Raw genomic sequence first — 70,993 nt, 5'->3', positions numbered from 1 at the left:
CCATTGGTTATTATATTTTATCAGCGTTTTCTTGTTTACAGACCCCCCAGAAGACCCTCCCAGTTCTTTCCAATGTGCCAAAATGTAACTCAATGGGCTTCTCTTTCCCAGTGCTCTGCAAATGCACTTATAAAATATGAGAGCACCTACACACAAGTTTTATGATATTCTCAAGGGGGTCAGTAAAATAATATCTCTGGGTTCTGCAGATCAACTCCCCTGTTGTTAGATCATAGTTTCGGTTCCAGCAAAATTTACACTGTCCTAGTATCCACGGCAGGTTCCACTGTTCAGAAGTTATTATGTGCCCGTATGTGAGGCTACAAGCCTCTGGTACTGAGTGTAAAGTCCCGGTCTCAAGAGTAGGATTACAGATATTAGAGGTTATACTTCTCTTATACAGCCACTGGGGCGCAGAGAGGGAACTCTACTTAACCCCCCCCCACTAGCCACAGTTTACTTTTGTCTACTCCTCCCCCACCGCTTAAACACTAATCTTTAACACTAACGACAGGCATACACACACACAAAGCACTCAGGCACAACACAAAACAAAGACACTTCTGTCTTGCTTAGTTACTTGCTTAGAGTTACTTGCTTGCTTAATAGTTACTGGAAAATTACGGTGCTTTTGACATGTTACTTATAGACCGCGGGTATCCGTTAAAGTAAACGATGTATGGGGAAGGCGATCAGGAGCCTTCCTCCCCACACCCAGCGGGAGACAGAATGAGACCCCTTATCTACAGGTCACACAGAGGCAGAGGACTCCAGGAGGTGACACGTATACCGGATGAAGAAGAGTATAAAACCAGTGGCTTTGGGGAAGTGGGGTGCGTGCCGTTGGCGGAGAGGAGACTCCCCGGCCGCCCAGCGCTGTTTTGCTTGCTTTGCTTGCTCAATAAACCGATTTGATTCATTGGTCTGGCTCTCGTCAATTTATTTGAGCCACATTTATAACAATGTGTTCATATTCCTGAATGATCTATGCAGCCTCACGTCTTTTCAAAATCAAAGATTCAGGGATAGACACCGCACACTGCAGAAAGCAAAACTCACCTCTTCTGCAAACTGAGGATTTGGATCTCATACAGAGACGAGGCTCCATCAGCAGGAAAAGCCTTTCCTGAGGGATGTCTTTAACTCCCCCTGCTTCAAATGGCTCATCAGCAAGCTGCTCACTTCAGCCGGAAAACTGAGCACCAAAAAAGGGCCTGCTAGCTGGAGAAAGAATTGTCAGCATGTCTCTATAAGCACCACACCCCCACAGCAGGGAGCTGAAGGACAATGAGATACACCTCCAACCTCAGCTCTTGATGGGGGCAGGTGATTTTAAGAGGTTGTTGACCATCTTCCAGCTCAAGTTTACCACCTTCCACCTGTGCCTAGGCACCTTGTTATGGAGAAGTAAACCAGTTTCAGGAATGACAGTAAGTCCTAGGGCTTCACTTCCATACCTCATCAAAAGTTTATGGTTTAACAACCCATTTTTCATGCTGATCCATTTCAGAGCATAGCTCAACCACAGATGCATCAGCAACACAAAAGATGTTACTATGGTATAAGAGAATGAGCTGAAACCTACCCAAATTGCTTTGTTATGTAAAATTACACAGCTGCTACCTACCGTCTGTAACACCCGAACTTTCCCATCTTTGCCTTTGGGAGCTTGTTGCCTCTTTTTCCTCATTCTGGGGAGAAAGCCAGATGGGTTGCATTAGCAGTTAGCTCAGAAAAACAGAGAGTTAGGAAACCCTAAAATGCATTTACTTGGTTTGGCTCTCAGTAGTGTCACAGAATGCTTGTTCAGAGCAGCTCTCCCTGGGGGTTAGAGTAGAGAGGAGGTTATTTCTCATGTGTCCTGGGGGATGGGAACTAGCAGCCCTCTACCACCTTCACTCGCAGCATTGGGCTTATCTCACACCTCCCACCCTGACCCATGTGGGCTTCCCTGAGCTGCATAGCAAAGCGCAGGTGGCAGCAAGCATTCGTGTTAGGGGGCTCTGTGTGAAACATGGATTTGAAAGGAAACGGGTGAAAAAAAAGGAGAGTGTCCAGGAAAAGATCATAGAATGGTTTGTTTTGGAAGCGACCTTCATCCATTTCCAAACCCCCTGCCATGAGCAGGGACACCTTCCACCGGACCATGTTGCTCAAAGCCTTGTCCAGCCTGACCAGTGTCCAGCGATGGGGCGTCTGCAGCACCTCTGAGCAATGTGTGCCAGTGTTTCACCACCCTCACTGTAAAAAACCCCAAACGTTTCGTCCTAGTCTAGTCTAAATCTACCCTCTTTTAGCGTAAAACCATCAGCCCTTGTCCTATTGCAACAGGCCCTGCTAAAATGTTTGTCCCCATCTTTCTTATAATCTCTCTGTAGGCATTGAAAGCTGCTCTAAGGTCTCCCTGTATCCTCTTCTTCTCCAGGCTGAACAAGCCCAGTTCTCTCAGCCTGTCTCCATTAGAGAGAGGTGCCCCAGCCCTTGGAACACCTTCATGGTTTCCTTGCTAACATCCACCCTATTTTCAAAGTACCACCAGTAATTTGCTGTGGTGACTCAGTGCAAGCATGATTAGAAGGTGAAGAAAAGGAGTGTTTATAAAAATTACTGCACAAAAGTATTTTCAGGAGAAGAGTGTGAGCATCCAGGCCTGATGTGGCTCTTTCTTGCTCTGGTTCCACATTTCACCTTGTAGCCACATTTTTTAATTCCAAGTAACTTCATTTTAAAGTTTTTGGCAAACTGTAAATTACTAATGACCAGCAGGATAGAAATCCAGTCTTGTTTTAATCCCAGCACACCGCTATTTAAGAAGGGCTACTTGGAAGTGAGTGAAAGAATAATAGGTAAGGCTCAGTGTCTATCTATGTCTCTGCAACGTGATCTACAACAGTAAGTGCAAAAGAAAAAATATTAAAAAAAATATATCAAAGAGGTTCTCTCGCACTTCATCCAGCTAAAGTAAGTAAGAGAAAAACATTTTCTTGTCGTGTTCCTTTGAACGAAAAGGAACACAGCTCAGCAAGACCTATTAGCAAGCTCTGAACTCCTCCCTGTCCTGGAAGTAACTAATGTAACAGTAAAGCCAAAAATGTTCTGAAAGACAGAAAAAGGCATTCATTTTCTTTTAAAAGGCTATTTTAAAAGACTAAGGACTGAGTCACCAAAAAAGGAGTCCATTGGTGCAGGGACACACATGTTAGGGAAAGAAAAAAGTGACTGAGTCAAACTGTCCTAAAGGCTCAGCTTTATGATGCAGACTGACAACAGCTTGTATGCCTCCAGAAAGCATTTTTTTTAAGACAGTATCATTCATTTCTTTAATACTGGTGAACTTCAAACAGGTCTGATGCCACTGGGGCTGCAGTCAGCATCATAGCTAATTTCCTACAAAGACGATAATTGCATCTAGGTATTTATAAGGCTCTCAGCTTGGAAGAAATGTTTGAAAGGAGAGAACTGCGGAAGAGAAAGAAATAAAGTTTGAGACTGTATGACCTCTTCCTTACATTCAGGAATTGAGAAGAAATACAAAAATCTTTGGGTGAGTTCCTGTGTAGGAAAAGCTTCCAACACAGACAACAACTTCCTATATTTTTTCTTTTCTGCTGCTGGTTATTTAAAATTAAGGAACTTCTCCTTATGTCAGGCAGACTCGGGCATTAAACAAATGCCCTCTTTGAGGGTTTATATTTCTGTTGTTCATCAGTAGATCACACAGCCATTACAGCTATCCTGAAATCAGCTGTGGGGGAATGATTAGGGACAGTCAGAAAATCCAAGTTAGAAATGGTTCCTCTCATTCACTTTTTAGCTATTTGGTTTGAGGCAAGTCTGTGGTGGCTTGGGAGTCAGTACATGAGGGGAATAAGGGAGCAACTTTCCATTCAAGCTCTCAGGCTCCAGGTCTCTTCAAGCTCACGGAAGAGAGAAGAATTTGCTTTCAAACAAACAGGAACCATGTGATTTTATTCTGAAAGAGCTCTCCTGCAGCCTGGGCACTTGAGAAACTGCTTGCTAGCAAGCAAAGCTCCTTTTATATAATTGCCAATTAATTATTCATCTCCACAGAATGAGCACCTGGGACTCCTTTTCATGTCTTAGACCACGAGCAGCTGGGACTATATAGATGATTGCCTAAGTTGCAATCCTAGCAATGAAAAGGGGTTTTGAAAAGCACATGTTTTGCCCTCGGCCTTGGAGCTGCTTATCTGCCTGGCTGTGGATCTGCCTCACCAGGCACAGTCAGGATACTGCTGCAGAGTTGAGCATCTGGGCTGTGAGGGTATGTGGCTTCAGTGCTCTGCTGCTCTGGCACCAAGGTGGTGGTGACAGGGAGCAGAAGGAAGGTGATTTGTGTACTTGCTGTCTTCTGTTTCTTTCCTTTAGCTCAGTGGAGTTGAAAATGGTTTTGGAAACACAAGCCTAGTTTAAATGATATCCCAGCAGCTCAAAAGATGCTGACCAATGACTAAGCCAAAATACAGAGAAATGCACCTAATTTCACAAGAGTAGCCAAGAGGTGAAATCCATTATTCCTGTTTTTAGCTCTAATCCCAATCCCTTTGAAATGAATAGCATTCTTATTGCCTGTGTTTTCCTAAAATTTCCCAGAATTTAGCCACATGAACAACTAAAAAATAATCTGTTTGGGAACAGGATGTCTTGTTTTGTATGCTCAAGAAACCAGCATCTCTAACGCTGGCCAAAAAAGGTTTTATGTGGCTCATCACCAGGGTGTTTCTGATTTGCACATAAATCTTACTTCCAGAAAGTGTTATAAATTTTTAATTATAGATAATCTAAAGCAAAGTAGCCCTGGGTTACATCCAAACTTCTCCCCAGCTGGGCAAAGGGTTCTTTGCCTGGCAGATTTTTAAACCCCTTCAGCCAATTTAACAGGATAACTCTCAAACAACCTTGACACTCTTGAGCAGAAGTAGCTATTAGTGCGAGGTTATTAATATCAGCAACAGCACCTTAAGTTGCTGAACCTCAGATGCTAGTACAGAATGTCTCCATGATTAAATACTGCCTCTTTCTGAGTCATATTGGAACATTTGCTGTGAGTCAACCTGAAGAAAAACAACAACCCCTGCAAACAAAGGATGCCTTTATATGCTGTGATCCATGGCTGTGCCTTGATATGTGTTGGTCAGTACACTTCTGGAGCAAACGCTGAGCAGCTAGAGTTGCTGGAAGGTGAAGCGGCAATCATCATAAACAGCTGGCCATATTTTCAATAGTATTGAAAAGATCCCTGTGTGTGTGAAACAGGAATCAAAGTACCTCTGGATAAGCATCTGGTTTAGGATTTGTATTTGGTTTAGTGCCTTTTTATTAGAGAAAAAGGAGGCCAAGTGAACACAAAGCCAGCCCAGAATTTCTAGTTTCCATCTCCATCGGTCTGTTGCTAATTAGCATCTCAGACAATAATGGTTTTTTCCCTCTGTTTTTTTTATGCAGCCAACTTCTCAGAGCTGGAACACAGGGTTCGGAAAGTCTCTTGATGCCTCTGATACTACTTTGACAGCAATGAAAAACACGGCTAGGACCCTTAGTGAGGAGTATCAGCCCAAACCAAGATGTTCTGATTGCAGACTGGAAAAGGTCTGGGCAGGGGTGACCCAGGACTGGAACCATAGCGCCAGGCTGAGGTGATCTGCCATGCTTCCAGGCCAGCAGGTCTTGACTCAGTGTGCAGACGGTCAGCAGTAAGGAGCCTCAAAGAGCTTTTGTGGCTGATGGTGTGCCAGAGAGCAGTGGTTCCTCCTGGTCAGGGTAGGCTCTGCCTGGCAGAGTGGTGGCATGGACCAGTCAGCTATTTCAGATGCCTTTGGATAACTTTCCCTCAGTGTTATTTGGAGGGTTAGTAATGACTTTAAACATTCTGCTATCAAGCTGAACATCTGGGGTGAACTGCAATCTGCTGTTCCCTTTTGGCTGTTTGAGTAATGGATGATGTTTATATGCTTATGGAACACAACCTGCATTAAAAGAAAACTCTCAGCCTAGAAAGTCAGGGCTTGTATTTGACCCTGCTCAGAGAATGATGCTTGTGCTCTGAAGTTATCAGCCTTGTGGGCTTTTCCAGGACATTTGTCACGAAGCACAGAACTCATCACTTGGGGCTGCAGCTGTAAGCACTGAGCATGCCTGGAGAATAGGACCAGACACTTGCGGAGAAGACAGGGCTGATGCCAACCCGTGGGGATACAGACAGACTTGGCAGGAGCGGGGCTGAGTCCAGCTTGCAGGGGAGCTGCTCCATCATGAAGCTCCATCATGGGGCTGCAGCTTCAGCCAAGACCTCAGCCCTGTCCCTGTTACTCCAGTGCCAGCCCAGCCCCAGCCCCAGCCCCAGTACCCAGAACAGAGCTGCCACTGCCAGCACTGGCCAGGGATCAGTGGGGGCCCACATCTGTGCTGGCAACATGAGTGGAAGTAATGCCACAGAAACGAAACGCTGACATGGACATTGCCAGTTCTTCTGTTTTTTGAAGCATGAAATGACAAACACTTCATTGTATGCAACAAATTAATACTATCCAGGTTTATCTGGCATGGGCCAGATAAATACTATCCAGGTTTATCTGGCATGGGTCCCTTTCTACACCTGCTTTCCTGCAGCTGAACTACATGCTCACCAACACAACTGTGCCTGGTGATACACACTTGCCAGCAAATATCTTACACTTGTCTGTATGAGATGTCTTATCTCTGCCTGCCTTGGTTTTTATTTAAAGATTGTAGAAGATGCACAACATATGTAGGAAGGAGATAAAGCAGGAGCTTGTCAGACTGTGGCGTATATCGTAAGGTTTACACTTTACCTAAGCAATGGATTTGCTTCTCAATTGATCTTTGTCAAGATACTGTCACTCATCATGACATGGGGAATCAGTGCTTCAGTTTCACACAGTGCAGCAACAAATGCATGTCAGGAAGTTCAGCAATCTTCCTTATCTCTACTCTGACATGGCTACCTGGAGCAAGGAATAAGGGATAAAATAGTTTTTCTAGAGCACATTCTTCAATGTTTTAGTTAATACAATGTTAAATTTTATTCTGTTTCTTGACAACTAGAAACAAAACATATGTTTGTAAACTGATGGAGTGTTTTGACTAGCTGAAAAACTCTGTTAAGTTCTTCTCTCTTAAAATGTGATCTTCCTTAAGTAGCATCAATCTACTACTCTTAATAAGTGTTAAGGACTCAGTTGGTCGTGTCGTCCCATCTGTCCGCCCCGCCAGACCTAGAAGACTCCACAGGAGCAGGTCAAACACCAAGCTATGATGGTATGTGAGGAATCTGTCTTTCCCAAGCCATTCACTGGTGTCTTATCACTTTGGAGGAATTTCTACTTCATATTTTTAAGAAGAATCTTTGGCTTTCTCCACACATGGCTTTTTAGCTGCCACAGCCAACTGACTCTTGCTGTAATACACAAGGGCATGCTAGCGAGGAGCTTACTCAGCAGTAATGAAACAAATTATTTCTGTGTCTTCATAGTGTTTTAGTGTCAAAACACCAAATGCAACAGTAGATGACCTACTGAAAATAATCTTTTTTCTCACAAAGCAAACAGGAATCTCCCAGAAGCCCAGCTGAGCTCCATCACTCATGGGATTGTGCCTTGTGGTAGGGAGTTTGTCATGCTGGGCAGCCCAGTGCAATGAACCCAGATAACATTTGTTGCCTTTCCATTCCACAGGGTGAACTTTACTTTTCATTACCTTAAGACAAAGCACACAGGAATCCTCTGACTCTTCTCTACTCAGGTTAGTAACCTATGTATCATCTTTAGCCTACAGAGAGCTAGGCTTGCAGTCTAAGGGCAGACCCCAGAAAGGTGCAGATGAACACAGGCAAACCCTCAGGTGGGGCTCATCAGACTTTAAAATTACTTATTTCCACCTCTGCTGAACTGTTCATCCAGCTGTATATCAAAGCACAACCTCCTGAGTGAGTTTTCAATCATTATTTTGGGTAGAACATTCAGGTCCATCACCAGTTTCATAGGAAGTGGATTTGTACTGGCTTGAGTAAGTAAAATGTGTCCAGGCAGGCTTTAGCCTTAGCGTTGTTTTTCTGTAAGGAACAGAAAAATCCAACTCCATGGTTACCTCGTCGGTAGCAAGTATTCTGTACACTTACAGTCTTACCATTAAGCAGCATGAGCTCTGAGCCGCTGCCAGACCCTGAAAACTGTGTAGTGCTTGCTAGAACATGTGCTCTGCAATCACAGCACACCTGGAAACAGCATGGGCTGAGCAGGCAGGAGAGACCCTCAGAAGCAATTGCTTTTTGAACTTTTAAAAGACTTCCTAACAGCAAAGATAGCTCATAGCTTGTTGCACAGCTCTGAGCAAAAGGAATTATTTTTGATGTGCTTATTTGCAGAGTCACCCGTGGGCTGAAATTGCTGAGAACAAGCTGCAGGTTTCCAGATTTCTCTGAAGTTTATAAATGACACTAGTTTCTACATGAGGTGAAAGTAATCTAAAAGCAACTGCTGGAATAAATACATATGGCTTCCAGGTGAGCCGATGAACTCTCCCTATGTTTGCAAAGCCATGCGGAACATGTGAGAAAAATGCCCCATTATCCACATTACACGGAGATAAAAAAACGTGTGAGAGAATGAACCTGGGTCTTCATAAATCCGATCTACATTTAAAACTTTCAATTTAAGTGACACCTATATAAGGTCTGAGAGCTTAGCTATCAAAAGGCAACAAATTATCTCCTTTTCAGACACAAGGGAGAGAATCCATATCAGCAACTGCTTCAGAACTATTAGAGGAGTTAGTCCTGTAGGCAGAAAGTAGTTCTTTTTTACAGAACTCACTTGATCCCTCAAGAGCTGGGAGATATTCATGGCATAAGCTACCAACCCTGGTTTTTCTGAACATGTGCTTTGATAATTTACTGGACACCATGAGAGCACACATGCATGCCCCATTCCATCAAAATCATCATCTGCTTGGCTGAGTCCCAACTCTCTCAATTATATGAAGATGGCCAGTTACAAAGAGACACCTAATGCACAATTGAGACGAGTCTCATTTTCCCCCAATGAACAACATACACTTCCCAAGCATTTACGGGATCCAGATGTGGCATTGTTATGGCACACACTTTTAAAACAAATATGCTATTTTTCTAAGATTCGCAATTTAGAGAGAAGAGGCAATAAAGCTTGACATTAGAAATAACTCAAAGAACCGGTTCAACAGGAGGGTGTAGAGCATCAAGAGACCCTGAGAGAGGTAGTCAGCAAGACAGATCCTGGTACATATATGTAGGGAAGGAACCCATAAAGCAGCCACTGTTATGAAGCCCTACTGAGGCAGTGAGGTTATAGAGAATCAGTTAAAGCAGCAGAAAGCAGCCTAAAACAAAAGGATTAATAGGAAAGATATAATGGACCATGCCTGTGTAACTGGCTGACAGAGACCCCCAACCAACTGAAGTGGTTGTATGGCTCAACACACAGGTATTTGATGGCTACTGAATTATTGTTTGCAAGACTGATTGAATATAGGCAAAATCTGAGGTGTTAGGTTTTTATCTGTGCAAATTAGAATAAGAAAAATTGTAAATCTTGGTTCCATTTCACCTATTAAAAATCCACAAATTCTGTCAGCAATGCTGCTGTTCCCCTGGGTAAGAATGGAATTGCTGAGTGTAACACAGTTTGAAATGCCACCACCACCTATTTCTATTTAAATTATTAGAAAATAAAGCTAGCAGCAATTTATTCCTGAAGCCTTGTGCAAGCACTTAAGACACCAGCTGCTTCTGTATAGCCCCTCAGGTTATAGCATGTAGGCATTAACCACCATTTTAACTAAACTTTTGCATTACTGTGGCTGAGCCACAACACCTCCGCTCCTGTTGTGAGCCTTGTAACCAGTCTTGAGGCTTTTAATAGGATTGAACACAATGACTTCCCTTGACAGTGATTTATCCGAGCTTCTCAAAGAGGTAAAAGATGTGCCCTCGTCTCATATCCTGCATCACCACTGACAGTGATTGGGTGCCATGATGGATGGTCAGCCTTTTGGGAATCTGCTGGCTGGTGAAACACTATAAATCAGTTTTATCAAACTTTTATACATCTTCACCCAAGGGAAATCACAGAACTCAGCCATGACACCAGCAGATTTCCCAGAAGGTTCCTTATAAAGCAACAGTAAAATGTAATATTTATTACATCTGCAATTTGCAGTTTCACAGTGAGTCCTCCAGCCTGCAGATCCCATCCATTCTAGGAAGAGAACAGCACCCATGAGGAAGTCACTTCTGAGTTATGCATTTGAATATTAAGAGAGGCATGAAAGTCATGACTACAATACCCAGAGGTGGTTCATCACACACTGGGCTTCTCAGGCTGGCAATTAGCAATGCTAAGGGATCCTGGTTCATTCTTACAGCCTAATTCACAAAATGCCTCCAAACTGAGGACTTCTAATGGCTGCAGAGAGAAAACAGAGAGCCACGATCCGTTCTGACACAAGACTTGCAGCCAAATCTTCAGAGTGTGGTTGGGCAGCGAGGCAGTGGAAGGAGCAGGGTCTTATGAGGAAAGGGTAGCTACTGTGCTCCGGATGAGCTTTGCTTCAAGATGGTTTTTGGCACTTTCCAGGAGGCTTCCTTGGGGTTGTGCCACTAGCTGCAGAGCAGCACAAAGCCAAGTGGCTGTAGGCTCTAGTCCTAGCCTAACCAGCTTTGACCACTGACTTACTAACTACCTCTTTGACCTTGAGCAAGTCAGACATTGTTCCTTAAGTAATTTTCAGGTATGAAGAGAGACAACTGTGCTTCTCCTGCCTTACAGTTTATTTAGATAGGTAATATTTTTAATAATAGATATACTTACTTTCCAAGTTTCAGATGACAGGAAGGATTGCATAAAGCTTCTGAAATGTAAAAAGGTAAGAGGCAGGGGAAAGAATTTGTGTCAAGACTTTATTAATATCTTTTTTAATAGTTTCAGTTGTACCTTGTAAAATCAAATGAAACATTCCAGTAGCATCAAAACATCTTTGTAAACCAAAAGGATAATTTCCATTTTCCATTGTGAACACTCTTAAAGAGAATTCATAGTTTTGATATAAAGCTTCTTTGGGTTTTTAGAAATCAGAGCTGGAATGCCTGTTTCAGTTCCGCTGAAGAAAAACCCCTCAGTCAGGAAATGTGCGTTGGTTTTGGTTTTTTCTTTTTTTTTGTGAAACAAAAAAGATTACAGCTTAAAAGCATGACATGCCTTGAGAAATGGAAAAAGGTCCCACCTGCTTAGCATTACACAGAGTTGCATGTGAAAGAGCATGGCAAGACCTCTGTGCAGGACAGGAGATTTGCCACAAAGCTGGCAAAGGACGACAAGGACCCTCCTGCATCCTCTGTAATTGTTTTACAAGATGTTGGGCCAGTGCAAAACCATGCATGCGTCCATAAGCATTTGTATGCACGTTTATAGGCCTGATGTTGAACATGTAGACCAAAGTGCAGGTTAAATAATAGCACTTTCCCCAAGAAGAATTTCTTTTGCATGGAAAAAACAAAGCAGAAAGGAAGCTTTCTAGGGTCATGTTCCAGTTGTAACCTACTGAATTGTATACTTACAAAGTATTGATGAAAGAAGGTTGAAGAATATTTCAGCTCAATGCACTACTAATGAGCTCACCTGGATAAGCTGGAACACTGCAGTGCTTTCCATTAAATGCAACCCAGCTAACAATCCACCTGTTTTAAACCCACATTGCTGATACAGTTTGAGGGGGTTTTGGATGTTTAACAAATTGAGAGTCTGTAAATTGGACTAAGCACAATCCCTCATACTGCCTTGTTCAAAGATTAGGTTTTGAAAAGCCTGCCCAAATCTAACTGTAAATCACTCAGCCCATTCCCTCCATCTCTGGTGATAGCCAAGACCTGAAAAATTACTAGTAAACACCAAACCTGGAGAGATTGAAGCTATAGGTGGGTGCTCACACCAGTGGTGTCTGCTGCAGGTTATGTTTGGCTTAGGAACTTGCACTGACAAGTGGAGAAGGAACCTCCCTCCTGCAGCATAACCAATGTGCTTTTGGACAGGGCCTCCTACAACAGGAGCCCACGGGCAGCAGGAATGGACCATGCTCTCTTGGCATCCAAGCTTTTTCTGCCTGTTTGTTTCTCACACAGCAAATCAGCCTGACTGAAAGCAGATGGCTGTTCTTTGCTTATTTCTACAGTGAAAGCTTTCATCTGAAGAAAGTAACCCCTAAATATGAAAAATAGAATCTTATTAGTAGGAAGGTCTTACAGGCAGGGTTTTTTGTAAGCTCCTTACAGTGAGAGATTCAAAACCGCACACTCCATCAACATCCTCTGTACACAAAGATATGATGTAATTTCTTTGTTCTTCTTGATGACAGAGTAAGAGAGCTTTTCTCTCCTGCACCCATCAAACACACTGCCAGCAACAGCAGCATTTTTGCCTGTACTTTCTCCCAATAGAGTGAGTTACTCCCTTACTCTTCCTCTGGTGCTCACTGGGAGTAGGTACCTGTTTTGTCTCTCCCATCCTTCCTGTGGTTTGAGAAACCTGTCTCGGGAACACCAAAGGATAAGATTTTAAAGAACACCTCCTGAGTAATACATTTACTTTCCCCAAAATAGGAGCAAATTAACAAACAAACTGATTTCCAAGGCAGGCTGTCTTTGAATTCGAACACCACAAATGCTAATTCCCTGTAATAGCTGTTTCATCAATCACATGCCCAGTCCTGCTGTTCTCACATCACCAGAATAGTCTGTGACTAAATTAATCAATTCTTTGAGGCTAATGATTTGGCAAATCTGGTACCTTGTGTATGCACATTGCCTCATTCTTGTGTTTCATACAGGACTCAGTTGGAGGCCAGCTTTTACTTCTCCTCAGATCCATCCTTCAGTTGTGATCTTGCAGATCACCCTGTTCTGGCAGCCACTGTGCTTGAATTCCTTTCTCCAGGCAGCACATAGCTCCAGACTTAATCACTCCTATAATCTGCTGTGCCAACAAAATTATAAGCATTGTAAACAGTCCACATAGCAATTACATATTACAAAACAAGCTGCATATTAAGCCTCATATTTGATTCAGAACCAAAGACTACATTACACCTGAAAGAAAAGACATTCAAATCCTTTCACTGATTACCAGTGTTAGTCTTTATAGTGTGCTTCATGTTAATTTGACATTAACTTTTGTGTTTAGAGGAAAAAAAAACCAAACAGCTAAAGGCAGCATTTTATACTTCCATGTGCACGTTCAAAAGGCAGCCTGCTTTTAACTGGCACCTCTCTCACATCCATAGTATGAGACTGTAAAGGACTGGCAGCTGAACATTGGCCTGGCACTGACATGGAGTAAGGACACAATTGTCTGCCTGCTAGAGTAACGTAGTGGTAATTGTGCCCATCACTGAGCAAGATGACAGCACTAATAAAGGGATTTTCAACTCAAACAGCCAGCTGCTGCCATGCTAATAAGTAATACAGCTTTGCAGTCATCTGGACAGCCTGGAAGAGTGCGGGTAACCTTAAAGAGGTGAGTGACCATCTAAGAAAACTTCTGAAAAGTTTATCACATCTAATTGGGGCTTACGAAGGGCAATATTAAAACTGCAGACAAAAAGCACTACTTAAAGCGAGTACAATAGGAAGAACTAGCTGCTTCATATGTTTGTCCCATACAAAACCTGAGATACCAGCTCTTCCATGAAGATAAACCTGTTCTGGACTAATAGTGGCAGTGTGTATTGAAGTGAGGTGGGGTTTTCGCGGAAGGTTTTATTTAGGTTGCCTACAGCAAGCTATCTAAGAGCATCACAGTATGCTAGAGATTGGAAGGGACCTCAAAAGATCATCTAGTCCTATCCCCCTGACGGAGCAGGAACACCTAGATAATGTTACACAGGAATGTGTCCAGGCGGGTTTTGAATGTCTCCAGAGAAGGAGACTCCACAACCTCCCTGGGCAGCCTGTTCCAGTGTTCCTTCACCCTCACTGAGAAGAAGTTTCTTCTCAAGTTTAAGTGGAACCTCTTGTGTTCCAGTTTGTACCCATCACAGTATGCTAGGAAGGGACCTCGAAAGATCATCTAGTCCAACCCCCCTGCCGGAGCAGGAACACCTAGATTGTCCTATCATTGTTTGCCACTGAGTAGAGCCTGGCTCCATCCTCGTGACATTCCCCCTTTATATATTTATATACACCAATAAGGTCACCCCTCAGTCTCCTCTTCTCCAAACTATACAGACCCAGCTCCCTCAGTCTTTCCTCATAAGGGAGATGCTCCACTCCCCTAATCATCTTTGTTGCCCTGCGCTGGACTCTCTCCAGCAGCTCCCTGTCCTTCTTGAACTGAGGGGCCCAGAACTGGACACAATATTCCAGATGCGGTCTCACCAGGGCAGAGTGGAGGGGAAGGAGGACCTCTCTTGATCTATTAACCACCCCCCTTCTAATACACCCCAGGATGCCATTGGCCTTCTTAGCCACAAGGGCACAGTGTTGGCTCATGGTCATCCTGTCGTCCACTAGGACCCCCAGGTCCCTCTCCCCTACACTGCTCTCTAGCAGGTCGTTCCCCAACCTATACTGGAACCCGGGGTTGTTCCTGCCCAGATGCAGGACTCTACACTTTCCCTTGTTATATTTCATCAAGTTATTCCCTGCCCAACTCTCCAGCCTGTCCAGGTCTCGCTGGATGGCAGCACAGCCTTCTGGCGTGTCAGCCACTCCTCCCAGCTTAGTGTCATCACCAAACTTGCTGATAGTACACTCAATTCCCTCGTCTAAATCGTTGATGAATATATTAAATAATACCGGTCCCAGTACTGACCCTTGAGGCACTCCACTAGATACAGGCCTCCAACTAGACTCCGCCCCATAGACTACAACTCTCTGGCTTCTCTCCTTCAGCCAGTTCGCAGTCCACCTCACTACCTGATCATCCAGTCCACACTTCCTCAATTTAGCTGTGAGGATGCTGTGGGAGACTGTGTCAAATGCTTTGCTGAAGTCAAGGTAGACTACATCCACCACTCTGCCATCATCCATCCACCGTGTTATTTCCTCATAAAAGGCTAAGAGATTGGTCAAGCATGATTTCCCCTTGGTGAAGCCATGTTGACTGCCCCTCATAACCCTCTTATCCTTGATATGCCTTAAGATGGCACCAAGGACAAGGTGTTCCATCACTTTCCCAGGGATGGAGGTGAGGCTGACCGGTCTATAGTTACCCGGGTCCTCCTTCTTGCCCTTTTTGAAGACTGCAGTGACATTTGCTTTCCTCCAGTCCTCGGGCACCTCTCCCGTTTCCCAAGACTCGGTAAAGATGATGGAGAGTGGTCTAGCAATGACTTCCGCCAGTTCCCTCAGCATCCGTGGGTGCATCCCATCTGGAGCCATGGATTTATGGATGTCCAGATTGCTCAACTGATCTCTAACCCATTCCTCATCGACTAAGGCAAAACGCTCCATTGACCTGACTTCATCTGAGGTCTCAGGGGTACAGGGCTCTTCAGGACTGCCTCCGGCAGAGTAGACAGAGACAAAGAAGGCATTCAGTAACTCTGCCATCTCTGTATCTTCTGTCACCAGGGCACCCATCCCGTTCATCAGTGGGCCTACATTGCCTCTGGTGTTAGTTTTATCTGCCATGTATTTGAAAAAGCTCTTTTTGCTGCCCTTGACCCCTCTTGCCAGATTTAATTCTAAGGAGGCCTTAGTCATCCTAGCTGCCTTCCTACATCCTCTAGCAGCAGCCTTATATTCCTCCCAAGTGGCCAGCCCCTCCTTCCATGACCTGTAAACTCTCCTCTTCCACTTGAGCATACTCAGCAATTCCCTATTTAGCCACGCCGGTCTCCTGGCCCTCTTCCTTGACCTCCTACGTGTGGGGATGCTCTGATCTTGAGCTCGGAGAAAGCAATCCTTGAATGCCAACCAACTGTCTTGGGCCCCTTTACCTTCAAACAGCCTTGCCCATGGGATTTCCCCTAGCAATTGCTTGAAAAGGCCAAAGTTTGCCCTGCTAAAGTCCAGGGCTGCAATTCTACTTGCTATTCTACTGGTCCTACCACACAAGATCCTGAACTCCACCATCTCGTGGTCACTGCAACAAAGGCAGCCCTCAACCCTTACTGCTTCGACCAGATCCTCCTTGTTAGTGAGGATGAGATCCAGCAGCGCTCCTCTCCTGGTTGGCTCATCCACCATTTGCAGGAGGAAGTTATCATCCACACACTGGAGGAACCTCCTGGACTGTGGCTGGGTTGCTGAGTGATCCTTCCAGCAAACATCAGGGAAGTTAAAATGCCCCACGACGACCACAGCCTGTGACTCTCAGCTGCCTGTAGAAGGCCTCGTCAACTTCCTCACCCTGATCTGGTGGTCTGTAACAGACACCTACAACAGTATCTCCCCTGCCAGCCTGCCCCTTAATTCTCACCCACAGACTCTCAACTCGCTCATCATCTGTCCCCAGACAGAACTCGGTGCATTGTAGTTCCTCCCGCACATAAAGAGCAACCCCACCACCCTTCCTGGCTGGCCTGTCTTTCCTAAAAAGGACATAGCCCTCCATGACTATATTCCAGTCATGTGAGCTGTCCCACCACGTCTCTGTAATTGCCACCAGATCATAGTCTCCTGACTTAACACAGGTTTCCAACTCCTCCTGCTTATTTCCCATGCTGCACGCACTGGTGTACAGACATTCCAGGGAGCGAGCTGAGCACACCGATTTCACCCGAGGATTATAGGAGGCCTCCCAGTCTTCATCAGTTCTGGAGTGCTGCCCCACTGGGGCAAGCCCAGCTACAACCCCATCCCCCTTCGAATCTAGTTTAAAGCTCTCCAAATGAGCCCTGCTAATTCGTGCCCCAGCATCCTTTTGCCTCTGTGAGACAAACCTTTCCCACTTGTCATTGTCCAGACTGGTGCCCTATAAAACCAGCCGTTATCAAAGAATCCAAAGCCCTGCCTGTAGCACCAGTCTCGAAGCCAATCGTTTATGGACTGAATTTTCCCATTCCGTCCCACATCATCAGTGGAAGATGGAAGGAGTGAGGAGAAGATCACTTGAGCCCCAGACTCTTTCACCATCCGCCCCAAGGCCCTGTAGTCTTTCTTCATCCCCCTCAGACTGCGGGAAGCAGCTTCCTCCCCACCTGTCTGGAAGACCAGCAGCAGGTAGTAGTCTGTCGGGTGCACCAGGCTGGGGAGCGCCCTGGTGATATCCCTGATCCGGGCTCCAGGCAGACTACACACTTCCCTATGATGAGGGTCAACACTGCATATCGGGCCCTCTGTTCCTCTCAGAAGGGAATCCCCTACTACAATGACCCTTCTTTCTTTCTTAACAGAGGCAGTCTTGAGGTGCCAAGTCGACCCCCTTTTCCTGTGTGGCCTTGTGGGCTGGCCTTGCCCCACATTCTCACCTACCTCTCCTTCAAGATCCAGGGCCTCGAACCTATTACGGACGGACACCTGGGGAAGCAGGGCAGGAAGGGGGGAAGGTTTCCCACGACCCCAAACTGGAACTCGCTTCCAACCCTCGTCGTCTTTTTGGTCCCCTACCTCTGCGCAACAGCTACAGGGCAGGGGCTGTCTCGGGCCATCCCCCTCTGCCTGAGAAGGCAGGGGGTCCTTTCCCTTTTGGGGGGTATCTCCCTGGAACCGTTCCAACTGGCACGCCAGGGAGTTACTCCACCAGTCGATCTCCCTTTCACACTCCCTGATGGTCCTCAGCGTCTCAACCTCCTCCTTAAGTCTTGCCACCAGGCTAAGCAGATCTTCTACCTGCTCACACCTCCCGCAGGTGGAATGCTGTCCTCCCTCCCCCGGCAGCATCAGGCTCTGGCACTCCCTGCACCCAGAGACCTGAACAGCCACGGTTTGGGACGGGGTCTCTGTCTGAGTTGCTGCAGTCTTCTTACTGCAAGCTCTCTTTCTGGAGGTGACCATATTGGTCAGCAGTCTGGGACACGAGCAACAGGGTCAGAACCACGACCTGCTTGTTCCTCCCTGCGCCTGGTGGGCAGCGACACGTAGCTGCCCTCTCAGAGGCTCTTTCAAGGCAAGGGGCAGGGGGGTGGTCACCATCAGCCGCTCTCTTGCAAGGGCTGCTGGGGCTTCGGGGATCGGGAGATGTCGGGAATTGCGATGTCTCTGCGCTATCCCCTCTGATTTTCCTAATCTCTGTTGACCCTCGCGGTCGCTGAAGCGTGCCAGCTGCGGCTCTAGCTAGGCTAGCTCCGATCAGCTCACTGAATGAGTATGTATACATGTGTTTGTCCTTCTGTTCTTATGAGCTGAACCATGCTAATGATTACATGAGCACTTCTCATCCTTTTCAATGTATATTATTGCAAAACCATTGATCTTGAACCACTACAGAACAGCCTTTTACCTTAGCTAGTTTATTCTGCACTCACATGATCTACTGCCTCAGCTCAGCATGGGAGCTATTGCCATCCCAGTGTTTCCCTGTACAGCAGCAGTGCCAAGACCCTGATCCTGCCCACCATGCTGTCTTCTTGAGAAGCTAACTCTTTGGTAGCCATACATGCATTGGGGATAAGCACAAACAAGACACTGTAGGATGCTTGGACAGAAGGCTTGCTGCCTTCATTTTTTCGTGGTCTCCACCTCAGAGTCACCAGGACTGTGAAATATCTTTGTTCCACCTCCTCCTTTGCCCACCAGCTGGGAGAGATAACTTCTGGCTAGGGGCAATTGTGAGACTGCCAATAAACTGTTGTCAGTTTGTTGCAACAGAAACTTTTAGCAAAATTATCTGGTTTGTTCAAAGCTTTCCTCAAGAGTTTTCCCAGCCTGGGGTGGAATCACATAGAGGACAAAGTCCTCTCCCACAACAGCCACTCACTGAGGCCTCCTTAGGGTGTGTGCTCAAGAGCATCACAGCTACTAGTGCTGGAGAAAAGACCTCCAACCACTGACACTCCACTTGGCCCAAAAAAAAACACTACAGTGGAGGACCTTTGGCAGCCTGCTGTGCAAATTCAGACACACAACCCAGCCCCTGCACTGCCCTGCTTCAGAGCCAGAGTTAAACCCAAGCCTGCTGTCATCCACCTTAGTGCCCTCGCTACTGGCTGAAGAACTGGAGGGTGACTTCCTCCCTCTTTCCACTTTCTTGAAGAAAGTAAATACATTTACAGTAACTCCTTTGTCTCAGTTTAGGCTGAGAACATTTTTTGGGGAAATTAAGCTTCCTGCTTAGTTCTTACTTTTAATAACATAGCTTCTAAAATTCACTGAGGACTGGTGGGCTTGTAAACCTCTGGTTTGCAACTGCCTCTGAAGCAGGGTTCACAATCAGCAAAGAGTACCAAGGTTCAGAGCATTCAAAAGTTCTCCAGCTCCTCATCAGGCTTAATGAAGTGTAATGAAAGGAAATCAATGAGCTTTGTCCCATTGTGAAAGGAAAGAGTAGCTGGAAATACATAGGGACCTGATATGAATTGAGCATGATTAAGATGTTGTAACTATTGTTCTGATTAAAATGGTGCTCTTATACCTAAATAACCTACAGCAGTCCCCTGTCATTACCGCCACTCCAGCTGGCTCTGCTTTAATTGCCTCTGAAAGCCACCCAGGAAGGATTTCTTTTACACCCTTTCCAGTTTAAAACTAGGGACAGAAATATGTAATCACTAACCTGCATCCATTTAGATAATGGGGATTCAGTGGGTGAGCCAGGAAGATAGATACTTTATATGGAACTGCTTGGTACTTGACATGCAGGTTGATGCAACTGATGTGCATGGGCATGGCTGCCACTGGACAATGGCTACCACAGCCTGTGGGGTGGGCTACAGAGCTCTGGGGTTAGTCACAGGCTACACCACTGACTCCTACAGCTTCGTCCTATTCCTGACTCAAAGGGGCACCCAGGACCAGAGGGGTGGTACTGTGTCCCCATCCCTTCCTGGCTCCAAGCAGAGTCCCCCACCACTGAGCTTCTCTCCCATGGGGACTGTCATTAATCAAAAAGGATGCAGTAGACAGCAATCCTCTAATTCTGTAATTCTCCTCTATGAGCATTCATTTACCAGGACAGGCCTTTCCACACATGATTTTGTGCTATCTAAAAGGCAAGGGTCCCTTTAGTACAACAACTTATTGTGGCAAACATCCCCTTGTCTCAGGCCATGCTACCTCATTGTCCTGGGTTTAGCAGTAGCAGTCATTTTTTCTCTTTCTCAGTAGCTGGTGCAGCGCTGTGGTTTTGACTTTCGGCCTGGGAACAGTGCTGATAACACTGATGTTTTTAGTTACTGCTCAAATGTTTGGTCTGTTTGTTCAACACTATACAGCCCCTTCAAAAGGAAAAAAATGTCCCTGGCTCTGAGGGCAAAGCAACAGTCAGCACAGCTACTCCAGCTCCAAGCACTGCAGCTACACCACCCCCAGTGATAAGTACAGTCACTACTTAAACCACAGTGATAGTCATTGCAGCTAAACCAGAGGACCAATTTGTACCAATATCAGTTGCCCCTGTATGCAACAGAAAAAGCAAAACAGAGGCAAGAAGGGTGAAGCAAGATGAAGAAACAATGTACTCACCACCCAGTCTAGCACCTGATCAGGAGTCATCATCACATGATGAAGAAGAAGAAGAAGAGGTGACTTCTCGACCTTGGACCTCAACTGAGCTATGAAATATGCAAAAAGATTTTACCCGTCAACCAGGGGAGCACATCATCACCTGGTTGCTCCGATGCTGGGATAATGGGGCCGATGGTCATGAACTAGAAGGTACAGAAGCCAAGCAGCTGGGATCACTTACTAGAGAAGGGGGAATTGACAAAGCAATTGCAAGAGAGAAAAAGTCCCTCAGTCTTTGGAGGCAGCTCTTGGCAGCTGTGAAAAAGTTTCCATGCAAGGACGATGTTATGAGTTGTTCGGCCAAGTGGACTACTTTAGACAAAGGCATCCAGTCTCTGAGGGAATCGGCCATCGTAGAGATGATCTATCACATCAAGCCAAATAACGGGGATATACCCGTAGACCCATATGAAGTCGAAGGTACATGACCCATGTGGTGAAAATTTACACGGAATGCACCATCATCATATGCCCATTCATTGGCAACAGTAACCTGGAATGACATAGTACCACTAACAGTGGATGAAATGATTCATAAACTCTGAGAGTTTGAAGACAATCTCATCCCTTCCATCATCTCAGCTGTGGAAAAACCGTCACAGGATCTCAAACAATTGAGGGACGATCTCTGATCTATCCAGCTCTTCACGTGCACCAGCACGTCTCAGCTATTAAGAAAAGGCGACCTATTGTTCAAGAGAGAAGATACAGAAGGTATACGCCACGGGACACCCTATGGTTTTACTTGGAGGATCACAGAGAAGACATGACGAAGTGGGATGGAAAACCTACTTCAGCTTTGGAGGAATGGGTGCGTGAATTGAAGAGGGGAACAAGGGTCAAGGTTGATCATCCCATGAGAGCTGCAGCTTCAGTCTCTGGTGAGCAGGTTCCCAGATGGAGTGGAAGAGCTGATTTTACTCCAACTCCTGTGATAACGAAGAATAATCCCTTTCAACACGACTTAAGTGTCCAATGTTGTGATGACTATTAGAGGGGCCCTGCCTCCAGCCAGGTGGAGGTAGGGGACAATCGGATTTACTGGACTGTGTGGATCAGATGGCCTGGCACATCAGTCCCACAGAAGTATAAGGCTCTAGTAGATACCGGTGCACAGTGTACCCTGATGCCATCAAGCTGTCAAGGGGTGGAACCCATCTATATTTCTGGAGTGACAGGAGGATCCCAAGAGTTGACTGTACTGGAGGCTGAAATCAGCCTGACTGGGAGGAAATGGCAAAAGCACTCCATTATGACTGGTCCAAAGGCTCCGTGCATCCTCAGCATAGACTACCTCAGGAGAGGGTACTTCAAAGACTCAAAAGGGTACTGATGGGCTTTTGGTATTGCTGCTTTGGAGACTGAGGAAATTGAGCAGCTGTCCACCTTGCCTGGTCTCTCAGAGGATCCTTCTGTTGTGGGGTTGCTGAAAGTCAAAGAACAACAAGTGCCAATTGCGACCACAACAGTGCACCGGCGGCAATATCGCACCAACCGAGACTCCCTGATTCCCATCCATCAGCTGATCTGCAGACTGGAGAGTCAGGGGGTGATCAGCAGGACCCGCTCGCCCTTTAATAGCCCCATATGGCCACTGCGAAAGTCTAATGGAGAATGGAGACTAACAGTAGACTATCGTGACCTGAATGAAGTCACACCACCATTGAGTGCTGCCGTACCGGACATGCTAGAACTTCAGTATGAACTAGAGTCAAAGGCAGCCACGTGGTATGCCACGACTGATATTGCCAATGCATTTTTCTCCATTCCTTTGGCAGGAGAGTGCAGGCCACAATTTGGTTTTACCTGGAGGGGCGTCCAGTACACTTGGAACCGACTGCCCCAGGGGTGGAAACGCAGCCCTACCATCTGCCATGGACTGATCCAGACTGCACTGGAACAGGGGCAAGCTCCAGAACACCTGCAATACATTGATGACATTAGCTTGTGGGGTGATACAGCAGAAGAAGTCTTTGAGAAAGGGAGGAAACTAATCCAAATCCTGCTGAGAGCTGGTTTTGCCATAAAACGGAGAAAGGTCAAGGGACCTGCACAGGAGATTCAATTCTGGGGAATAAAATGGCAAGATGGACATAGACAGATCCCCACAGATGTGATCAACAAGATAACAGCAATGTCTCCACCAACTAATAAGAAAGAAAGGCAAGCCTTCTTGGGTGCTGTGGGGTTCTGGAGAATGCACACCCCGAATTACAGTTCGATTGTAAGCCCTCTCTATCATGTGACCCAGAAGAAGAATGATTTTAAATGGCCCCTGAGCAACAACAAGCCTTTGAGCAAATTAAATGCGAGATAGTTCATGCAGTAGCCCTTGGACCAGTCCGGACCGGGCCAGATGTAAAAAATGTACTGTACACTGCAGCTGGGGAGAACAGTCCTACCTGGAGCCTCTGGCAGAAAGCTCCAGGGGAGACTCAAGGTCAACCCCTGGGCTTGTGGAGTCAGGGATACAAAGGGTCTGAGGCCAGCTATACGCCAACTGAGAAAGAGATACTGGCAGCCTATGAAGGGGTTCGAGCTGCTTCGGAAGTGACTGGCACTGAAGCACAGCTCCTCCTGGCACCCCGGCTGCTTGTGCTGGGCTGGATGTTCAAAGGCAGGGTCTCCTCTACACATCATGCAACCGATGCTACATGGAGTAAATGGGCTGCACTAATTACACAATGAGCTCGAACAGGAAATCCCAGTCATCCAGGCATTCTAGAAGTCATCATGGACTGGCCAGAGGGCAAAGATTTCGGAATGTCACCAAAGGAGGAGGTGGTGCGTGCTGAAGAGGCCCCACTGTATAATAAACTGTCAGAAAGTGAAAAGCAGTATGCCTTGTTTACTGATGGCTCTTGCCGTATTTTGGGAAAGCATCGGAGACGGAAAGCAGCTGTATGGAGTCCTGGACGACAAGTTGCAGAAACTGCTGACGGAGAGGGTGAATCGAGTCAGTTTGCTGAGGTGAAAGCCATCCAGCTGGCCCTGGACATTGCTGAACGAGAAAAGTGGCCAGTACTTTATATGGACTCATGGATGGTGGTAAATGCCCTGTGGGGGTGGTTGAAGCAATGGAAGCAGAGCAACTCACAATGCAGAGGTAAACCCATCTGGGCTGCTGCACTGTGGCAAGATATCGCTGCCCAGGTGCAGAACCTCATGGTGAAGGTACGCCATGTAGATGCCCATGTACCCAAGAGTCGGGCCACTGAGGAACACCAGAACAACCAACAAGTGGATAAAGCTGCTAAGATTGAAGTGGCTCAGATGGACTTAGATTGGCAACATAAAGGTGAATTATTTTTGGCCCTGTGGGCCCATGACACGTCAGGCCATCAGGGCAGAGATGCAACAAATAGATGGGCTCGTGATCCAGGGGTGGACTTAACAACGGACACTATTGCCCAGGTTATTCTGAGTATGAAACGTGCTGCAATTAAAAAAGCCAAACGGTTAAAGCCTCTTTGGTATGGAGGACGATGGTTGAAGTATAAATATGGGGAGGCCTGGCAGATTGACTATATCACACTGCCACCAACCCGCCAAGGCAAGCGCCATGTGCTTACCATGGTGGAAGCAACCACCGGGTGGCTGGAAACATACGCCGTGCCCCATGCCACTGCCCGGAACACCATCCTGGGCCTTGAGAAACAGATTTTGTGGCGACACGGCACCCCAGAGAGAACTGAGTCAGACAATGGGACTCATTTCTGGAATAACCTTATAGACACTTGGGCCAAAGAGCATGGCATTGAGTGGGTATATCACATCCCCTACCATGCACCAGCCTCTGGGAAAATCGAACGGTACAATGGGCTGTTAAAAACTACACTGAGAGCAATGGGTGGGGGAACTTTCAAGCATTGGGATACACACTTACCAAAGGCCACCTGGGTTCGTCAACACCAGAGGATCTGCCAACAGGGCTGGCCCAGCCCAGTCAGAACTTTTACATATTGTAGAAGGGGACAAAGGTCCCATGGTGCATATGAAGAATTTGCTGGGGAAGACAGTCTGGGTTATTCCTGCTTCAGTTAAAGGCAAACCCACTCGTGGGATTGCTTTTGCTCAGGGACCTGGATATACTTGGTGGGTAATGCGGGAAGATGGGGAAGTCTATGTATACCTCAAGGGGATTTGATTTTAGGGAAAAACAGCCAATGAACTTAATTGTATGCTGTTGCCTGCTATGTAATACTTTTATAGCCCATCAACTAGATGCCTTGAAGTCACCAGTGACTGGCCCTGACTTCCCTCCAACCATCATCCCAACAGAAAATGAACTTTGATAGAACCAGACGAGTTCTGCAGTAAAGGAACTATCAGCAGGCAACAATCCAACACTGCACACAGCCTCTCCTGCCCCAAAAGACTGTTACAAGAAATGGAACCTTACATCCATGACCAAATGGACTCAGCAGCATTATAGGGATTGGTCCATGCACTAAGAAATGATTTCTTTCTGTGTGTGTGTATATATATATGTAAGAGCGTATTGCGAGTGGTATGGAATAAGGAGTGGAAACTGTCCTGGCTTCAGCAGTGGCAGTCATTTTCTCTCCTTCTTAGTAGCTGGTGCAGCGCTGTATTTTTCATTTTCGGCCTGGGAACAGTGCTGGTAACACCGATGTTTTTAGTTACTGCTCAAACGTTTGGTCTGGCCAAGGACTTTGTGAGTCTCATGCTCTGCCAGTGAGGAGGGGAAGCCAGGAGGAAGCAGAGACAGGACACCTGACCCAAACTAGCCAAGAGGTATTCCATTCCACAGCACATCATGTCCAGGAGGTAACTGGGAGTTACCCAGAAGGGCACTCACTGCTCAGTCAGGCTCGTTTTTGGCAGGTGGTATTGTATGCTCTTCCTTTGTTATTTCCTTTATCATTATTATTATTGGTGGTAGCAGTAGTGATTTGTGTTATACCTTAGTTACTGGACTGTTATCTCCCTCTTATCTCAACCTGTGGGAGTTACATTTCTTTCAATTCTCCTCCCCATCCCTCTGGGAGCAGGGGGTCGGGGGCTAGACTACATGGCTGACTTGACAACAGTTTAAACCACAACACACATGCTCCACAGACTGCAGCTTATTTGCTCCATGCTGCTAAATTCCATAAGCACTTCAGCTTTCTCCTTATTTACTGTTGCCACATTTGCCTGAACAAACCTATCATTGCACCACAGTAGGAGAAGCATTCCCTGACTTCTTCTGTGCCAAGTATAAGCTCCAGCTCACGCAGGACTGAGTCTTCGGCTTGGCTCACAGCAGGAACACAGCATTGACTCAATGCTGGAGATATCACCAAAATCATTTGAAAGAAAGCAAACCACATCACAGAACACCACAGCATCCCTGACTCTGTTGCACAAGAAGCTGCATCAGTGCACAGACTGACAGAACTGCAGTGCAGGGAGGACACCAGGATGCTCTGCAGTACTTGGGAAAGCTGCTTCTCCCAGGACAAAACACAGGATGTCCAGTATCAAAGCACATTGCCTCGGGTGCTGAGAACAGAAGGATGTGTCATAGTAAAGCTACTGTAATACCCTATGGACTTATCTCACACTGTGAAATATACTGTCCTAAATTTGCATCTGTCCAATTACTAAAAACACAGCAATCCAAATCTAAATCAAGAATACAGAAGAAAAAAGTGTTAATTTATTCACAAAAAAAAAGAAGGAAAAAAATCACCTTCCTCCTTCAGATTAATCACTTCAAAGGCTCACATTTTCTCAGGAGACAATTCCCAGCTCAGCTCTGGCAACAGAGCAGGACTGGAATTTGGCCTAAGCTAGTCTGTTGAGAAAGACCAAAGCAAGTTGCTCTGGAGAGAACAGAATAGGGGACTGTCTCCTCTCTTTCTTGAGGAAAAGCAGTATTTTAGATTTTACTCTTGTTACTTGTCTTCTTGTCAGTTCAAAGGGTTCCCATATCTCTCCTGGACGGACTTTTTCTTTAGAGTGCTGAGAACACATGAAGAGGTCAGGGCTTCAGCTTTCCTTCCTCAGCTTTTAGAAGAGCAGCGTACAATCAAAATGATGACCTAAAATCTTTGCTGTGGACAATGGTCCAGCCTCTGCTCCAAGCACAGAACCCAAAGTTTATACAGCTGTTACAGCCCTGAATTCTTTTTAGACATCAGTTTGAATCCATCATCCAGGATGGACCTCCGATTGCGTCTTAACTTCTTTTGTCTCTCCAGATAGATGACCACTCCAAGGAGGAAGCAGGCAAGCACGAAAAGCACCATTCCTACAATGGCTAGAGTGATGACTGTGGCCTCTATCTGCCCTTGAGCCAACTTAGATCCAAAAAGTGTTATCTTCTGGGACTCATCCTCAAGTGGCAGCTCTGAGTGATAAACAAAAAGATAGTTCCAATGAGAGCCCAGAATACCACCACTGAAAGATTCCAAGAAATATAAAAAAGGAGTAAAAGACCCAATGCAATCAAAGCAAGTCAAAGGAGACCTGATCACCATTCATCTAACAGACCCTCATCCCTAAGGTCACATATATTTGAGAACGAAGGGCTCTTTCCCAAATCCACTCTATTCTAGGACCTCACTGTCTCTCGCAGCTGTTCAACCCAATCAGCTAACTATTGCTATCCCACTCACAAGAGAAATAACCTGAGTTGTGTGGGGAGTCAGTGGCTGGGTTAAGAACAGAATGAAGAAAAGAACATTTGTCCAGAGCAGAGCTGCTCCAAGCTCTCCACCCTGCTCCATGCACATGGCTGTTGTCCTAACCACCATTATTCTGGTACACATGTTCAGTCATTTCAGTGGTGAGCCACTTGAGATCCTGAGCTCTCTTATGCTTCCACACAGAGGCAGCAGCCACCTTTTGAGAAAAGCTGCTATTTGCAGAGGTAACAACTGGTGATCAAGGATTTTCACCTCATGAGTATACATAGGCCGGTGCCTGAGCATGCTGTAAAGACAAATTATTTCATATTGTCACTACTGCTCTGACATTTCCTTTTCACACCCACTGAGTTGTGGAGAAAGATCTAAAAGTCAGGGAAATAAGTAACCACCATAAACTATTCAGACTTTTACCACTAGAAAACTTTAAAAGGACCTTATCTACTACTCTTCCCTGGTACTGCTCAACCAAATGCCTTCCCGCATCTGTTCTTTAAAATATCTGAAAGAGCCAGGGCATGTGCTTAGGCTGTTTTCTTAGGGGAAGAACAGTCCAGGAAGCAGATGTGCTTGTTTGCATGCTGACTCAGTCCCTTGAGCTAGTGATGATCAATGTGATAATTCTCTAAACCACAGTCACTGACAGTCCAAAAAGGGAGGACAACTAATCTAAGGTGTCCCTCGGGGTGTGATGGAACGGGATAAGAAAAATCACTTCCTTTGCAACATCCTCTTCCAAAGTCCTTTGAATCTCTGCCAGTTTCTAAGATTCATTGAAGATGAATCCATATACAGCAAGTACAACAGGATGTGAGGCCACTAAACTTTTTCACCTAACATGGTCAAAAAAGCCTAACAAGTACAACATCCTTATTTGTTATCATCAGAACACAGATTTGAGGACAGATTAACCTGGAACTTTCCCTCTTACCCACCAGTAGCCCAACCTCAGACTAAAACGCCAGCCAGTCTGAGAGAAGAGGCTGTAAGTGATGTTTGTGCTCCTCCCTTCTTTTTGCGTAGATTTAAATCTCTGTACTGATTAGAGATGCCCCTTTCTCTTCCACCTCACACACACACACACAGTATTTAGCAGTGCAACATACACCATACCTGCACTGTAGTTTACAGCTTCAAGCTCTGGCTCTGAAAGGAAACAAAAGAGGGTGAAAAAGTGTTGGGCTGAACAGGTAGAGGGTCACAAACATGGCATGCTTGGCAAGGATCAGGTCCACAAGCAGCATGATTTTCCAGAGCTTGCAGGTTTTGTCGTTTTGGGGTTTTTTGGGTTGGTTTTCTGGTTGGGTATGGTTTGGGGTTTGTTTGTTTTTTTCCTGTCAACATTTCCCTTCTTCACATCACACCAGGAGTGTTTTGTATTACCTGCTCCAAAAGCAGACCCACTCCCACCACACAACCCTTTACAGCCTTTGAGAGAAAATTTCTTGGTTTCAGCTGAGCTAGAGTTAACTTTATTCCTAGTAGCTGGTGCAATGCTGTGTTTTGGCTGATAACACACCAATGTTTTACACCGTTGCGCAGTAGCACTTAACCCTGATCATGGACTTCTCAGTCTCATGCTCTGCCAGTGAGATGGGGTACAAGAAGCCGGGAGGGACTAGAGACAGGACTCCTGACCCAAACTAGCCAAAGGGGTACTGAGTACCACAGCACATCATGCCCACAATATCAGCTGGGGGGAGTTACTTAGAAAGGACCTATTGCAGCTGAGGTCAGGTTGGATATTGGTCAGCAACTGTATTGTGCATCATTTACATTTATTGGTTTGGGTTCCCCCCCCCCCCCATACCCTTTTAGTTTTATATTACCTCCCCCTGCTATTTCCTTTATTCTAAGTATTATATATACTTGGAGTATTGTCCACAATTCTGGTGTCCTCAATATAAAAAGGACATGGAACTGCTGGAACAAGTCCAGAGGAGGCCATGAGGCTGATCAGGGGACTGGAGCACCTCCTGTATGAAGACGGGTTGAGAAAGTTGGGGCTGTTCAGCCTGGAGAAGAGAAGCTGTGTGGAGACCTCAGAGCAGCCTTCCAGTATCTGAAGGGGGCTCATAGGGATGCTGGGGAGGGACTCTTCGTTAGGGACTGCAGTGACAGGACAAGGGGTAAAGGGTTAAAACTTAAACAGGGGAAGATTAGATTGAATATAAGGAGGAAATTCTTTCCTGTTAGGGTGGTGAGGCACCGGAATGGGTTGCCCAGGGAAGTTGTGAATGCTCCATCCCTGGCAGTGTTCAAGACCAGGCTGGACGAAGCCTTGGGTGACATGGTTTAATGTGAGGTGTCCCTGCCCATGGCAGGGGGGCTGGAACTGGATGATCTTAAGGTCCCTTTCAACCCTAACTATTCTATGATTCTATACTGTACTTCAGTTACTAATCTGTTCTTATCTCAACCCGCAGGTTTTGAATTCACAGTATCACAGTATGCTAGAGATTGGAAGGGACCTCGAAAGATCATCTAGTCCAATCCCCCTGCCGGAGCAGGAACACCTAGATAATGTTACACAGGAATGTGTCCAGGCGGGTTTTGAATGTCTCCAGGGAAGGAGACTCCACAACCTCCCTGGGCAGCCTGTTCCAGTGTTCCGTCACCCTCACTGAGAAGAAGTTTCTTCTCAAGTTTAAGTGGAACCTCTTGTGTTCCAGGAATCAAATTCCTTTGATTCTCCCAACCCATCCTGTCCAGAGAGGAGGGAGGGCAGACAGCAAGTAGCTGCATGGTTCTGAGTTATCAGCTAGGCTTAAACCACAACAGAAAAGCATAAAGTCTCTGAGCATGTCATGGGCTAGCAGGGTTGCTCACTCACCCCCAGAAGGAATGGGGAGGGAATTGGAAGGGCAAAAGCAAGGGGGGAAAGAAAGGAAAAACAAAACAAAACACCCCCAACTTGTGGGTTGCCTCTTGTCCACCCTACCTTTGGAGTAAAAAAACATGAGAAGACCTTGGCCACTGCTGTGTGTAAGCACAGTTCAGCAATAGAGAAACCATGGGTGTGTTATCATCTCTGTTTTGGTAACAAATCTAAAACACAGCACCATCTGGGCTGCTATGAAGAAAATGAACTGTCACAGCCAAACCCAGTACAGAGCTACTCACCTTTAGGCACCTCCCAGGGTTTCCTGGTGAAATGAAAAGCATTAGGATGTGCATTTAGACTACAGGTAATATTCTCATTAAGAGCAATTACTGGCTGATGGCTGAACATTGCTTCTCAGACAGAAGCTAACATAAAACTTGTAAGAATAATGTAAGCATTGTAAACCCCAGAAACTCAGTTGTTGTTAATTCTAGCTGCAGGTATTACCATATTCAAAAGGAACATCTGAAATTGCTAGTACTTAAGTAATTACCTGTTACCATAAACTGGCTGTTTATGGCATGTAAGAGAATTGCAAGTGTGATACAAACAGAATTTAACAGCAGGAGTAGAAAGTGCTGTTAGATGTTTTACAATAAAAAAAAAAAAAAAAATCAAGGGTAGCTCCCTACCTGATCTAGGCAAGACTGTGAAGAGTATCTCCATCCCAGCATGAATGTGATCAGACACATGACAGTGGAGCAGCCACGTCCCAGGGTTCCCAACCAACATCTCCACCATTTCAAAGGTTCCAGGGAACAGATCTACAACATCTGCTCTGTAGCTTTTGCCATTCTGTCAAAGGGAAGGGAGGCTGTTATGTGCAGTGCTCTGTGCTTCTTTTGCGTTGCTGGAGAGCACTTCAATGCTACTACAGCTTTTAAAAGCTCAGAAAAAGAACTCCTGGCTGCAGCTGGGAAAGTAAACAACCTAATCCTAAAGGTCAGGTTATACATATCAGCACAATACAAAGGCTCAGCAAGTCAGATTTGGATGTGTAAAATCACACCCCTTTCCTATATGGGGGAAGTTTCTGCGAGGTCATTCAAGTTCAAGTCCAGAGTCACACAAGTGACTATACCAATGGTCAGTTTCTGCTTTATCACAAGAGGATATTCTTACCTTGTATATGAAGGTCTCGGCATGAAAATGGACTGTGTGGACATCAATCTCCTGACCCATTCCCAGCAAGTACCAGTTCACCAACTCTCCCTGGAACATTGTCAGCCCAGGCAAGTTTGCATAGAGCCTCCCATTGATTGCTGTGCAACAAACAACAAAGAAACAGTAGAAAAAGCTGTTATTGAAATGGTAATAATGTTGAACCATTTCAGAGGAAGAACATGCGCTGCAAGTTAGGTGCTACAAAGCTCATACAGCAACCAGTGCATCAATACTGTCTTGCATATCACACAATCCCCCAGAAGTTTGGCAGCGATTTGCATACAAGGCCATGCTGTAGCTCAGCTAAAAATCTCAAAAACTACCTCTTGCCGAAAACTGCAGAGGTGGTTACTTCTGAAAGTCACAACACAAAAATGGACTTTTTAGCCCAATGATCAGGAAATACGTATATATCTATATACACATAAATCTCTGAACAACTTACTTGAACAATGCAAATGGGTAAATCCTGCCAACAGGCAACCCTGTCATTCTGTGTCTCATGCTGGCTGCACATGTTACATGCTGATCACTTGTAAAATCACTACATGGCAGGACTTTGTATCATAATTAGCATAGCCAGAAGGAATACTGCTTTGACTGTAAATGCAGGAGAGGGACTGAAACTGTGAGCTGAATGCAATGGAAACTTTCATGCTCAGATGACAGAGGGAATAAGACTTGGACACAATCCAAGGGCAGGAACACCCATGTTTTACACCCAGATCTGCCACTGTCACTTCGTATAGGTCAAAAAAAGCATTAAACTTCAGTGTGTTGGTTTTGCTAGCCATAATACTGGTTTAACAATAACAACTTCATGGATATGTTTATTTGGAGATTCTCTGTATCACCCAGTCATAATGATAGTACACATAAGGAGATAATAGTGAAGAACTGTTAACTTCCAGGGAACTTGTTTTGCTGAGAATACTTTACAGATAGATTAGAGAGAGAAGCTAACATAAATATGTTAATATAGAGAAAGGTGTTCATCCTACTATGGTAGAAATGTAATTTACCATTTTTGGGTAATCTGCTAAAACAACCGAGTCACATATTGCAGCCACATAGGTTGGTCTATTTGAAATCTAAATATATTCTACTGGTCCCAAGACAAACCAAATTAAATTAGTCTGACAAGTTAATTTTACATTTGATTTTATTTCCTATCTCAAGTTAGACACACCAGATATTAACTTCTCTGGCTCATATCTTGCTACTTCTTTTGACAGGGACAACCATAATGGACAGCCTTCATTGTAGATCAAATCTTTGTGCTGTGTATGTGCTGCAATACTGAGAACATTCAGCTTAATTCTGTCCAATGCAAAATCATAAGGGCATTCACTAGGAGTCAAGCTCTTGAGTTTTGGGTGGCTGACCACTTAGAGGTCACAGAATCAACCTGACCTTTCTGTAGATAGTAATGGGTGTTCAGTGGGTGTCTACCAGGCATTACCATGCATTTTGTTGCTTTCCACAAATTTGTCATCCAGCAGGTTGATCTCCTTGTGATTTCCCTTACTGTAATGTTCCACATTCTCCTCCAAGTACCAGGATTGATTTTCATCAAAAACCAGGAACAGTAGAGCAAACTCCCTCTTTACATCCTTCCTGATCCCATCAGATTGCAGTGCCCCTCTCCGGCAGATCTTCAGGGGTCCAATCAGACCACTGTACATATCCTAATCACAGTGAAGGAGAAAAAAAACCTCGTAACTCTGAGGCAAAGATCTTCTCACCTTCTCTCTTATACACACTTTCATTTGCCTTTCAGCAACAGTATTTTCTGTTCCCTGTACCACCGCACTGAAAACAAACAGTGCTACCGGGTGTAAATACTCTCATTAGAACATCAGCTACCAAAGCAGAAAACCAGAGACTAAAAATGTTCTTTTAAATGCAAATCCAAAAGTCAAATATGAATGGTATCAAAATATTCTGATTGCAAAAACTGCAACTTGAGATAAAAGGCCAGTAACCTCTGGGTTGAATGTTACAGTTTATTCACAGATCCTCCTTGTGAAATCAGTGCTATAATTGATCCTAGCAATGCTCAAATCTTCCTGCTTTATCCATGGAGCCTAATTTTGGAGAATTTCTGCACTTACAGGTTAGCACTATGGCTCTCAAATAAAAGCCATGACTGACTAGGAGATGTTCTCATACCCTACAAATCACTGAAGGAAGGCTACCGTCAAGGAGACGGGGGACTTGTTTTATGAAGGTTCATGCTAGAGATAAACAAGGACCAATATCAGAACAAATTTGGAAGATTTTCTCTCCCAGGAGAATGCTGGACATGTCACAAGGTTGTTGCTCTACCTCGTGGCTGGGCCAATCTCCAAATTACATCCATCTCCCATTGTGTAATACTAGAAGGGGTGAAAAACATGTCTAATCAGGCCTTTCTGGTTCTACTTTCTCCTTTACCTTTACTGGGTCCACCATGGAATAGTAGATCCAAGGAACACAAGCTGAATCACTTGGCCCCGGACCAGATCTCTCAGGAACTTCCCATCGGTATGTCACAATGTCACCTGAGTGAGAGAAGAACCATTAACACCAGTGATACACCCATTCACCAGTTTGCTGAGCAGCATGCAGAACACCACAGAAAAAGTGCAATTTGAATTCTGATTTTGTTGGACACAATCTTCTTTCCCCAAAATACTGTGAAGCAGGATGAAGTTCTGCTCTCACAAGCAATGCAGAGGGGCCACAGGACTATAGACCGGTCAGCCTTACCTCCATCCCTGGAAAGGTGATGGAACAACTTATTCTTGACACCATCTCTAGACATATCAAGGATGAGGGGGTCATTAAGAGCAGCCAACATGGCTTTACCAAGGGGAAGTCATGTCTGACCAACCTTATAGCCTTCTATGAGCAAGTAACTAGGTGGATGGATGATGGTAGAGCGGTAGATGTGGTTTTTCTTGATTTCAGTAAGGCATTTCATACTGTCTCCCACAGCATCCTCATAGATAAGCTAAGGAAGTGTGGGCTTGGTGATCAGGTAGTGAGGTGGATCAAGAACTGACTGGAAGGAAGAAGGCAGAGAGTTGTGGTCAATGGGGCAGAATCTAGCTGGAGGTCTGTGACTAGTGGAGTCCCCCAGGGGTCGGTGCTGGGACCAGTGCTGTTTAATATTTTCATCAACGACCTGGATGAGGGAACTGAATGTACCCTCATCAAGTTTGCTGATGATGCTAAACTGGGAGGAGTGGCTGACACACCAGAGAGCTGTGTTGCCATTCAGTGAGACCTGGACAGGCTGGAGAGTTGGGAGGAGAGGAACTTGATGAAATTCAACAAGGGCAAGTGTAGAGTCTTGCATCTGGGGAAGAACAACCCTAGGTACCAGTACAGGTTGGGGGCTGACCTGCTGGACAGTAGTGAAGGGGAAAGGGACCTGAGGGTCCTGGTGGATAGGAGGATGACCATGAGCCAGCAATGTGCCCTTGTGGCCAAGAAGGCCAATGGCATCCTAGGGTGCATTAGAAAGGGTGTGGTTAGTAGGTCAAAAGAGGCTCTCCTCCCCCTCTACTCTGCCTTGGTGAGGCTGCATCTGGAATATTGTGTCCAGTTCTGGGCCCCTCAGTTCAAGAAGGACAGGGAATTGCTTGAAAGAGTCCAGCGCAGAGCTACAAAGATGATTAAGGGAATGGAACATCTCTCTTATGATGAGAGGCTGAGGGAGCTGGGACTCTTTAGCTTGGAGAAGAGGAGACTGAGGGGTGACCTCATCAATGTTTACAAATATGTAAAGGGTGAGTGTCAGGATGATGGAGCTAGGTGTTTTTCAGTGATGTCCAGTGATAGGACAAGGGGCAGTGGGTGTAAACTGGAGCACAAGAGGTTCCATGTGAACATCAGGAAAAATTTCTTTACTGTGAGAGTGACAGATCACTGGAACGGGTTGCCCAGGGGGGTTGTGGAGTCTCCTACGTTGGAGATATTCAAGGCCCGCCTGGACAAGTTCCTGTGTGATGTACTCTAGGTTACCCTGCTCTTGCAGGAGGGTTGGACTAGATGATCTTTTGAAGTCCCTTCCAACCCTTAGGATTCTGTGATGCACACACTATCTGATGTCAGCACACAGATTTTTTTATCTGCCAGCTTTGAGGATGGAGCTGATCAAAGAAATTCCATTTCTCTTCAGTACAGATAAAGCTTGAGATGACTTTTCATCTCTGAAGTATATTTATGATGCTCAAATTCATTTTTAAGATTACTATTTTGCATATTAACAGTACATTTCAGAAAGACGAGGCCTCACTGAAAACTTGTTTGTTGCTTAGATAGCCTGCACAAGTTGAAGTAGACCAAAAATTACACCAATTGGCATCTGGACCGTGAAAAAAAAAAATGGTGATTTCAGTCAGCATCCTGGCAAGCAATTGTGCATTTTGTGTATTTCATATTACTGTGCACATCACAAAGTATAGGTCCCAAAGAAGGGCAGGCTTCCCCATCACAGGCAGTTAGCCCAGAGCTACCAAGGACTGAGCTGTGAACTGTCATCACCCTTCTTCCTAGAGACACTCCACCCGGTGTGGGGGATAAGGCTGCACACAGAAAGGTTTGTGCTACAATCATCCTAGGTGTCAGAGCAGAATATGAATCCCAGGGCTGCTATTTCCACACAAATGGTACCACTAAACATAGATGAACTCAAAAGACCACTCTTGTTCAATTCCAGTTCTCTACCATAAGAAAACAAGTACATCTAAGCCTGCCTAAGGAAACCAGCCTAGCCATAGGCTAAATTAGCTTTGTTAACTCATACAGGAATATGGTTGGAGACCAGTGACTTACCCGGGTTTGCCACTTGTGGCTGTCCCATCTCTCTTTCCAGAACCCCATGTGCATGAATGGAGTAGGGTCGCGTGGCATTGTTCTTGAACACAATGTTGAGAACATCTCCCACTTCTGCCCACAGAAAAGGCCCTTGAGAGAGGAAAAGTGTACTCTGAGACTAGCAAAAACTGTCAACATATCTCGAGGATATTCCCATATCTCACGATGTATATTTATTTGTCAATATATTTATGACATTCCCCTCCCTCTTCTCTACCTCCCAAAAACAGAATTAGAGGCTGGTCTCAATTCAAGTCTTAAAAAAAAAAACCAGACTGAGTTTCACAGTGACAGAAGTGAAGGTTGTTATGCATTTTAACTGTACCCAGTACAACTAAGGCTTGATTTCTGAATACTGCTATGCTAAATTTCACACCATGATCATCCCTTGGTGCTGGTTTAAAAAACATGTGGCAATATTCAATTTGGCCTGACAAGCGTCACAAATCAGAACTGCAACCTATTTTGAATGGTATGCACTGCCTTAGCCTTACTGCTCAAGCACCACTCAGTCCTAGGTTCATAACACATTGCTGTGATTCCATGGACCGATCAGTCATTGCAATGTACTCCTCCAGTTGTCAACATCTGCCCGCTTTGGCCCCAGAAACATTTCTCTCACAGCAATAGATTTTCACCTACACCTCTCAGGGTGCTCTCTAGAAGTCAGCAGTTATTTCTGTCCTACAGTCAGAAATGCAGGTGTGAAGAACGCTTTGCCTGAGACATGAAAATGTTAGAGGTATGCATGAGAATCCATGGTTTCCTACAAGCTGCGTTCAGGACCTTCTTTACTGCTATCTCTAAAGCTATTAGATATGGATAGGAGACAGTCTGAATTCCTCCTCATTTAGCAGACACCTAAATAAATAGGAGGCCTTCAGACTACAGCCTTTAGGCACCAAAACTCTAGAGTCCAAGTCCCACCACTGTGTGAGTGGAAAATATACCCTCTGCACATACCCTTACCTAGTATTCCCAGGTGCTCGTCACCATTTATCCTGGCCTTGGGAGTCTGGAAAGTTCCATCGGTGTACTCCCTGTAAACTGCCTTCTTGTACTTGGAGCCAAGCAGTCCATTCTCGTTGCTCAAAAATACATCGGCATAGCTGAGAAATGCAGAGTGAGTGCTGAGAGACCCAAAAGTTCAGGGGCAATCAACAGCTACCTTGTGGCATTGGGTTCACTAGTGAATGGGTTTCCTGAGACCTGCTTTGGCTGCAGCTCCAATCAGCAGCACCACCAACAGTGCCATATGCACCAGGCCACAGAATGGCCAAGATACCTAACAAGGTTCACCACAGTCTACCCAGAGTATACCAAGAAACTTTGCCAAAGGGTTTCCCAGAAGACAGGCTCTACCTCTCTGCAGAATGGTTGTGCCGTTCCCTCTCCCAGCTCCGGTCAGGTGCATAGTCCCACACCACCTCCTCTGCCATGATGTAATAAATCCGCACAGCCCTGTACTGATGGGCAGGAGCAGGATCTCTTTTTCCACACTTGGAAACGGAGTAGCGTTCCCTCATTCCAGCCTGGTAGTGATTGCTCGTCTGGCAGTAGATCTCAAAGATCCCTGAGGGAGGCAGTATGAACACAGAGATCAGCTACTTTCAAAGATCCCAGGAAACAGCTGCTTCCCATGCAGAGCCTGTGACATGGTTGACATTGGTATGTGTTGTGTGTATGGGTGTTTGTTTAGGGAGCTTGGTTGCCACAGGCTGAGATTAAAAGGGGCTGTTAGAGAAACCAAGAAGGAATGGCACAACAAAGTCCTACACAAAAAAAACCTCAGAAGGCTTTCTTATGCAATAAGCAGCTTATTAAAAGGGAGGAAATCAGCAGAGTAATATAACCATGCCTCCACTGCCAAGATGCTGTTGAAGTAAAAGATCTAGCCTGCAAATGCCAAAGGGGAGGAGACAACTGGCAGCTGAGGCCATTGCATTGCATAAGCAAGACAGTATTGTGTGCCCTCCCTGCAAACCGGGAGGACTGGAGTCTGTCAAACATGAATCTCCACAAGTCATGGAGAGGGGAGTTAAGTTCTAGCACTGTCTGCTCCTTTACTGTGAAAGGCATGTATGCATGTTTCTCTGGGTTACAGGCAGCAACATCCATCAGGGCTGTTACCACAAATATTAACTAGGAAGTGGCAGCCTAGAGAATCAGTGTGGGACAAGATCCTGTATCTCCTGTTATTCTCCAGAATCAGAGCAAATGCAGGAGCTGTGGCCTCATAAATGGGACCAAACAGGATCTAAAGCACAGCTCACTCTGTAAGAGTTTATAGAATCAGCCACAGGAGCAAACACCACAACAGGAGACTTTGCCTTCTGCTAAGTTAGATGTGCAGGCACTTACCATTGTTATCAGGTTGCATGAAAGCAGTAGCAAATGTGTGGGGGAACAGATTGGTTGAATCTCTCCGCATCCCATTCATCTGCAGAGTGTTTCCCTGAAACACAGCTCCATGAACATCTGCTTCACTGCCCAAGCCCAGAAGGTGCCAGGTCACATTGTCTCCTTCACACACATTTAGCCCAGGCAAGTTACCAAACATAATTCCATTGATGGCTGCAAAGGAGAATGCAATTGATTCTCTGCAGGTAAGAGACTCATTTTGTGCACATGCTTTGACAGGGCAGGCCTGGCAGTGGAAGTGTAGCTTTCTTGTAATTCACCCTGAACACACTCAGGACATACTTCAAGACAGCTGTGCTTCTTGTTCCATGTCCCACCTGCTGCCTCCAGCCTCACCTGATTTCAGGCCAATACAACACAGCCATTTCAGTTCCCCAGCTCAGTCTTTAGGTGAGCACCACCCCATGTTTTGCAGGTTCAACCCTGCTGTACACAGAACAGCATCAGGCCATACCATGCATCCTGTTTGACTCCTTGAAGTCATCATCCTCTTGCACCGAAGCCTCTTCCATCCTCAAATAGTACTTTATGTTTGCATTTAAATACCAGCTGAGGTTCTCGTCAAACACACTGAAGAGAAGGTAAAATTCTTTGTCGATCCCTTTCTATAATTACAATAAGGCCTGTTAATTTTTAAAACTCACCAACTATCTTTACAGTTAAGGATGTTTTTGCCTGGCTACCATGTTCCCCACTGAGGGCCAGGGCTGTCCCTTTACTCATGCTGAATGTCCCTCTTTTGTTTCACAAGAGATACCACTTGTGCTTTTCCCATGTTATTTCACACAAGTGACTAGCATCAATCCAAGGATAACAAATCACTGCCTCCTTTCCCCATCCCTATGTTTAAGTGTGGTTTTCACCATCTCTCCAGATCAGACTAGGGAATCAAGAGCCCAGCCCATGAGGCAGGTAGATGACTATATTCCATGCCTCCTTTCTCCTACCACAGGCCTGGATGGGGATTTTTTTTTAATTTTTTTATTACCCTAATCCCCTGAAAATGTTCAGTCTCCTAAGAGAAGAATTGTAAAGCATGATGCATTCCCCCACTAAAAGAATACCCCCAGTGTTGTCTAGATTGTCTCTTTGATATCTGTGGCCTCAGCTGTACCCGGGAAGACACTGCAGAGAAGGCTAAGCCATTCTGAGTGCAGCACAGAGGTGCATGAGAAGTGGCCATGCACCTTTCCTAATTAAGCATTCATTAAAGGATTGACCAAGATCATGGAATTTCTGCTCCAGTTGATTTTTTCCCCATCCTACCTTCACAAACAAGTCTGTTTTCAACACCTGAAAATCTTTTATCATTATCACAGCTCCTTCACATAGTGGGATGTACATTTTCATGATTGCCTGCTCAGAAGAGTCACATTTTCACCCTGTGCAACATGCTGATCTCTTCTGCACTCCCAATTTAGCCACATCATGCCACAACTAACAGTCAGCTCTTCCAGGGAGGCTCCTGTGGAAGCTGTTTTCAGACTTCAGACTTAGCAGCCACTCCCTGATCTACACCACAAGGCAAGCAGGATGGCAGTTTTCCTGCTGCCTGCTGTTTTTCACAATAAGGCTCTACTAATCTGTCTTGCACTTCCCAGGATATTAACTTATTGCCTTCCCTACATTTACTGACATGAGCAGACTACCCAAGTAAAATTCCAAGAGGAAGTACTGGTCACCCTCCAGATTTCACCTCTCCATTAAAAGCATAAAGACTAACATAATTTCCAAAGGTTTTGTTTTTTTGGTTGTTTGTTTTTTCTTGTAGTCAGCTCTGCTTGCAAATGAACTGATCTTGCAGAAGAAATGAAGCTCATCCAAACCTCAAAGCATTATACCACTCAAACAAAAGAACAGAAAGTCTTTGTAATGTTTTTGAGACTGCACTGATTATTCCACATGCCTCTGAAAGCAGCCTGCTATGCAAGTCTCAGGACAAAAGTTAGCTATAAAGTCGTAGCCAATGTACAGTTCAGCCAAGTTCATCTGTGAGTTTTTAAGCAGAGCCTAGAAACCATTTCCAGGGCAGCCCTGGGGAGCCTGGAAGACTAGACTTTCCCATATGAAAATGTCTGGTGCATTGGGATGCACCAGCATTCCAACATTAACCTGATTTGTTGCTTTGATTTTACTCTGCTGGATTCATGCTACTACACATCTGTTCTCATTATGTTCCCTGATGTTTGGCTGTTGCTTCCCTTCTCTACAGGAAAGCAAAGAACCTGGTAAGAGCACAGCATGAAAACTCCTTTTACCTGTTTGCTGTTCTCATCCAAAGTGCCTGGCTTGCAGATAACCAGAGGCCCTACTAAGCCCGAACTGGGGTCTTTGATGGGATTCACAGCCGAGCTGTACATCCAGGTCAGGCATGGAGGGTCACTGGCCGTGGGCCCAACATGCTTTGGCACAGTCCAGCGGTACGTAAAGTTGTGCAGTGGTGCAACAGAAACCCCATTCTCAAACAGACCTTTAAAACAGAGATTGGCATGGTTATTCCCAAAGTCCTTGTACAAGCTTAGTTCCATCTTCTCACCAGCTACATTCAAACTGGGTTTTACTTCGTTCATGTCACTTAAATACCCAGCATCTCTGAAGCATGACATGGGTGTAGTTAAGGCGCACAGTGATCTGCTCTCAGTACCATGTAAATTTCCCACCACACCATGGCAGAGGTGGGCATGGCAAGGGGAAATAAAGAAGCAGATCCAGCTGCATCTGGGGAGTTAAATATTGGAACCGTGTGGTTCTCTAAGCTGGGGTGCACTGGGCACACTCCTCTGCCCAAAAGGTCTCAAACAGCTAGAGATGATCTGAGCTTTGGTTTACAGTTTTCTTCTCAAAAAAAAACCACACAATCTCTGGAAGTATACTCCCTCTGGCACCCTTCCTGGGCACCAGTTCAGTGGAAAGACTCCTTCTGCAAGGCTGCAGGCAGGCTCAGAGGACCAAGGTGGCTTGTACCTAATTCCTGACCACATCCAGTCCTTCACAGCTGCAGAAACTCTCCAGCACAGAGGAGGTATGGGATGTGTAGCCCCACCACCAGCATTAACATTGAATGACTCAAGAAAAAAAGAACCACAAACCATCATGGTACCGCATCCCTTCCCATGCCTTCCCATAGGACACTCCATGAGGCTGGATGCTGAATGGCCAGGAGGCTTTGTTAACAAACGTCACCAGGATGGTGTCTCCAACTTCAGCTTTGATCACTGGACCTACACAAATTGTAGAGAGCATGTCAGCAACAGAGCAAGAAAGAGCAAACCAAAGCAGCCAGGACCACTTTTCACCCAGGCTGAGCGAGCAGAGGATGCAGAAAAGGCAGGCACTCTACATGTTGGCACTACTTGAGGCCCTTCAGCCCTGACAGCAGGAACAGGGACTGACAAGAACTGCTCTAAAGTACTTTGGGTCTGCAGGAGAACTCAGAGAGGCTTCAGACATTCATAGAATAAGTAACAAAATGGCCAAACGTGCCAAAACACCCTTGGGAAAGGCCCATGTCTCTCAGTCACCTACAAAAGGCTTACCCAGCCTTCTAAGACATGTGCCCTGGGCAGGCAGCTAAAGAGGGGTGTGAAATGCTCTAATGCCACCCCTACCTGTGAGCCACTGCCCCTGCCAGCTAGAAAAGAACTGTGAGTCTTAATACAACAATCTTATCCTTCGGGCCTTACTACTAACCTCTGAATACTGCCCCAGTAGAAAAGCGATTCTGTCTATTTTACCATTTCACATCCTCTGCCTGTCCCACTCACTCTTAGGTGTGACTACTGTAAAACACCTCCTCTGCACCTCTCACTGCACCATGAAATGAGAGCAGCTACAGCCAACTGGTACCCCTGATATCACCATCAATCTCACTGACACTGAAAGCAGATTTGTTTTGCTGGACGATTCCTACCAAGTATCCCAAGGTGTTTCTCTTCTTCTGACTGCTGCTTTTCCTCACGGAAGCTCTCATCAGTATATTCCACATACTTTGCCTTCCAGTAGACTCCTCCAATTCTGTAAGGGCCACGCTTGAAAAACTGCTCACCAGGGCTAATTTAAAAAAGAAAACATCACGCAATTTCTATGCATCAGTCCTGTTCTCCTGCTCAGTCTTCCCCACGCTCCTCTGGCAATGTCAGCAGCACCTCTAAATCAAGAAGCTTTTCAGACAAGGACTGCATCACCACTTTGGAACAAGCACAGCTTTTCTGTGAAGCTTTTTAATCCTACAGACTCATCTACCTACATGTTCAGGGAACACCTCTGGCCTGCAGTTGGGTACAATGGCACAGATCTGAACAGCATCTCAACACGAGATACGCAAGACAGGGCAGTGAACAAAACCGCAGTGCAGAAAACAGGCTGTAAATGACAAATCCTCCACCATCACCCTCTCCAAACACAGACATAACATGCCTTGCAGGAGACTCAGCTTAGCTGCAAGGCCAGCTCACAGGTATAAGGAGCTTTTCCTTCTAAATTCTGCAAAAGAGTTGCTATTTGGCTTTTGGTAAATCATTAATCACTCTGCATTTATACTTCAGATATATATATCTGAAAAAGGCATATCCTCTTCAACAGTGTCCTAAGGAAGAGAGGGGGAGGAATGTCTTTGTTTCAGTTAGACAAAGCCTGAATGGGAAATCACCAACTGATATCACAACTATGTGACATGTGGGAAGGATGTTGGAGAGGTCACTACATTTGATTTCTCAGAAATTGCTTGCTGCAGAAAGGCTACACTGAAGCGTATCTGCAGGCTAGCTCTGCCACCCTGTGTCTGCTGCAAGATGTGCTTTCCTAGTAGTTTGGCACACTTCTACTTGAAATCACCCAAAGTGCCTAGTACTGCTCTCAGTACAGTCTAGCTACAGCAGCCTTCATTTCCAGATGGGGTGATCTGCATTCCCAGGAATTCCATATGAATTGCAGGTAGGTTTTTTGGTAAGAAAGAAATTCCACATTTTCCTTAGCAGCCTCCCCATCACAGATCAGAAACCCTCAAACACTGCCCCAGCCCATTAGCCTCTTGCTTACCTGCCTTCCTCACTCAGCCGTTTTCCACTGCTTTGGTCGAGTCCTGAAGGGCCATAGTCCCACTGCACCTCCTTTGCAGCTATGTAGTATTTCCGAACTTTCCCCTCCAGGACGGATGCTGGAGATTGCCGAGAACAGGGCCGGACTTCATACAGTGCTCCCATCCCAGCTGTTCAAGACATGGTGGAGGAGGACATAACACGCTTTACCCCTCTTAACCAGTCTGACCAGCAATGAACAATCCCACCTTCCTACCATGAACTGGCCATTTTCCTTTATTGTCCCAGAAGGTGATTAGATGGTTCTCACAGCAAGGAGTTTGCGTTAGTGAGCAGAACTTCTTAACTGCATTCTATGCAAGTACGGGCAAAGAGCAAACAGAGCCCTCTGCTGACCTCATGTACCATGGTGTACCATGCAAGTGCCTTTCACAGGGACTACAGATTGAGGCACTGCCTCATCTTTGCTTTCTGCTGTACCAAATATTGTCTTCGTCACTGATCAGCATAGAACATCATACAGTGGTATAAGCCATGCCCAGGAAGTCTGGCCCACACTTCAATAACCAAGTCATCCCAACTTATACAAGGCAAGGAATCACCCAATTCATCTGGGTCATTTTCAGTGGGAATGCAGCGCAAAGCACTGTCCCCTACCACATTGTGCATCACAGGGCTACACCGGGACATAAAACAGAGGCTGCAGAGTGCAGGACATATTACAACCTCTGCCTTACCTTCTATGTGATCATTGACCTGACAGCTGAGTAGCCATCTCCCAGGGTTACTGGGGATCATGTCTGCTGTAACAAAAGTGGCTGGGAAGAGGCTGGCCACATCTGTCCTATGGCCTCGAATATTGAGCATTTCTCCATGGAAGTAGGCTGTATGAACATCAATTTCATTGCCCATCCCAAAGAGATGCCATGAAATATAATCTCCAGCACACATCGTCAGCTCAGGGAGGTTTCCAAACACATAACCATTAATAGCTGCAAAACCAAGCAAGCAAAAATCAGATTAGAAAAGGGTCCTTCAGAATTTCTGCCAGCAAATCACAGTATAGATCTGTTTGCAGGATGGACCTAACAAGAACTCAACCCCCACTTCTTGTTCTGGAGAGCACAGCCCTACAACTCATTCATAAAAGAAAGTTTATTCAGAAATCTCCAAATTACTAACAAAGGCTCCCTCATGCCAAAGACTAAAGGAAAATAACATTTTTTCTGGAGTTGGAGTATCCCTGTGACATTGTTCACTTAGCACAATCTCTTAGAGCTTGTTGTCTCCCTTCTCCCTGGCATACAACAGCCAAAAGTGCATTTCAAGATATCAGAGCACCAACACCCCTGGAGCATCTGGGCAGAGTCTGTGGCTTCATGAACGTGACACTGACCATGCATTTTGTTGCTTTCTTGAAATTCCTCATCATCTTTGTCTACCAAGGCTGGATCTGTGCAGAACAATGCTATGTTTTCATCCAGATACCAGCTTAGGTTCTCATCCACCACACTGAACATCAGAAAGAAATCAATGTCTACATCCTGACGTCTTTGAGAACTGCCAGTCAGCATTCCTAGAGTGAAAGAAAGGATGTATGAATATTCTTCCATGCAAGAAAAGCAGTCATCAGCACATGGATTAAAACATCAGTAGAAGAGTAACTCTTATCACACAAATTAGACAGGTGCTTTCCCCAGCATCCTAGCACAGCTCATAGCAGAGTTCCAACAAACTCACTCTTATCTTGTATATCCCTGTTACTACACTTCTCACTCCCAAGCACCTCTGCCACTGCATGAACTGAACCACACCACCTTCACCTTTCCTGCTGAAATCAAACAGTCCCCAGTTTTTAACACATAAACTGGGTCATGGACAGGATTCCTGCTTTTAATATGGATTCAAACAGCTCCCAGATAAAGAGGCGTACAAATTCACCTGCACAGCCACTAAGGGAGCAGGACAACATAATGACTAGAACAAAGTCAGAACACAGGCTCTGTCTTTTCCACTCATACTGCATTTTCCTCTGAAGCTGCAGCTGCCCACTAAAGTATCTTCTCATCCCGCTCTTGTTCAAATCACAACAAAAATCCTATAAAGATATAGAATGAAGCTGCAACCCTCAGCTGCTTTCTCTTGGAGTTTTTACCTTTTTTGCATGTAAGTAATGGCCCAATTAATCCAGATGCAATGTCCTTTGGTGCATCAATATGGGAGTGGTAGATCCATGTCAAGCAGTTTGGGTCATCAACAGTTGGGCTGTGATCTTCAGGGACAGTCCAAGTATAGGTGTAATTCCCTCCTGGGAAAACAGCATCATCCTTCTTCTGATCCTGGGGGGACATATCGGGATACAGGGATCCTAGAACAATTGAGCAACCACAACATCCATTCAAGAAGAGCAGAGGTGCCCACACATAGAATCATAGAATAGTCAGGGTTGGAAAGGACCTTAAGATTATCTAGTTCCAAGCCCCCTGCTGAGCTGCTCTCAATTCAATACAGTTGCACATAGATACTTGGTTAGCAGATTTCAAAGTGACACTCACCATACCAAGGCTGATACAGTATTTAATCATGATTCCCTAAGACAGACTGAGACACAGAGCCACTGTAAGGTAACCTTCCCAGAAAACAGGACAGCACAGAGTCAGAAAGATGATTCCCATTTCATCTCTTGCTACTTTGCCTTCAACCTTCCAACATGCCCCAGTCAACCTCTCTACAATTTTTAGTGTTGCTTCAAATAGCTGTTCTTTAGTCTCATACTTCACCATTCTTGTGAGCCACCTGAAGCTCACACTCATGATTCTTATACTACAGCACTTCAAATAATGAATACAGCTCTTTTCCTTCTTCACCACTCTCCCACTAGCAAGTTTTGGAAGTTCTAAAAATAAAGCAAGCCACACTGTGTACTGTAATGCCCAGGTCAGTAAATTACTCCTAGACCCAAGAACCTGCTAACACAACAACAGGTAACCTCACTAAACTATTGCTTTCCTGCAACATAGCTTTGGGCTAACCAACTCTGTGGCTTTACAGACATCTTTCCACAATGCACACTTCTAAGCTGCCAGTAAGAAAAATCTGCCTCCTTTATGGCAGTGCCCCATTTACCTTCAGAGTCCTTTTCGTAGAAAACTCCGTGAGGATGGATTGTATATGGTCGACTAGCAAAGTTTCTTAGGTGTACTTTAATGGTATCCCCCACTTCTGCTCGGATGATGGGCCCAAGGAACCCCAGCCAGTCAGGTTTAGGAATCTCAGTGGTATATGTAGCGTCTGTGTGCTGCTTATAGACAGATTTCTTGTACGTGCTTCCCACCCTGTCTTTTCCAGGCTGGAGGAATTTTGAGGCCTTGCTGTTAAATTCAGAGAAGGGAAAGGCACCATGAGTCATGCATTACATAAAACAGCTGGTTGATAACACAGTGGAGTGACAATGACACACAGCCTTCCCAGATAAGCCTGAAAGCTTTGGTATTACAGAGGACTGTTTGCGCTTTCGTGGCATTTCCAACTAAATCACTTGAGGGTGGGGGAGATCTCCTGAGCTCTCTGACCAAAATGCAGTCTAAAAGATGATTTTCTACTTAACAGATTCCAAATTATTTCTTTTAGCAGACAGAATGGCAGACAAGTCAGGCAGATACGTACCCAAGATGTAAGCACCTTCCCGAGTTAAAACCTCATAGAGGTACTAAAGTTCAACTCATGAGTACATTTGCACTTTATGGCTATCTTAGTAGATAAGAGATGAATCATGATCCAGGCATTATCAGGAGAGCTAAATGAGAGCCAAGGTTACTCCCCTCATTTCCCATGCAGTATCAATCACCCTGCCATAATGTAAGTAACCCTGAAATACAGGCAAACTAATGTTTATCTCTCAAAGATGAATAGTTGAGACTAAAACATGAAGCATCGACTTTGTAACTGAAAATTGTGAAGGGCTGGGCTCTAGTTGTACAACACACAACTCATCCCTTTGTAGTCACGCTTGCAGCCACTACTAGCAAAGTTTAAGATAAATCATACTTTTAGAGTCCATTTCTTCCCAAGAAAATAAAACAACTTTTCAAGCATTCATATTAATATCATTCATACCAGTATCACTTTGTTTTCTGCAATCATTGCATAAATAAGTCTAATTGTTTGCAATGACAGAACAGTTTTTAAATTGCCAAGTTTAATGTCCTTGAATTTCATTCTCTTCTCTTCATGTACTATGAAAGAAAGCAAACAAAAACCACTACATTCATTATCACTGCAGGAGTCAGTGATAACATCTTTATTAATTGTGAATTAACCCTGTGAACTATTTTAAGTCCATTCAGTGTCTCCAAAAAGACTTCCACACTAAAGTAACAGACCTTGACATTTTTCTGTGAACTCCTCCCATTCCTGCTGTGCTGTTTTGTTTATGAAAGATAAGTATAAACTTCAGTGTTATTTATTATGGGAGGTGGGGGTAAATGACAGACCAGGTCAAGAAATATAGGTTATTCACCACAGAAAATGGGATGGAGGGAAGGCACAAATGCCTTTAAAAAGATGTGGAAAGCTATGCAAAAAAAAAAAAAAAAGAAAACAAAGAAAAAAGCTTAATGTTTTGAAAACAGAAACTAAAGCCTGTTTCTGTAGTGACTCAAAGTAATTACTGCAGTTTCCAGATTTACTTCAACAAAACCAAAAGCGTTTTTCAAACAACCTCTAAAATTACATGCAGGAAGGTCCATTAAGTCTAATGCTTGAAATTCCATTCAAACCAAAACAAACCAGTTCTGTGAAATCATTTACATGAAGGCGAAAAGTCACAATGCCTCAGGATATACAAGCTGATCACCAGCTGGAATTAAGAAAAATGAAACCCCAGGGCAGAGTACTGCACAATGGGTTCTATTATAGAGTACTTGCACTCCCCGCTGGTGTACAGGCAGTGGATGTTCCATTAAACTGATCATTCATTTTCCCCACTAATACAGTTTCTATGTTCCTATGTGTCCCAACACTATGATAAAATAAGTTAACCATTAAGCTCATAAAAATCAGACATCAGATAGTTTTTTTGCTTGCTTAGATGCCTCAGAATACTTCCCTGAAATTACTTACAGAATTACTATTTCAAGTCAGTACCAGACTAAATTCTTATAGAAGCAAACATACGGGTTATGTGTGATGCTTTGGTTAGCAAGTACATTCTTCCCTGTTGGAGCATAGTTCCAGTCCACCTCATGGATCCCCAGGTAATAGACTCTAGTGACACCTCCAGCAAATGCAGGTGACAGCATGTGGATGTAAAGCAGCAACAACCAAAACAATCCCATCATAGCCTGAAGTGAAGGTGCTTTTAGAGGTTACACCTATTTGGGAGAAAAGAAAAACAAAGGTAGTGGAATATGATGACATGGTTTGAAGGTACCAGACACTTTGCAAGGCAAAAATCCTGCTGGGATCATTATTCAACGTGGATTGAGAATATGCCATGCTGATCAGTCCCCAGTACAAAACATTGTTTCTCATAACAGATTAACCTTTGTGCATAGTTTGCTTCCAAATGCTTTGTTCCACAGTGCTAACAGAATACTAATTCAGTAAGCATTCACACAGCAGATGAGGTGAACAGATTTATAGCGAGAGCTATGTTAGCACCTGTAAATGCCATATACTGTGTAACTGTCATTTTAGGGCAGCAGTGTCCTGAGCAGAAAGTGCCATACACAGGGGAATTTCAAGTGACTGGTTTTTCACTGCCTCTGATACCCCAAATCATCTTACAGGACCACATACAAAAGGAAATAACCCTGAACAAGTATCTTTGTATTTTAAGCTGCTGCCAATATCTATTCCACTAAGCCACTTGGGAACATATGAGTCAGTCACTATGAAGTAATTTTAAATTGTAACTTCTTTAAAGACAGCTCTTAACGAGTGATCCTCTGTAACCCAGGGAGTGCATCCTCACGGTGGGCTGCTCAAGGCTCTTTGCTTAGTCTAGTTCCATTAAACATTTTCCCCATGATTTAGATCACAAAGTAAGGACCTTACTCATAAAACTTCTAATCAACACCAAGCTTAGTGTGAATAAGCACCAGGAATACTCTGAAGAGAGATCCAGGGCAAGCTGCAGAAAGTATCTGAAATAGTCAAAATATATCTCCGTGAATGCAAGAGTAAAGAACTACATACATGAAGGAGAAGCTGATGCAACACGGAGCAGCAGAATTACACCAAAATATAAGAAAATAGCTTAGGGTTAAGATGGATGACAAACTAAACCCACAAGAAATCTCATCCAGTGATATAATTAACAAAGCTGGATGCAACTGATAATGAAACTTCAATCTAAAACAGACATCCAGCTCTCGAGACACAACAGCAACTTGGAAAACATTCAGCAGAGAGAAGCAGAAAGCAAAAGAACTGGAAAAATGTGACCTTGCAAGAAAGCTTAAAGGAATCAGTTTTCCTTAATTTCAAGAAGATGGGGATGGGGACATAACACCATATCAAACAGATTTTTTCTTAAGAGCTAATCAATATTTATTTTCCCCCATCTTTGGTAATAAACCTCATTTTTTTATGTTGCTATTTGCAGCAAAACTGGATATTCTGTAAACTTTCAGCTAGCATTACATCACACTAGAACAGCTTCCCCAGAGAAGCTGTGAAATTTCTTCCCACATCCAATACACAATACACAGGACTCAACCCCAGTTCATGACAAAGTAGATACCTTCCAAACCTTTATTTCTGAGTTCCAAACATGCTGTAATACCCCCAGAAACTAATGATGATCAAGTAAAACTAATTCCAAACAGTTATTAAATTGATAATTTGAAAGAAAGCAACTCTCAATTTGGAAAAAGAAATCTCCCTTCCCAGAAGGGGGATGTAGGGATCTCTCTAAATCCAAGATGATTTTAATCCATGTTTCTGCCCAAGCAGTTGCACCAGCAAGCCCTTCAGGTCCTGGTCACACACCCGAAGGAACTCAGGCATGGAACAGCCCTTTCCCCACAGCCCAAGCAGAGCAGGGATGATGGCACTAACCTCAGCAATCTCAGTCCCGGCTGCTGGTGCTCCAGAAACCACTCCTGCCCACGGGAAGGTGAGGTACCTGCACTGACCAACTCACTGCACCAGTAAAGAGGTTTCAAAGCAAGGCATTCAGAAAGCTTCACCCATGCTGTCTCACTATACTAGCAAAGGGCAGTGGTGACAGCAACAAGGAAAGAGAGCTGGCAGCACCAGCCTGAAGCCTCCACACCCTGCCGGGAAGGGCCAGGGGATGAATCTGACAAAGAAGTAGCCTTCTTGTCACTGAAGGCCAAAGTACACAGGAGCAGTTTTCCAGAGAAAGCATACCCAGTGCATGGGGTGACCATCCTCAAGGGAGCCGCTGAGCCCAGGGCGTCAGTGTAGGCTAACCTTTATGTCCTCTTACATTAGTGATATCTGCAAGCAACATCAAATCCTAGGAAAGGGCAAAGCTGAGATTGTAAACCAAGTGTAAACAGCAACTCTTAGAGCTGGTTGCAAAAGCTGCCTGCTGAGACAAATCCCCCTGTATCAGCCCAGTTTCCTGCATGTTGGAGTCCCTATCAGAACATCAAAGCTGCACACAGCAGCATCAGGATACATAACAGAAAACATACTTGACCAGAAGTCACAGGAATCTAAATGACTTGTGAATGTGCTCTGGCACTGAAAAAAGCGAAGTATGAGGTCTCCAGGGCATCTTTATTGAGGCTTTACAAGTAGTCTGTGGGGACCCCAGGCTTTTTGTTTGAGCATGACACTGCACATATACCTCTGAGGCAATTTTAGGAAACAGCAAAGCACATCACTGAATCTTCACTCAGTGAAGGCTCAGCAGGCTACAGTGATTCTGTTCTCACACTCTCTCTACAGCAACTAATCACCATTTAGTCACTCTACTAGTACAACATAAAGGAAACCAACAATCTTATTTATTTTCTAAAAAAAAACAAAACACATTAGTTTTTCTTTGCAATACATGCCTTAAGGAAAAAGGAAAAACCCAAACCCAACTTTATATCACATTCATCCCTGAACCTTTATACTTTACAACAGAACCCTTGCTCCCAGGACTTCCCCTCGCCAGTTCTCCAATAGCACAGAAATTACAAATTAACAGAAGATTCGACTTCAGTTTATGTAGCAGCCAACCAGCTTCCACTGACCAAGGCAGAGAGCCTGAACGCTCGCTTCTTCCCCGACACGAGAGAAGGCGGGAAGGAGCTTGTCCCTTACGTGCAGCGCGGGCGGACACGGGGTCTGCTGGCGGCGGGACCTCGCGGAGTGAGGCTGCACCGAGCCACAGCGTACAAAGTCCGTACCGTCAGCAGGCGCTGCCTCGCCTCCGCCCGGGCCCCGCCCGCACCGAGCCACCCCACTACGCACCTCCGGGCTGAGCCCCGTCGCACCTGCAGCTGGCCCCGCCGCGCTCCCCCGGCGCACACGGAGCCCGGACTGCAGGATCGCACCGGACCCCCGCCCCACCACAGCGCGCCCCTGCCCGTCCCACCCAGCACCGCTGTCCCGCAGTGTGCCCCGGCCGGGTGGGGGGCTCAGCCCCCCGGGAGCGCCGAGCCCCGGGCAGGCCGGCTGCACGTACCTGCCAGGCGGGAGCGGGCGGCCCGGGGAGCGGCCCCACCAGCGAGCGCTCCCCAGAGGCGCTTCGGGCCAGGCGGGGCCCTTTAAAGGCGCCCGCGGAGTCACGTGGCCGCGCCGCGCTCCCCCGGGAGCAAAACAAGAGTCACGCTCTCGGGCGCCGGGCGGTGCCGAGGGAGGGGGCGGAGCTCGCAGGAGCTCACCAATGAACGAGCTCCCTGGGCCGCGGGCAACGCCCCTCATGGCGTCACGGCCGCCGTCGGCCGCTCCGCCCTCCCCCGGCCCGCTGCACGAGTGCGCGGCCCGGCCTGAGAATGCGGGAAGGGCTGGCGCTGCCCGGCGGCCCCGGCGCTGCCCCGGGGCCCGGCTTCGCTCCGGTGCCCGGTTTCCTGGCCAAGCTCTGGGCGCTGGTAGAGGACCCGCAAAGCGACGACGTCATCGGTTGGAGCAGGGTGAGAGGGGCCCGCGGGGCCCTGGCCCGGCCGGGCACCGCCACCGCCATCCGCGAGGCGGAGAGGAGAGGGGCGCGGAGGGGCTGGGGCGGCACGAAGCGGGTGGCAGGGCCAGGGCCAGGACCGGGGAGGGAGTCCCGGAGGGGTTGGGGTGGAAGCGCTGGGGCGGTGCTGCGGGGCTCTGCGGGCGGGGCGGAGGTGGCGGCGGCGGCGGCTCAGCCGCGGGGAGTGGGACCGGCCAGGAGGCGGGGCCGGGAGGGGCATGAGCGGTGGCTGGCGAGGGCACCAGGCCTCTGGGAAGCTGGAGGGTCGGGAGTCCTTCGGCGGGCCGCGGGCAGCAGCGGGGCGTGACGGCGTGGGCTGGCGCTTCAGCGGGGGGGGGGAAGGCCCGTTGTGACGGACAGAACCGGCGGGTGCGAAGGTTGCGGGGCCGGACGCGACCCCGCGGCGGGGGCTGGGCTCTGCCTGTGCAGACGCCCCGGGGTGAGCGGATCCCAGTGGCAGCATCGCAAATGGCCCGCCCCCAGCGCAGAGCGGTGACGTGCCGTGGAAAACGCACTTTAAGAAGTAATTAACTTGTAATTTTCCCTTCCTGCCATAGGAAGGTTGGGCCGCCTTGGCCAGAGCGCCTCCGGGCGCTCTATGGCTGAGATCTGGCACGGGCATGGCGTTATTTCTGTCTCCTGTCACTTTTACATCCCTTGGAATTTCTCCACTTGTTTTTCCCCAGAGATTCAGCCATTGCAAAGGCAAAGAAGAAAATAGCCATTTTTGCTCTTTGTGTGACCAACATAAAACTGCCACAAAAGACCTGCCGGGTTTCGGGAAGTTTGAGTTTGAGAATAGGCAAAATCCGAAGCTGCTTGTGTCGTAGTTACACTTCCTCACCGCTGGGCTGTGTGGTCTGAACTTTCTGTAGCTCAGCAACGCTCCTTGGTTATTTTTGAGTGGTGACATAGTCCTTACAATGGAAGAATCTTGTCAGGGTCTGAGCAAACTGACCGAGGAGATAAAAGCCCTCTAGTGGCATAACTTCCATTGTGCTGGAGCAATGGTTATGTTTCCTGTGGGCAGAGACTGACAGATACACGGGGGTTTCAGAAGAATTTTTCTATGGCCTAAGACAAAACTTCAGGAGCTTTAGAACTTCAGGTTTTGAAAAATGTCCCATTGAGTAGAAATATTTTGTGTAACTGTCTTTTTGGATCCAAACTTTTTAGTACAGTCCCAGGTACTCAGAAGTGCTCACACAGATTGTTTTGCCCTGCCCTGCCATCCCTGTCTTGACACCTTAGAAAAATTGTGCCTGTTCTCTGTTACTTCTGTTTATTTCCTAGAATGGTGAGAATTTCTGCATTCTGGATGAGCAGAGGTTTGCCAAGGAGCTACTCCCCAAGTACTTCAAACACAACAATATCTCCAGTTTTATACGACAACTTAACATGTGTAAGCATCAACTGTTCTTACGTTTCCTTTCTGCTAAGTTCATTGCTACGTGGTATTGATTTGAAATTCTTTAAACAAAACAACTGACTTGGCAGGTCCCTGAAAACCTGAATTCTGGTCTTAAGTTTGCTTTGCAAAAGAAAAGAACAGTAGAGCCTGGCTTAGTTTTTGCTTTCTGTGTTTTGAGCAGTGGCTGTAAAAAAACCTGTTTAATGTGGTGGTACCTAAAGCTTGGATAGAGTTTTCTGGGCTCCAGTGGCCGTGTTAATGGTACCTAGAGGAACAGAGACCATATCTACACCCGTGTATATAGCATATAAAAAAAAAATAATTGCCTAGATCATGCTGTTGCCTGCATTGCTGTGTTGAAACAATATTAGTGACGCTGATGGATCAAGCTGGACTGAGTTTCTCATTATGTTTTCCGTGCTCTACATCTGAACATCATGTAGCATCCCATTACACATGTACAACTTGTACAGGCAAAGAGCTGGAGGGAGGAGGTGATTCAAAGAAGCAGTACAATGTACAGGGCTGCCACACAGCAGAAATAATGGTTTTGCAGCAAATAGGTTATGGGCTCAGTGAAGGTACAAACTGCATAGAAGATGGCCATCTTGCTTAGATATTCCATGTGGAATAAGGGGCAGGAACTCTCTGTCCTTGCCCAGTAGGTTTGCATGGTCTCTCTAACTGATGCCTGTTTAGATTTTGGCTGACGTGAGAAAGCTTACCTTTCTTTTGACACAAGGTGGATGTTGCTGTTCAGGTGTTAAGTCTTCATCATTTAGGTGTCAAAGGATAATGCGAACAAGCAGTTGGCAGTTGCCTTGCAGCAAGGGCAAATGCTGAAATGCAAATATTTCTGTGAATGCATGCAATGTGATGGCAGCCTCCTTTTCCTGCTGGACCTATTCTAGCTTCAAGTGAAGTTTTCTTATGGTAGTGCTCTTGGGGCACAGTGAAACAGAAGTACATTCACTATGTTAAAAGCTTGAATGAGAAGAGGTAGAAATTGGTCTGTAAACTGTATTTTGTGTCTGCCCTATGGTACTCAAAGCAGGGTTGCAGTGACGGGGATATAGCTGACAATGTCTTATTTCATGTAGGCAGTCTGGTGTGGAGAAAGTACTCTATGTGCATGTGTTGCATAGGCTGAGAACTGATTTTTCCTCCTTACTTTATTCTGTAGACCCTGGTGGTACATGACAGCATTTGTTTTGATTTGTAGTTGTTTGGGATTATAGGCGTGAAAAGGAAGGTGCGCTGTTCCACTGCTCCCACTGGGGCAAGATTTTATTCACGATGTCTTTATAACTCTGATTTGTAACTCACTTCTGTGGTTACTTGAACATCCCTGTCTTGCTGCAGACACTAGCTGGCCTCTGCTATGCATGCTGTTTGTACGACCTGTGAGGTCATTTGATGATACTGTGGACATGTTCTCTAGCTGTGAAGACTGGAGCAGTCAAATCAATGAGCACCAAGGAAAAGCTATTTTGGCTGGTTTCCATAGTTTCTGCTCCCACTGACTGTAGTGCTTCAGGTGTTTCAGTAGCCTTGTTTTTTTTTTAGCTGTATGCTGTTACAGTCAGCTTTGCACTGAAAGAAATGACTTTGATATATATCCACAGATGGTTTCAGGAAGGTGATTGCCCTGGAGAATGGTATGATTACAGCAGAGAAAAGCTCAGTCATTGAGTTCCAGCACCCTTTCTTCAAGCAAGGGAAGGCACATTTACTGGAAAACATCAAGCGCAAGGTACAATCTAAGCATGTATTTACTTCACTTTGCTATGAAAAGTAGCTGTTAAAGAGCATGTCTGGGGGCTTCAAATACTTCACAGCCAACAGATTCCGTGGGAACCAAGGTTGTGCATCATGATGCAAGACTTTGTAACTCCATCCTGAATGCCAGGCTTGGCTTGGCCTCCTTATGCCAGCATTTAGACAAAACACACCCTGCTGTTTGGCAGCGCTCTGGAGTAGTGCCACATCTTCATGGCTGTCATGCTAGAACCCCTTTTTCACAGCGAATTCCTATACCCACTTGCAGCTTAGCATGGTCTTCAATTCTGTCGTCATAGAGCTGAAAAGAGTCACAAAGTGAAAGAAGCAAAAGAAAATACAACCCTATTTGGGGCTTCTTATTGAAAATTAGCAAGGGCATCAGTAATCAGTTCATTTGGGTGACTTTGCATGAATCGCATTATTTCTCCAAAACTATGTTGCCACTAAGCTACCCCTTTGTTAGTACTTTCCAGTTTTATCTTGCACATTCAGGCCTTGTCTGACCTGTTCCAGCACAGATATTTATCCTCTGTTGGCACTTTAGAGCGCATAATATCCTCCCAGCCAGAGAAAGAGAGTATCATGATACATCACATTGACATTTGAACTGCAGAATCTTTTCTTTAGAATGTCATAATATGGTAGCTACATTGCCCAAGTTAATAAAAGCAGAGGATAGGCTTGAGAGTCACAATTGTGTTTTGATTGATTCTCCACTGTGCTGTCTCTGCTCAAAATCACAATGGATTAAATATAGTTGTACAGTTGCTTCTCTGACTCAGGCCTGTGCTTTCCCCAGATGCTGTAATCGCTAACTTGTCTTGGCTTGCACACATCTCTTGCTGGGATGTTGGGGCTGTCAGCTGATGATGTTCTGTATAGCACCATGTATCCTAGGTGTGTTGCACTGGGTGGAGTATTCTAGATGGAAAGACAAAAGCTCTGGTTAGTGCCAAGGACATTCATGTGAAACTACTGAATAGGTTGGTGAAACATGTTCTTTGTTGAACAGGAAATGTTAGTGATTTTTCGCAAAACATCCATTAATTTTCTTGTTCTTTTACTGCCTGGAATGGAGCCATATTTCAGTACTTGCTGTAAACTGGACTTAAAGCTTCTAACGGGAATGCAAGTTTGAATGCAGGACTTCCTTTACTTCCTCCCTTTTACAGTCAGTTCTGCTGAAATGCTTCAGTCTTGACACCCTTATATCTGGGTCAGGACTCTGAAGAGAACAATTCCTTACACTTGGGCAGAATGTTTTAGTTTGGCTGTTTTATGGGGGCAGGCTGACTGCATTTGAAATTTCTATCTGTCTCCATCTTTGGGTGTGTGGGGTACCACAGGGAGAGGTGGTATGCTAAAGAGAAATCAGCCATGATTTTTCACTGGGGATACAGCTCAGTGTACCTTAGTATAATGTATTACCCACAAGAATAGTGAAGCATCTAAAAAGGTAGATGGAGAGGACTGTCAGGCCACTCAGTCCATCCTTTGTTACAAGGATTATGTTAAGAATGTAGTTGGCTATTTCTGTGGGGTAATAATGATGTAGCAATTATATTCTGTTTCATCATGAAGTGATGGGATATTCTATAACACTGTAGATCTATTTCTGACTATCCCATTCTCCTTTGGAAGAAAAAAGGGGTCTGTGAGCTGACCTGCATGGAAGTTATCTAGCACTTCAGCAGGCCAGACCCAGATGCTTTCACACACTTGTCCCCTTCTTGGAATTCAGTAGAATAGTAAGAAATATCAGTGTGTTGTAGGCGGGAAGGGACATCTGGTGGTTATCTGATGCAACTCCATTTGGTTCAGTTACAGTCAGCATTTAGCTAAATGATTTTTAAAATGCCCACAAAGCCTGGACATGTCATTCAGATGTGCAATGCACCAGACCTGTCTTTTTCAAAATCCTGAATTGTGTGTTAGCCACAGAGAGAGCTGCTGAAAGAACTGGAAAAGTTAAGAGTATGGAAGTGTGGGGAGGAGAGGGTGAGCTTTTTGCTTTCTGATGGCTCTTCTGCCGTTGTTTAAAAGAGGTGGCATTCATGAATTCTGCTGTGGCAGAAGAGCAGAATCTGACTTTCTCAAGACAAGTCTCCAAAATTTTGGAATGTCATCAGCAGAGGTAGTAGAGCAAACACCAATGGGAATCTGCAGTTCAGGTAGTGTGGGATGAATATTCAAATTGAGTAAGATGTGTCTATTTAGACACCTTTCCCTCCTACCAGGAACTTAATTGAAATGTGTTACTCCTGTGCTGGCATATTTACCTGCACCTAAAAGGAATATGATTGTCTTGTTCTTATTCCACTATGAATTATGTTTTGTTTTTATCTGGGGTCTTACCCTTTAAGACTAGAGGGCAATCTGTCACCAGACCTGTCAGAGCAAACACACTAGGGAGGGCTATTTTCAGTCAGTGGTAGGTTTTTATCATGAATGACAATGGTGAACCCTCTGTCTACACGTACAAAGGGCTAATCTCATGTTTTCACTGACAACTTCTTTTTCTTGCATACGGTGTAGACAGTCCTAACAGCTGTCACCTATAGTAAGTGTTGTGGTTTGTGATGCATAAGAATTAAGTGTTACCTAATCTTTTAATGGAGTTTACAAACTAACTACACTGTTCCTGTAGAAGGGAGTATGCAGAGCACTGTTTGTAGTTAAAACGTGTAACCTGGTCCTGTTTTAGGTATCTGCAGTAAGAACTGAGGATCTCAAGGTCTGTGCGGAGGATTTGCACAAAGTACTCGCTGAAGTCCAAGAAATGAGAGAGCAGCAGAACAACATGGATGTCAGACTGGCTAACATGAAGAGGTAGACCCGTCTGCTTCAGAGGCACTTATGTGTTGAGTGTTGCTTAGGTCTAATGGAGCTTGACTCGGAATGTGGTGTTCATTTGAACTGGAAATGGGTGAAGCTGTATTTTTTCTAAGAATCCCCATTCCATCCCACACAACGTTCTGTACCTTGTTTCATTTTATAATTCAGTTGCAGACCAGAGATGAAGACTGGGAATTTTTGACTGTTTTGGGATTTCATTTTGATTGCCATCACCTGTAGTAGTTTTCTAGGACGATCAAAGTACTTCCTTTTCAAAACAAAAAAAAACAGGATTAAATGAGGTGAGGGAGAATTAGTCTTTAATTTTCTTTCTAAGTGGAAGTGGACTTTTCATGTCCTCATCAGATTCTTTTTGTATACGCACTGGTAATTCATTCAGGTCATTGGTATGCACGCAGGAGTCAACTAAAGTTCAGGAGATACCTTCACTTCACTCCCTCTATTCCTTGAAAACAAACAAACAAACAAACAAAACCCATCAAAGGCTAACTTTGAAACTGTTCTCAGATGGTCTATGTTACACTCAGCCTGTTTTCAAACACTGAGTTTTGTTCTAAGGTTTTAAGGCTTTGAAGGAATAGTGCAGATCAGGATTATTGATGGAGCAGAAGAGATTGAGAATGTCCTTACTAGAGCGAGTTTGGTTCTGCCTGATGGAAAATTGAGCCAATTTAACACAGAGTTTGTACTAGTGGATTGGATTAACTGATTGTTAGTTATCCATGGAAGGAATGTTGCCATTGGTCCTGCAAGGTACTGTGAAAGTTTGAAAGCTGTAAAACTAGAGCATATAAAGTAAAATCTGTTCATCCTCTGTCTTCTGATTTATTCTGCATTGCAGAGAAAATAAGGCCCTGTGGAAAGAAGTGGCAGTTCTAAGGCAGAAGCACAGTCAACAACAGAAGCTGCTGTCTAAGGTACCATTGCAGCATCTTCAGTGCTACCATCCTTATTCCTGCCTCTGTGATACTTCATGGCATTCTTTGCTTATGTAGAATGACAAATGACACAGAGCTGAACAGGCTATATTAATACAGCATAAAGGAAATGTTCACAGTTCCTGAGTGTCCCAGAAGTAGCACAGCAAAGAACCACGAGCAAAACATTAAGGAAAAGTTGTAGGAGAAAGGATTTGCTTGTGTTTGAAATCTCAGTGATTTTCATTTGGAGAGAAATCAGTAAATCAAGCTGACCTGGGGTAAACTTGAGGCTGGAGGCAGCGCGTGGTAACAGGAACCTAAAACAAGAGACTGCAGGCACATGGAATGGAGTCTGTGAAAGATCTTGGACCAAGACAATATTAGCCCACTCAAGAAGTCAACTTGGATCCCAGAAAGTATAGGAGCTTCTGCACTGGAACAGATTTTCTCTGGTTTATCCCTCAGCTCTTTCTGGTCTGGAATTCTCTAGTGATTTGTGGTGTTATACTACATTTAGAAAAAAAAAAGCCAAAAACTGTCCGAGTGGGGTATTTTTTCAATGCCATCGGTAGCTGTCATTTTGGTTTTTAAGACACGGAAATGGATTTGTAATTTACCTACTAATTTCAATCACATAACTACATAATTTTGTAGTAAAATCTGAATTATTAAGTTAACATTAGGATTGCTGTGCTGACTACTTGGTTTTTGTTTGTATGTTTTTCCTTTTTAGATTCTTCAATTTATACTAAGTTTGATGCGAGGAAATTATATTGTTGGGGTCAAAAGAAAAAGGTAATTACTGGATAGTTCAAAAATCAGTTTCAAATATGAATTATAGGGATAAATCAGCTTCTAAGAGCAAGATACTTAAAGTGTATGAAGAATATTTTTATCACTTGTATATTCAAACTTGCCTAAAGCATCAAATTAAGATTTCTACTTCTTTATCACTAAAAAAATTGCTGGGAAGAGACTATGCATCTTGAATTCTGAAGGGCAGAGTTATGAAAAAGAGTACTCTTTCAAAATGTAACAAAAACTTTGTTTAGAGTGCAGCCTGTCTGCAGTACACTTGGTAAAAAACATTTCTAAAGGCCAGTTATCTTAGAAGTGGAAAAATGATTGTTCTTACCATTGCTGCATGTATTTGGCATTGCTACAGCTTTTTACTATTGGACCCTATACTGAAGCCATGTTTTGTCTCAGGTCTCTAACAGATGCTGCAGGTGCTTCACCTTCCAAATACAGTCGTCAGTATGTTCGCATACCTGTTGAAAGTGGCCAAGCAGTAAGTTTTCCCAGGGAAAGAATCGATGGGTTGGACAGGATGATACACAGTGGTCTCAAAGTCTTCGTTGTAACTCTTAATGCCCTAGTCTTACAATCAGATGCACTCCATTTTGAAATGGGCAGCTTTAAAGCATTGCTATCATGGAGGTCAGTACAACTAGTAAAAGATGGACTCTGAGCAGGACAGAGAAGGTGCAAAAACAAAGAAAGCAAGAAAAAAAGACCTTAAAGACCTTTTTGTTTTACTCATTCTACTCATTGTGTTTGCTGTATCCTGCAGGTGGCTTTTTCTGAACATAGTGCAGATGATGAGGACGGGAATGGTACAGGTCTCATCATTCGAGATATCACTGATACCATGGAAAATGCCACCAGTGGTCTCCCTGCTGTGGCACACACAAGTGGCCGAGCCAGGTACATTTAAAGGGTGTGGAAGTATTTATGCCTAGATTGTTACTAGGTGGTTATGTTTGTGTAAATGATCCATATGAATCCTGGGAAACAGCTTCTCAGAGTTTTTCCTCCATTTGTGCATGACAGACCTGTTGGTAGGCTGCCTTTTTTTACAACATGTAGCATTAGTCATGGGGAGCAAAGATTTTTAGGAGCTCATGTCTCTTCAGGAGTACCTGAAAGGCTGTCAAGCTGATTGCACTTGAAGTTTAATTTTCTGATGCTTTTCTGTCTATTCAACAAATAAGCACATACTAACTTTTTGACTGAATAGGGACATGAATGCATATATTGATTACAAATAAACAATCCAAAATGTATCTAAGTTAGTAATAAACAAACCAAGATCCAGTTGATGATTTCTCCTGTATGTTGTTTCTCTTTGGGTCATATTTTAGAGAGCCACAGGCCCCTATGGATCCTGGCTTACCTATTTGTCAAGTATCACAGCCAAATGTGTTAAATTGTGCAGAATCTATCCCACCAGTTCATATAAATGATGTCAACAAACTCGGTGAAATAGGAAATGTTGCTGTGGAGCTCCATACTGCACAACCTAATACTCCAGAAGACCCCGTGTCAGTGATTGACTCCATCTTGAATGAGAGTAACTCTGGAAACCAAAACGATCCTTTGCTGGACAGGTATTAACTTGTTTCTGGAAACTGTTACACTGCTACCATCTTGTGGGATCTTGTCAAAGTTCCAGGGGATGTGTTTAGCAGAACATTGTGATTTATGTCTTTAAATGTTGTTGAACTTTGTTTTCCTGTCCTTTTAGATCTTTAAACAATTTTCTGTCCTGTTTTGAACACCTAGGTTTAGATTTCTCAATTGCTAGTGTGCCGTCAGGGATTAAGGACATGATCTGAGATTGTTCAGCTGCTCGTTCGGCTTCAAAACTGGCCAAATTATTTCCAATTTCCTGATCAGAGTCACCTTGTTGATGTCCTTTACAGTACATAATAGCTACTTCTTCAGGTAGCTGAGCAGATTCCAGTAATTATAGAATTTCTGTGGCATGTTTAATCTGTTTCCCTTGTGTGTTCAAAGGTCCTCGTTCTTTCCAGATAGCACCGTATGCATGGACCACACCAAACGCGTATTTAGAAACAGTCCAAATATTTATCCTTTTGTCTTCAGCCAATTCCAGGGCTCTCATTAATGTTATTATTTCTGCCTTCTGGGCAGAGATGTTCATGGGTAAAGGTTTAGCTTCTATTACCTGTAAAGTGGTGGTAATGGCATATCCTGCCTTTTGTTCACCATTTTTCATGAAGCTACTACCATCAGTAAACCAAGAATCAGTATCTTCCAGAGGTTTTTCTTTCAAGTCTGGTCAGCTCGAATATACAGTCTCTATAGTGACCAAGCAGTTGTGTGATAGTGGTTCTGTCGATTGTTCCTGTAAAAAAAGTTGCAGAGCACCATAACCGTGGATCCAAAGTCTGCACCATCCAGTCATTCCCAGGAATGTTCGGAGCTCCTTGACGGCCGACAGTCGTGGAGTCTTGACAAATGGCTTCTTTTCTAGCAGCTCCAAGTTCTCTCTCTCCTCCTGTTATTTCATATCCTAGGAAGGAGACTCAGGTTTGGATTAGTTGGCCCTTCTGTTTGGATACCCAATAACCATTCAGTCCCAGAAAATTCAATAATTCCACTGTCCACTGGATACATTCTTCCTTTGTTTCAGCAGCAATTAACAGGTCATCCACATACTGTAACAGAGTCCCGGTCTGAGTAGGTGGCTTCCATAATGCTAACTGATTTCCAAAACTTGACTGTTTTTAAACCCTTTAGGTAATACCATCCAAGTTAATTGAGTTTTTCTTCCTGTGTCAGGATTTTTCCCATTCGAAAGCAAATAATTTTGGCTTTCTTTGGCCAATGGTAAGCAAAAGAAAGCATCCTTTAAATCCAGGACGGCAAACCATTTCTGATTTAATTTTAGTTTGGTCAGTAAAGTATATAGATTAGCCGCTACAGGGTGGGTGTCCTCTACTATTTTATTTATTGCCCTTAAATCTTGAACTACCCTATAGCTTTTCCCATCTGCTTTCTTTACTGGTAAAGTGGGGTTGTTATATTCCGATTCACATTCCACTAATAAATCATATTTTAAAAATTTATCAATAATTTCCCTTCTATCTTGTATCCTTAAAGGATACTGTTTTATTTGAACTGGGCAGCCCCCTCTTTTTATTTCAGTTTTAATAGGCAAAGCATTCTTTGCCTTACCTGGAATTTCTGATGCCCAGACTCCTGGGTATACCTGATTGGGGATTTCTACTTTGGGGGAATTGGACTTCCTTATTTCCTGTTGAATTAATGACACACTCAAAGCTTCACACACCAGCCCTCATATTGCCAATTACTGGCACTGCCAAGTGCTGCCAAACAGTGGATCAGGAGTAGTGATTTCAGGAGACCACCATGTGCTGCTTTGTCTCTGAGAACTGGATATAGATTTGTGTTGGTGATAGTCTGATGTTTCACTTTCTTTGCCCCTCATTTTTGCAAAGGTTAATTTCCTTTGTGGATTGTCAGATCAGGTTCGCCTTGGGATCAAAATCATGCAGGCTGTGTTTTCACATGCAGCAGCATGTTTAAGCATTTCCCAGCTCTGCACAGCCCCTAAGCTTTATTAGTGCTGTCATTTGTATGACTGCAGGGTGAGCTGGCTTAAGGAACAAACATTAGTTCCTTCTCCTGACAGCTTTTCTACTGCAGTTAACTTCAGGTAGGAAGTGCTGATGATGTGTCACAGCACTTCCTGTGACCTGAAGGCCTTCTGATGTCTCATCTCATTGGCACTGCAGCATGGGGTGATGCCTTGGAACTATCTGCTGCTAGTAGTTGAGTATTCCAGTGCAGGAGGTAGCTTGCAGCACAGCAAAGAGTTCAGTACTGGTGCTGTGCGTGCAGCTCCCTTTCCACTTCATTCAGTGTCCCCTGAATCATGCCCTGTCCATGGAAATGCATACAATTTGGCAACAATCTGATGTTTCAGTATAGGAAAATAGGCAGTGTTCTTTCAGATGGAGGTATTTTCCAGCTCTTTGTTATTATTTGTTGTCCCCAGGTGAAAGCCATCGGGCCTTATTTTAAACAGATGTTGGTCTATAGTCTGTTGATCTATAGATCCAAGAATATTCAAAAGATATTAAATTGAAGGAGGATGTAGATATGGAAGGAGGAACTGCCTTTTGATATGGTAGCTGTTATTGTACTTGCACTTCAGATAGTCTTCCCTGTACCTGTCCTTCAAAGAGTTGAACTGTGAAAAGTGATAAAGGAATGTGGTTTCATTAATTTGGCAATAAGCTATTCTGGAATGTGAGCAATCTGCCTTTCATGCACAAGAAGGTCCTAACAACTGTTTCTTACAGCACTATATAATTTTGTCTTTTTAGAGAAGAAATTCAGGATTTTCTTAATTGCATCGACGCCAACCTTGAAGAGCTTCAAGCAATGTTATCTGGGAAGCAGTATAACTTTGGTTCTGAAGCTTTCAGTGATGTGAGTGTCTTTTTATGATTTCTGAAAAATACCGATGAGGATGCATCATGAAATTTTACTGGTTTATTCCATGTTGTAATGGGCAAGGGGAGGGGGAAATTCTGAAAAGCAAGTACTTATGAATAGAATGCGGCATAGGCATTCTAGGAGTCTTTAACATGGTACAAGGTAACAGAGAGCCTTTTTCAGTTCATACAGTATATCTGTTACACAGAACTCAAGGGGGGGGGGGGGGAATGGAAAAAACTGGACTCACTTCTCCTCAAGCCTTCAGCACTTATCATCACATCCTGCTTATGTGGTTATGCATTTATAAGATGGAATGAAACTCAGCCATACACCTGGAATTACTGGGCAACATGGTGTCTTTCTCTTCTCCTGTGACCTCAGTTTACCACCACAGGGTAAAAGGATATTGCTGTCAGCCTGTGGGGGAGCTACCTTCCTTGTGCTTCAGCAGGTGGTGTGCTCTTTATCCTGCTTTCCTTTCAGGAGCTGTCTGAAGTTTGTTTTAAGGGCCTTATTATATTACGTATGGCCTGGTTTTGGTTTGGTTTTTTTTTCAGACACTTAATCCTGAGCTACCAGCCCTGGATATGAACTTGATGGAAACTTCTCCTGGTATGGAAAATGTAAGAGTAAGATTTGCTTCGATGATGGGGAGGGTTAAGATGATGTTGAGAGCTAAAATTTCACTGATGCAGTTTGAGGATAGGGACTGGATTAATAGCAGGGCATGAAACTACAATTTTATCTTGTCCTGCTGACTTAATGTTTTCAGTTACATGTATTAATTCAGTTGGCATACATGAATTTAAGCAGCTTCTCAAGATAATTTCAAATGTTATGTTCCTGGCTGCATTAGTACAGTCAGTGGGGTGACTTAAACTGCCACTTTGGTTTGAATAACCTGTTCTGCGCTTTCTGAATGCACCTGGGAAAATACGAAAGAGGGAAACAAACTGGTGTGTATTGAATTAGCTGCCTATATTGAGGAATTTTTTATTCTTACCTATTACTTCTGTACCTTCTGTTTAGAATTAGAAGGCTAGAAAATCATCTCTTTTTGATCAGTGTATTGAGAGCAGTTTCTTGGCTTATTTTTCCTAGCCTCAGGGATTCCCATGGTGTCTTTTAGCCAAGTAATAACTAGATCTGGGGTTATAGCTCAGATGGGATTGTGTCTTCGGTCTGCCTGAAGACTGAATGAAAAGTACTACATGAAAAATATAATGCAATATACTGTATTTATTCTGATCATGGCTATATGAAATTTCCTCAGAGGACATACAAAAGTTCAGTGTCAATTTACTTATCTTGGTTCAGTTCCTAGAATTGACTCATGTTAGAAAAAAAAAAACAAAACCCTTGCAAGTGTCATTTATTTTGTCGTCCTAAAGTAATATTTAGTCTAATAGTAATATTTAATCTTAGGACTTCCCAGCCATAAGAGTTTAGACTACAACTGAGGCAAAATGCAGCTGTGTTCAAGCAGTGCTTGCAGGATTTAATTATATTGATGAAATCAATATAATTAATGTTAACAGCACTATTTCTTCAAGACAGACAATAATAAAGCTTCTGGTTTGGAAGTTAAAATAAATTTTTGCTAGTCAGAAACTTGTTTGCTTTAGTAAGTTAAGTTTGTCTGTATTTGTCCATGCCCTCTCCTGAGAGCTCTAGTTTGCTGGCCCTCATGTCAACAATGGGCTCATTGATCAGGTGTCCAATTCTCTTCCCTCCTCCTTTCACCTTTAATTTTGTTAACCAGTCAGTGGAGACTTTGATTTTTGGTTTTGTTATTCTTGTTGTTTTCAGTGTTCTTACTCTATCCATTTTGTTCAGATTGCAAACTTGGCAGAGAGCACTGAAGACCTGGGATCAAGTGAGACAGAAACAGCAGGAAGCAAAGGTGGGCAGTCAGGAATGCTGAGAGCTGTGTCAGCTCCAAACTCTTCCAAAACTGTATATTGAAATGAAATCTTTGTAGCGAGTATTGTCATTTATCTCCTTTTGGTCTGGGCTTAAAAATTTTTGTGAACACTAGGATGTTTCACTGATCTTGATGAAGCTGCACTTCAGAGGCCACATCCAGTGCCCCGTGTTGGTGTTTACCATTTCCTTTTCTTATGCATGACACAGTGCCACAATAGAGAGCAGAACTGCAAACATCCTTGTGGAAGTCTCTCTTACATGGGCTACAGCCCCTGCAAATGCACTCATTTTGCTACTTCGGTGCTGCCATTGCATGCCATATGCATAAGGGGGCTTGGAGTTCAGATACTCAACAGACACAGGAGCCTTAGCTCCACTCTTGCAGCTGTGGGTTTAGTCTATCAGACCTCAGCTGTGTGGTTTTCTCTAGTGAACCAAATTTTGAAGCAGCCTCTCCAATTTTGTTTGTCTTTCTTTGCTACTTGCATGACAGAGGAGCCTGGAGTTTAAACTGTTTGTTTTCTCTCAGATATGCAGCTGATACAGTACAGGGCCAATCCTCTGCTTTCATTATTTGAAGAACTACCTTCAGGTGAAGCTGCAGGGAAGATAGAGGACCCAAAAGACCTTCTACTGCCTCCCCTGGAGGAGAAACCTGCTCTTCATCCTCCATCAGGTAGTGGAACTGTCTTGCCGCTAGTAGCTCCAACAAGCCAAGCTGAGCGTCTGGATGCTCTGGGAATGGGTGACCCACCTCTCCTCTCAGAAGATGGAAATGGAGAGTATAAACTCTTTCCACTCTTGCTCCTTAGTCCTGTTGCTAACTTCATAGAAGAGGCCTCTGAGATAGAAACTTCTTGAACTCGCATCGCATCTGTAACTGGCTTAGCAATGACAAATAGATAACAAAGTGGATCAGCAAGAAGTTTGACCTCTCCTCGCCTGCTTCCTGGGTGTCATATGGACATATGTCTATGGACAAATGAAAGTTCTCATCAAGCAAGGAGCATATCTGGAAAAACTGAAAAGGTGGTGAAAGCAAGAGCTGGTGGGAGTGGAGGCACTGGGGGTGGGGGGAAGAAAAACCTCCTTATAAGCATACCACAACATATTCCATAACTTTTTATCCAATATCTTTATTGCAAGAGGAGATTTGTTTGTATCCTGTTTGTAACATGTGGCTGGGATTTTTTTTTTCTTGTTGGGGGATGTGTTGGTTGTTTGGTTTTGTTTTATTTTATTAGCTGAATAGTAATGTGTGTAATATTTTAAACATGGGTTTTACTCTTCCTTAGAGCCTGTTTCAGTAGATGGCTTGTCTACTGTTTGGAATTAGGATTTATTTCTGTTTTTTAATTTTGTTTTCAATTTGAGATTTCTGTTTTTTGATAGTTTATGGCTACAGTTGTTTGCATCTGCTTAGATCACTTCCGTGCTCCTAGATTTGCTCCTAGGTACAGGGAACATTTTTCCTATGGAAAATTGCATTTTAACGGTGGAATATTACTTGCTAACATGCTAACACACATCCATTGCCACGGATTGTAGGTGTTGTGGTAGGAAGTGCTCGCCACCCTGCATAATGCTGATTTCTCATGCACATTGCATGGCAGTTCTTGTAGGATAGCTTGCACATAGCACACAGGTCATGTGTCCTCCTCAGAAATTTTGAGTAGAACTGATTCACGTCTAGTAAAGTCCAGCAGCTTCCCTTAAAAGGGGGGGAAGGGGGGAATAAACAACAAGAAAAAGAGTCATGGGGTAACTTGCATTGACATAGGTCATTACATTAAGGTTTCTCTTCTGCTTGTGGTAACTGCTTATTTACCTGACCCTACATGAGCACTGGACTTTTTTTGCTTGTGGAAGCTAAATTAACCAGCTGCATTTGAGTCCTTCGACAGCAAATTACAAACACTGGTGTCTGCTTAATCAAGAACATCTTTCCCCAGAATTCCTTTCTTTGCTGTGTTCCTAGCTTCTTTGAGCAGCTGTAATGCAGACATCAGCCCCTGGTGTCAGTGAAGTAGCAAGTTCTTCACTGATACCAGGTTTGTAGCAGTCTACCACTAGACCACATAAACCTGAAATTTGCTGTGGTGTTACCAAACTGATGGGGCTAGAAGAGCCTGGAGACAGGTAACAAACCTGTTGTATAATTTCCTGTGATGTTTCCTACCAGCGCAATTACTTGAAATTTATTTCACTTTTAGGAGTTCAGACTACCTACAGGCTTCATTCTCTCCAAAGTTTCTGAACTTGTAAGTTTTGAGTTCTTTTATATTCAAGAACCCAAGGTAATTTGATATTCTGAAGCCTAGTAGATAATGCATGATATCTATGCTGGGCTTAATTGGATTTGTGCTTCATTGTCAAATCTTTCGGTGCAGAGGAGGATCTTGCTACTGAGTGTGTGTATATGTGTAGTGCTTTTACTGTGTCATTTTATTCTCATGCTTCTGGAACTGTTCTTTACCTCATGCCCCCTCATGTTTGTATCTTTTAAATTGCCTTTTGTCAAGTTTGTCTTATTCTAGCCTTTTCCAGTTTTTCATTTGCTTACTTCTTGAGACAAAGGGCTGAATAGTCTCAAGTTTTCATGAGCTAAAGGGAGAGAGGAAATGGGTGAAATGCATTTCTGTCTTGGGTTCAGGTTTGGTTTGTTGTTTTGGGGTTTTTATTTCTTCCCAAAGGTCTGAGTTCTGCCAAGAGTTGAAGCAGTAAAAAGCAGGCTTTTCTTCTGTGCTGTTTCGACAGCACTGTGCAGACAACCACATTCTTTGAGAGGCTGATCTATAACTCCGACTTCCTGAACAGGTTAGACTGAAGTGTAGTTCCTGTTATGGATTACTGTCATGTTCTTCCATCACGGAGTCCTCTGATCTCAGTGTATCTCACCATCAGATATTTGATCTGGTTGCATAAAAGTTTTTTAATGCACTTTGTCTCTTAAGAAACCAAAGCTTAAGAAAACTGCAAATACAAACTTGTGCATCTGTGTTTGGTTTATGTACTGGTCTAGGAAAAGTGTTTGTTTATGCAAGTTTCCTAAAAAAAAAAATAGTAAAAAAAATATGATAATGGAAAGGGGAAGGCTGAGTAGAAGGAAAAATCCACATCCTGAAATAATTAAATGCAAGAATTGCAAAACCATTACTGTGTTTCTTGTACATTTGTTTTGTTTGTTCCTCTGTGTGTGCTAATACTTCCCAAAGTGGCTTACTGAGTTTTCTAGAAAGGAGAGCTGTAGTGCTCGCCAGAGTATCTTCTTAGGCTGGCTGAAAAGTAACTGACATGCTACGCATAGCCTGGCACCTGTTTGCAGAGGTGTCAGCCTGAGAAAGGAAGAAAGATAAGGTTTATTTCTAATCCATATTCAACATACCATGGAATGAAAGCTTGTGGGAATGGGATTGACTACCACTGACAGTGAAGGGCCAGGCTGGCTTTGGCATTCTGGCATTGCCTGCAAATGGTGGGAGCTTACTGGGAGCCAGCCTCCACATTACGCAGTGAGGGAATCTGACAGATTTCATAGGTGGTGATGTGAAAGCTCGATGGGAGTCTGTGTCAAAGTCCTGGAGGATGAAATGGCATTAAGTTGGTAAGAGTCCAGAAACTTCTGGGATACTCGGTCCCTCTGTTATCTGCTTTATAAAAAAGATTAACAAAAGCTTTCAATTTGTTGTTACCTTTGTTCACAGAGTTGGAATATTTTCCTTGATAGGAGCACACAATACACACCTACCTCTCCACACTTCCATTTCCCCATCTCTCTCTTTTCTATAATGAACAAAGTTGACATTTTTGCTTAAATCAGCAGTTGGTATGTTTAGGCATAGGAACCATCATCTCTTCCCTTAAAAAAAAGGTATTGGCACCTTAAGATCATGTATCGTACAGTGTTAACTTAGATTCACTATATTACAGCTGTTAAGGGTGGTTATCAGACAGATCTGAGCATCTTCTAATACTTACCTA

General features: G+C 44.5%; 2 protein-coding genes and 1 long non-coding RNA gene across 5 annotated transcripts; 1 reads left to right on the top strand and 2 right to left on the bottom strand.

Moving 5' to 3' along the window:
• Positions 1-7,078: 7,078 nt before the first annotated feature.
• Positions 7,079-13,856, bottom strand: LOC134174735 (uncharacterized). Its single transcript, XR_009968756.1, has 2 exons — positions 11,061-13,856; positions 7,079-7,428 (listed from the first exon to the last, which is right to left on the bottom strand). It is a non-coding gene; the product is annotated as an uncharacterized LOC134174735 (long non-coding RNA).
• A 12,479-nt stretch (positions 13,857-26,335) lies between these two features.
• On the bottom strand, positions 26,336-51,936 carry HEPH (hephaestin). 3 transcript variants are annotated; one of them, XM_062640025.1, is made up of 21 exons: positions 51,918-51,936; positions 48,877-49,073; positions 46,828-47,072; positions 45,857-46,069; positions 45,098-45,277; positions 44,439-44,693; positions 43,703-43,871; positions 42,576-42,715; positions 41,755-41,886; positions 40,924-41,135; positions 39,120-39,270; positions 38,606-38,818; positions 37,607-37,817; positions 37,214-37,353; positions 36,203-36,334; positions 33,815-33,921; positions 32,841-33,066; positions 31,337-31,476; positions 30,847-31,009; positions 28,444-28,476; positions 26,336-27,032 (listed from the first exon to the last, which is right to left on the bottom strand). In XM_062640025.1, the coding sequence occupies exons 2-21, from the start codon at positions 49,038-49,040 to the stop codon at positions 26,794-26,796; spliced, it is 3,465 nt and encodes a 1,154-aa protein (XP_062496009.1). In that variant the 5' UTR covers positions 49,041-49,073; positions 51,918-51,936; the 3' UTR covers positions 26,336-26,793. The 3 variants fall into 3 exon arrangements, with proteins under 3 accessions (XP_062496009.1, XP_062496012.1, XP_062496011.1); XM_062640028.1 differs by lacking the exons at positions 48,877-49,073; positions 51,918-51,936 and having other exon boundaries at positions 45,857-46,040; positions 46,828-46,967; XM_062640027.1 differs by lacking the exons at positions 26,336-27,032; positions 28,444-28,476; positions 51,918-51,936 and adding an exon at positions 30,070-30,476.
• Positions 51,937-52,592: 656 nt separating this feature from the next.
• LOC134174787 (heat shock factor protein 3-like) lies at positions 52,593-70,165 on the top strand. The gene is made up of 13 exons (XM_062640040.1): positions 52,593-52,799; positions 54,137-54,245; positions 55,880-56,007; positions 58,741-58,865; positions 59,734-59,809; positions 60,546-60,607; positions 61,022-61,103; positions 61,386-61,519; positions 61,957-62,202; positions 64,972-65,077; positions 65,644-65,709; positions 66,923-66,989; positions 67,542-70,165. Exons 1-13 carry the CDS (start codon positions 52,662-52,664, stop codon positions 67,871-67,873), a joined length of 1,671 nt encoding a protein of 556 aa, XP_062496024.1. The 5' UTR covers positions 52,593-52,661; the 3' UTR covers positions 67,874-70,165.
• Positions 70,166-70,993: the final 828 nt, after the last annotated feature.

Source organism: Pezoporus occidentalis, unplaced genomic scaffold (assembly GCF_034315485.1).
Source record: "Pezoporus occidentalis ecotype Australia unplaced genomic scaffold, CSIRO_AGI_Poc_V1 ctg63, whole genome shotgun sequence".
NCBI lineage: Eukaryota > Metazoa > Chordata > Aves > Psittaciformes > Psittacidae > Pezoporus > Pezoporus occidentalis.
Note: the sequence above shows the minus strand (reverse complement) of the source record. Positions and strands in the feature narration are given on the sequence as shown.

Bases quoted from the DNA above. Each gene is read 5' to 3' on its own strand.
- HEPH (XM_062640025.1), bottom strand. From the start codon at position 49,040: ATGATGGGATTGTTTTGGTTGTTGCTGCTTTACATCCACATGCTGTCA. The intron at 33,067-33,814 runs GTAAAGGAGAAA...CACTGTGATTAG, and splicing joins CCATGGTGGACCCAGTAAAG to GATATGTACAGTGGTCTGAT. The intron at 31,477-32,840 runs GTAATGCCTGGT...TTTGTTGCACAG, and splicing joins GGAAAGCAACAAAATGCATG to CAATCAATGGGAGGCTCTAT.
- LOC134174787 (XM_062640040.1), top strand. From the start codon at position 52,662: ATGCGGGAAGGGCTGGCGCTGCCCGGCGGCCCCGGCGCTGCCCCGGGG. The intron at 54,246-55,879 runs GTAAGCATCAAC...ATATATCCACAG, and splicing joins TATACGACAACTTAACATGT to ATGGTTTCAGGAAGGTGATT. The intron at 61,104-61,385 runs GTAAGTTTTCCC...TGTATCCTGCAG, and splicing joins CTGTTGAAAGTGGCCAAGCA to GTGGCTTTTTCTGAACATAG.